Consider the following 58877-nt stretch of genomic DNA (forward strand, 5'->3'; position numbering starts at 1 on the left):
TTTTATTACTGTAAAACCCCTCCCTAGCCGGGTATTTCCTAAGTATCCCTTGGCCATTGAGAACCTAGAAAACGCACGCCTAGGAAAGAAGTTTATTTTTAAAATCATATTTAAAGAATAAACTTGTAGTTTAAAACATATATATAGATATATGTGTTTAATTTTTTTCCTTAACTATAATAAGATCATTGTATAAACAAAAAAATATAGTTTCCTTTCTTGGAGTAAATTATGAAATCCATAGTAATACTTACTAAAACATACACACTTTTATAAAATTTACTAGCAATTTGATTTCCTTTATTAATACAACATGTTTACTCCATTATAGAACATGGATATAATTACTACATTATGAAATATGAACATAATTACTACACTAAATATTAGCAAAACCATTTAATAGTCATCATTAAAGCATCCTCTCATGCTCATAGCGTCCCTTGGAATCCTCTCCCAGCTTCATGCCTTAGTCCGTACCTGCAAAACATTTTAAAACATTTCGTGGGGTGAGCGCTAATCGCTTAGTAAGGAATATGGCCATTTATAAACTATTAAGGTTCATTATACAAGTAAATTACTTAGGACTTTACCTACCTACAAAACATGACCTTCATTCTTTGACATAACAAGTTCATAAAACATATCATACATTTTGGACTTTTCTCATAAACATAAGTCATAACATAACCATACATAATATAACATAGAACATAAATGACTTATGAAATATTCATGTACATGGCATGCTTATTTGTTTTGTCTATATACTTGACGATTTCATTAGTCTTTGTTATCCGATCGGATTCATTTGAACCATTACCTTGTTCTTGGTCGTCACCTCAAAGGACTCATGGTTTCCATAAGAATTCCATTCCTCTGATCTTGGTTTATACCTCAAGAGACTCATGGAATTCATTCATTAACATTTCATAATTTTTTTCATAAGACAACTAAATAAGCTATATGCATTACCATTATGAATGCAAACATATGGACTAACATCTCCCATGCTCAATCATACTATATTCTCCTACTAAACTTCTTAACTTAATTCATTCAATTTCTCATACAATACAAAGAATTTCAGTAGTAAGATTATTCAGGGGTTTACTAGAATTAGAAACAAATGGGAATTTCCATTAAGAAGGTGGATGCCATACAGTTCGTTACTTTCAAGCAATTTTTCCATTATCTTCTAATTCGAATTTATTTTTGGCTAAAACATAAAAGTTTTAGGTCTGTTTCTCAAATTTTTAACACTTCAAGAATCAACTCAATCGGACTTCTATAACTTCAGTTATGACTGATTCAGTGAAGCATGTACAGTATAAGTCTTAAAAAGCCAAATCCGAATTATATTCATTTTAACCATGTCACCTTCATTTGCACATTCATATCATTTGCCATATCATTCTTAGTATAAAAGGCCATAAAAACCTCCCTTTTTACAGAACCAAAAAGTGCCAAAACATCGTCCAACTACAAATCTCTTAATTGGCATAATCATCCTCCACATGCACACATACACCAATCAACACACCCATTTAAACAATCCATAACCAAAACATAGCATCACACTCATATTAACATAAATAAATGTAAGTTTCATAAACCCTAGGTGTTATCAATTGTAGTCATAAGGGAGATTTTTTCCTTACCTTAGTATTCAAAGCACAAAGGTACTCCTCCTTGGCTCCAAAGTTTCACCTTTCTACCTTACACACACAACCACTTATGAATTTCTCTTTTAACTAAAAAATTCAGAAAAACTAGGGTTTTGAAACTCACCTTTAACCCTGAAATTGAAGTTCTTTAAGGGTGGATGGTGATCTCCTTTGAAAATCAACTTGAAATCCTAAGAAAATTTGAGAATAAAAGCTTGGATTAGTGGCTTTTATGGTGGATTTGAGAGATGAAGAAGAAGATGATATATTTGGGGTCTCCAAGGCCGACTACTCTCTCTTTAAACCTTGTAAATATTCATTCCATTGTTACTCTAATGTGATTGGTCAATAAAAGTTAGATATAAAGGTCATTTGGCATAAATTTTTCATATAAGGGCGTTTTGGTCATTTCTACCACAACATAAAGATAAGTACTCATTTAATGCCATTTGACTTCTTTAAAACACTTAACCATTAAGTAATTCTACTAGGTAAATGACTAATTTACCCTTGGTGCACTTTTATGGACACTTAAATCATATGGTTTTGTATGAAAAGACCATTATACCCTTGGTTACCGTTTATGCCATTTAACCTTATCAATCAACTTTATAACCATTCTACCCTCATTTCTATTCAATGACATCATCCTTTACACTTTATAATGGCCACATCTCGAAATACATGTAAATTGACCATTTTACCCTTCCATTCAAAAAAGAAAATTACTTGAAAAGGTAAATTTCATACCTTAGGGCATCGGAATAATAACGTGGGGTTTACAATTACTTTTGAATCAGGTTTCATATGCTTAGGTAGATTTACAAATACCTTGGTTACACTTTGTTTTGTTCATGGCTATAACGTTGTTCCTTGTTGATGCTTGAGAAGTTTCAAGCTTTTGGAATTGAAGTGCATCTTCAAAGTTAAACCTTGAGAGGAGCTCAAGGCTGACTAGGTGGTCTTGGGTGGAAGCTTGTTGTTGTGGCTAGAGGTTCAATCAAAGAGTGAAGATTGAAGTTTTGTCATAAATAAGGAGTGTTTTGAAACTTGTGCTTATCATTAGCTTTGTATTTGAACACAAAAAGATTATCATAGTGGGTTAGCTTCTTCTGGACTTGGTCCTATGGATGTAGACAAGTTGCCAAACCATATAAAAATGTGTTGTGTTCTTTATATTTTGCTATGGATGATTTGTTTATGTTGATAATCATTAAACCAACACATAAAGCAAAAATGAACAAGTTAACCCATTCTGCTTAAGTTTTAATAACTTGTTAACATCTTAAAATTTTTGGTTATGACATCAAAAAATAGCATTAAAGCTTAGAACATATGTAAAATAACAAAAACTAGAGGTGAACATCATAAATAGACAAAAAGGAACTCACAGATAATCTGTTTTGTTTTCATCAATGGTGGAACAAAATCTATGAATTTCATCTAAAACCATATCTTCAAGATACAGTATACAAATGCATAACAAGAAACAAGTCGTAGCAGCAAAAGCTGATGCACACCTCTATTGCATTTTGCGTAGCAACTTCATCTTCAAATTCAACAAAGCCAAAACAAAATCCCTATTCCAAAGAGAATAAATATCAGTTTCAAAGACAATAAATTGTAAATCAAAGAGGAAAATGAGATCAAATATACCTTTTGGGATTTAATTTGAATACCACCCAAATAGTTAAAATAGTAGCATAATCTTCAACCAAAAAAAAAAAAAATAGTTGATCAAAATATCAGTTTGGACGGCACGACTAGTGGTGGTCGGCTGGAATTTTGACAGAGAGAGATTTGATAAGGGGAATTAGAAATTTTGATGGCTTGGGTTGGGAGAGAATATGATTTAGGGTTATCCAATTTTTCGAGAACTTCTGGTTTTGAAATTTTTTATTTCTAGTTTTGGGGATTAGTACTATGGCCCACATGGTACATGTCATAGACTTTGTATCTTTGACTTTATTGTATAATAATATATCAGACGGATAAGATTAGTATAAGTTTCAACTGCAATTCAAGCTAGCACCATGAAAATTTACATGATAGAGAATAAAAGATATAATAGATTTATATATGAATATATTATATTTGCAGTATGAACATATTGACATGAGGGTAAGAAAAACAGCTAAAAGATAAAACAATCTTAGTGTTCTTCACGCGACTGCACATACTATGCTCACAAATGATTGAGATTGTTCAAAGAATAGGACATATTGTAGACAGCTCATCAGGAATATTGTGTCTCTGAAGACGCTCATTCTCCATATTCGCTCTCTTAAAATTCTCTTTAAGCCTATGAATTTCCTCGTTTCATTTCATTTGAGCATCTTTTGCTTTCAATTCTGACTTTAATCGGGCAACTTGCTCCTCCAACAATTGCTTTTCAAGCTTACTAATTGCCTCTATAAACTTCAACTCAAGCTATTAAAAACATCAACATGGACCATTAAGCTCTTAAATAACAATATAATACAAATACTGCTCGATATAATTGATGAATGAAAAAGATAATACATTAGCTAAAACATTGGCAAATTTATCAACTGGAGACCATTCCCAAGTAAAATGGCATCCCTAAATTAGATTCAGTTGGAGGACCCCTGAAATCCTACAACCATTGTTAATCATATAAAAATATATGTTTACATAGGATCTCATTGATTACGAAGATCATTTCAAGGTGTGCTATAAATTTAGACTAGAGGAAAAGGGAAATAATAGAAATAAAACAGGAAATAAAGTACAAAAATGCTTGACAATAAAGGTGCAATTCGATTTGAACAAACTACCTCAAGTACTGGTAACGTGCCGAATGCACCAAATTAATTAACCTTACTAACCTAACTATTGAATTGTATAAAGGGCAAGCAAGGGTCGATCCCACAGGGAATGACTCGATTAATTTCCATATTCTAAAACAATAAAAACAACAGAAATGCAAATTAAACTCTAAACAGTAAACCTGACAACAGTAATGAAAGGTGGTTTGTAATCAAGGCAAACTAGAGCAAAACAGAGAAATAAAATATCAGGTTAACAATCAGTTCTCGGTTCAATATCCACCTAAACATGTATTGGACATAAAGTAACCGTAACACTGTTCTATCTCGTCATTATGGAACTACTAACCCTAGGAAACAACAAGCTCTGTTACCCGAATTCTCCCTTAGTTTGTCACTACTGAAACAAGCTCTTCGAGTAGATACTAACCCTTGAACAACCTAGAACAAGCTCTCTAAATTTAATTCAATGGTAGCCTTAAGAATTAGGAGAATAGATCAATCTAAGCAACAATCACGCAAGCTCTGATTATTTAACTTAGGTTATGTTATTCAAGACAATAGACCGAAAACTTGTCCATAATCAGCTATCATCATGCGTCACTCGTTGAATAGAAAAAGGACGATTATGTATCACAATTCCTAATTCTAACAGGTAAATTCTGATTAAACAATTTAGCAGGCCAAAACTAAATCACTCAAACAAGAATCACAGACAATTAAATCAGAATAACATAAACAATTCTAATAAAAATGAGATTGAGAACAACGTTATTGAAGTTAAGTTACACCAATGACATGAAATTAGGCTTCAAAATCCCCTTGAACTGAAGAAGGAAATTAGCCACACATCTTGATCTAGAAAGTAAAAACTCTGAAAAATTAAAACTCTACTGTCCTTCCCCCTTTCACCTAAAAACTTCTAATTAAATAACATGTGTTTTCCTTAATTCTTCCCCAAGAATCATGGAATTTCTTTCCTAGACGTTTCCTAGCAGATAGACTTCCAGATTTGACAAAATCTTATCAGATATGGATTCCAGAATTCGTCTCTAGCTTGCACCAGGATTCTCGCAATGTAAAAGATCTTTTATGGGCTCTGTCACTTCATACAAATTGTAGTCCAGGATGTCTAGATTAATCTGGGCTTTTGAATCATCCGCTTTCGATATCTGACTCTCCAGTTAGGCCCGTTCAAAGATCCAATACTCATCTAAGGAATCCTTCTACGACTAGGATCCTAGGTCCGGTTTTGCAACAACTACTGAGAACCCAAACGAACTCGTATTCTCGCCATAATACCTTTCTGAAAAGCTTGATTCGTCTACTTTAATTTCTCTGAAGAACACTTTTGCAATCAAGGAATCTAGCTCCCTGAAAAACCTGAAAAATGCAGCACTGGTCAGAATAACAACAATTCTGGAATTTCCTAATCTTTTATCACTTATTTCCTAAAGTCTATCCCACTATGCCAAACTCACAAAATAAACTCTAATCAACTCAAATAGGCATAAAACATAACAAAAAAAACATAATATGGAAGGAATAAAAATATCTAAATTGCACTCTTATCAGGTACTCTTATTGCCACTTAATTCATTGAAAGTCAAAATGCAAAAAGTATCTAGAAAACCTTTATGAAAAATTCAACTAGTTATAGTCATTAAATCAGAATATGTGAAAATATGGCTTTATAAAAGGGTTTTCTTCAATGAAATGGTAAGTTAAAGCCTCTTAAGAGGTGCACAAGAAATTTAATCTTTCAAAGGGAGGTGTTCTCCATAAGTACAGGGAAATGCCACAATTGAACCTTAACCATCTTGTAATTATACAACTTAGATAACCGCAAATGCACATGATAAATCAAGAAATGAACACAAGATTACCATCTCACTAATTCGTTTGAGTTGATCTTCATATGATCTTTTTATTTCAGCCTTCAGCTCTGTAATTTCTCGTTTTGAATATCCCTTTAGGGAATCAACCTCCACTTGTTGTTCATGATGTTTCATAGCCTCCTTCTATATATCAAATAAAGACATTTCACGACATATTTAATGTGAACTGCATGAGTCAAAAAAAGAAAAAAAAAATATTATGAACAAACTCACCTTGACTTCAACAAATATTTCATCTGTGTATGGTTGTCTGCCATTCTGCGCTATGACCCTGTCAACAAGGGAGAGGAGCTCTCCAACTTGTCTAGCTCTTATGGTTTCATCCTTAGTCTTATTATCAAAAAGCACTCACCGATTTTCACATAAATCAAGAATATCCTAAGACAATGTTAATATAAATTTGAAAAATAGCTTATATTAACCTTTTTATAGGATGAATGAACATTTTAAGAATCGTAAAGCTTGAAGATGTTCAGCCTAGCATATATATGCTAACCAAATAAAATAGTTTGAAAACAATATTTTTCTTTAACAATGATAAGTGCTTAAAAATACACTTATACTTAGTGGTTTATAGGTATCATTTGTTGGAAATTAAGATTAATTTGCATGAATTAACTTAATTTTTTCCTAAATGCACTTTTCGGGATCATGGGTATTTTTGTTGTGTTTTCAGGGTATAAGGCTCAAAAATATTATTCGGATAAGAGATGATGTTGGCAAGAGAATTTGTGATGATTGGAAATAAACGGATCGAGAATCGGATTTGAATTGAGGAAGTTATGGAAGTTGAATTAAGATCCTGGATTATGTTCCAGCTTGCGCATGCCTTGGTATTTTGATAATATCTTGAGGTGTGGAACTCTGATTAAGACGATTCTTAAACCGTTAGAAAGCTGATTCAAAGGGCTATATTTCATATGTTTACACTTTTCCAAATTTCATCATTAGCATGTTCAAAAATCACCATCTTTGAAGAATAGTGGAATGATGCGGGAAGAAGACCAGTAGCTACTGTGCCGCGTCACAGTGCGGCGGCAAAGTGCAGCGGCATAATTTTTCCAGTAGCTACTGTGCCACAGCATAGTGCTGAGGCACAGTCATGATGGCTGGAAACTTTTCTTCTGTTTTTTTACTAGGAAAATAGGGTTTAAGAGTCCTCAACTAACTAGAATTAAGGAAAACAAAACCCTAACCCTTGTGGGATATAAATAGAAGTCTTTTAGCATTATTTTAGGGAATTTCTTTTGGGATCTTGGTAGAGAACAAAAATACTCAATAATGTAGAGATTAAGAGAGATTGAAAGAGGCTTGGACTGAAGAATTGGGGAAGATCATCATCAACTCCATTGTTCTACCCAAGATTTCCTAAGTTTTTCTTATCTCTTGTTATTATTTTGTTATTCATTAATATGATTATGTTTTTATTCTTCTCCATGAGTAACTAATTCTTTTGTGATTGAGGGTGATTTCAAAACCCTAGACATGTCTTGTGATTAATAAAATCTGCTTCTATTCATCTTTTGATCCCTCTTGGTTATGTGGTTATTTCTCTATGAATAGGGTTTAGATAGATTGTCTTAATTGTTTAAGTGCGCAATTAAATAGTTAGGATTAATTTATTAATGCCAATTTAGGTTTTTTTAGTACGGAATCACTTTATTAACCTAAATAAGTAGTGGTAAAGTGTATGCCTGCATACATGGGGGATAATCACTCAAGATAACTAAACCAACCATATGAGTTTAGACTTGATTCAGTAGGTCTCTCGCAACTTAATGCTTTTATTACTTTGAATCTAGAGATCGTATCCTAGGTTATCTAATAAATAGGGAATTGGGTTATGACCTTGTCTAATCCAACGACTTAGTAAGGAGAGATAGAACTTATCAATGTTTGGTATTTTCTGAGCTAATGTGATTAAGAGGGTAGAAAGTTAAAGAGTGCTTTTATTATATGTAATTCATGTCTAGTGGGGGCGAATAAACCTTCAATCTAGTTTCTCTTATTTATCTCTTTCGTGATTGTTTCCTTGTTTTATTTTGTTTAATTTTAGTTTGATAGTTTTTGTTGAGTTTTTATAATTCGTGACAAATCTTTTTTGAAGTATATAATTAATTGAGTTCATAAATCCTTTGTGGGAAAGACCCTTACTTGCTCTTTGCTACTACACGACTTTGCATTAGAATTTAGTGAGGTAAAATTAGGTGTTGCATTTGCACGCATCAAACAACACGGCTAATAAATCAAGCTTAGGTTAAAAAAGAAACCTTTAAAGGATTTAGACATTCGCGACCCAAATAATCTTCTAATGTTTCCTCTTTCTTCAAGTTCGTCCCCACCGGTAAAGACTACAATCATGTAGTTTATAATTTTTCTTCCAAACAAAGAATGCAAGGTAAGTACAGCAGCTTGTTCTTGTTGTGTAAAACGGTTTCTCACTGACAAAACTAAAATGATTGCATGGATGTGAGATTTGGAACAAAATTGAAAGAAAATTGAGAGCTGAAATTCGTAGATCTGTATTTACTTTTTCAATAATGTACAAACTGCGATTGACCTCTCTTTTATATGAAATGAGAGAGATGACAATGATAACAAAAATGACACCACATGAGTTTAATAGACAAACTACAGTCTTGACCTTTTTACCCTTTTTCTTTCGTTGGTCAACATCTCCCTTCAAACTCAATAGGGGTTATTCTATTCAACACTTCAGTTCAGAATTAATCCGGGATTATTCCTGGTCTTTTAACTTGAGCAAGTCCAAGTTGTTCCAACTTCAGCAATTGCCAAGTACCCCAAGCAATATGACAGCTAGGAAACAAGAGAACTCCAGCAATCAGAAACTCAGTCACTTTCATTTCTTTAATGAGAATGTTGCAATGTTTCTTCAGTGTCAAGACAGGAACATTTCAAAACAGAAACAAAAATGCCAATACACTGTAGAGGCTCAAAACACTCAATAATCTGCAATACTCTGTACTCCATTTGTACCAATTTGCAAAAACATCTTCTCAAATCAGAAAAGACACACTCCATACTCAATATACTTAAGAATCTGCCACACTCCTCAAATCAGAAATGACACACTCCATATTCAACATACTTTAAGAATTTATCACACTCCTCAAATCAGAAATGACACATTCCATATTCAACATACTCAAGAATCTGTCATACTCCTCAAATTAGAAAAGACACACTCCATACTCAACATACTCAAGAATTTGCCACACTTCTCAAATCAGAAATGACACACTCCATATTCAACATACTCAAGAATTTGTCACACTTCTCAAATCAGAAATGACACACTCCATATTCAACATACTCAAGAATCTATCATAGTCCCTACTCCATTTGTATCAATTTGCAGAAGCACCTTCTCAAATCAAAAAAAAAAAAAAAAAAAACTACATGTGCATCTTCAGCAGTTATAAGACACTACAGGTGCATCTTCAACAGTTATAAGACACTGTAGTTACAAGTCATTCCTTTAGCCATACACTTCTCATACCAGAAACACTCCTTTAGTAGTACATTTCAGCAGTTATAAGACACTACAGGTGAATCTTCAGCAGTTATAAGACACTGTAGTTACAAGTCATTCCTTCAGCAGTACACTTCTCATTCTAGAAACACTCCTTCAGTAGTACCTTTCAGTAGTTATAAGAGACTGCAGGTGCATCTTTATTAGTTATTATTAGACTCCGTAGTTACAAGTCATTCCTTGTAATAACTGCTTCATACTAGGGTACTCATAGAAATACATAAAGTAAAATGCATTTATATTAGCAAAAGTAAATGGGCCCGAAATTTTCTTTTAACACATATAATCATTCTTTATACAAAGTAAGGTATCATTTGTAAAAGTTATCAAAAATAGTGGACAGTGTAGCTATTACTCCTCGCTTGCCGATGCCCATTCGACCGCATCCTCACCTAGATCCTGCAAACACAAAGAGAAACAATGGGGTGAGCACAAAATAATGCTCAGTAAGTAAGTCCTCTACTCGCCTGTCCCCGTAACTCTTACTCTTAATTCTTTCCTTACACTTTTCTCATCTCATTTATTTTCTCTTTCTGTTTCTCCTTCACATAGCTCTTTTCTATTAACTTTCTGTTGTATGTCACGGCCTCATCTTACCGAAGGCACGGCTGAGTGGAGATCACAAAGCATCCACCCACTCTTTGTGACTTCTACTCATTCTCTTCCTCTATTCTTTCTCATATTTTCCCATTCTTTCTCACTTGAATGTCACGACCTCATCTTACCGAAGGCACGGCCGGGTGGAGTTCACAAAGCACCAACCCACTCTTCGTGACTTCCAGGTGGAGTTCACAAAGCACTAACCCATTCTTCATAACTTCCGGGTGGAGTTCACAAAGCACCAACCCATTCTTCATAACTTCCGGGTGGAGTTCACAAAGCACCAACCCGTTCTTAGATTTTTCTCATTCTCTTTACTTTTAGAGTAGCCCATTCACAAAGTTCTCTACTCTTTCTCAAACTACTTCTCAATGCACAATTAATGCATAAGGATGGTTCATGCTTAAAGTTTCTTACTTAATGCACTTATGAAATGCACAAATGTAATATTGCATCAAAAACAGTCATTCTGCGCAAGTCACACTCAAGAAGGCATAACTTGAGTTATACACATCGGATTGCTGCAATTTTTGTCTCGTTTTAAAGCTTAGAGACAGGGCTATAACTTTTATGTGGTCTAAACCCAGTTCAATTCGTAAGATACCCAAAAATCACTTAGAAGTTCATGGCTGTGACAAGGCAGTTTGGTAACATGTTTTCACTTAGGCATTTCATCAAGCAACTAATGTGCATACAAGAACTCTACTTTACTATAACTTTTCTTCTCTTCTTACCATCCAAAATGGGAGGAAAATCCCTCATATAGTCATAATTCCTGCCAAGGAAACACTCCCAAAAATATTCATGCAAACTCCTCTAATTTCAACTCAATTTCAATCTCTCTTCACCCATCAAACACTTCTCATAATTAAAGTGTATTCAACAACCACAAAGCAAATATTCATCTCAACTCAATTCTCAATAACATAACTTGCATATTTAAAAGAAATCTCTACTCACTTGGATTCTTAAATTTTAGCTTGATTGGATTTTGAGCAGAATTTACTTACCTTGTACTGATTAGTCTCTCCTAAACTCTTTACTCTTGTTGGATTCAATCTTCTCTTAACCCAAGCATAAATTCAGAACTCAACCTTTACCAAATAAATCATAGATAAAGAGCACGAATCCTTACCTTTTAATGCTAGAATCAAAACCTTATGAAAACCACTTAAAAGCCCTCAAATTCCTTGAGAAGTGAGTGAAATTTTGAGAGAAAAAGGAGGAGATGTTAGGGGTGGATATGAACGAAATAAGGGTTTCAAACCCTTAGCACTTTAATTTATAACCACACTTTCCCATTTTGCCCTTGCTCTTTCTTAAAAATTCCATCTATGTCCCTTAATCAATTACATAATGCCCTCATTACTAATGCATTCTCTATGAAATCTATCTCTTTTCACCCACACATTTCAACTAATTTTGAGTGAAAATACCATTTTACCCCTATGAAAGTTTAAGGGATTTTTTTCACATTTCTCTCAAAATAACTTTAACAAATTCAACTAGGGCCAACCAACCAATATTAACAAAATATCAACCCAAATAAAAGCAAACAAAAACATTCAAGCAATACACCATAACTTAGTTACGTACCTCAAGTGGGGCGTACAATTCTCCCCCTCTTAAAAGAATTTCGTCCCCGAAATTCACACAACAACTCCAGGTAACGATTTTGCATGTCTTGCTCTACCTCCCATGTGGCCTCTTCTAGCTTGTGATTTCCAAAGGACTTTTGCTAATGAATGCTCTTATTCCGGAGCTCTTTATCTGTCGGTCCAAAATCTGTACTGGCGCCTCTTCATACACAAGGTTCTCCTCTAGGTCAACGCTCTATTCTCAGATATGGGAGGGATCACTTACGTACTTCCGTAGTATCGTACATGGAAAACATCATGTACCTTGTCCATGCTAGGTGGCAGTGCCAATCTGTAGGCCACCTTTCCCACTCGTTGCAATACCTCAAATGGACCTACTATCTCGTGCTAACTTCCCTTTGCTTCCAAAGCGCATACTCACTTGTAGGGGGAAACTTTCAGAAAACTTTATCACCCACTGGAATTCAACTTCTTTTCTTTTCAAGTCGGCATAACTCTTCTAACGATCTTAGCTTGCTTCATTCTGTTTCTGATAACCTTATATCTTCTATCATTTGAGTTATCTCTGGCCCAAGAGTGGACTCAACTCATCCTTTTCACCTATCTCATCCCAATGTAGTGGAAACCTACATCGTCTACCATACAAAGCCTCGTAAGGCGCCATCTTAACTGTAGACTGATAACTATTATTGTAGGCAAACTCCACTAAGGTAACATCTCATGCCAACTACTTTATAATCCAAACAACAGGCCCTCAACATATCCTCAAGCACCTGATTCATTCTCTCTATTTGACCATCGTCTAAGGATGATAGCGTGCTGATGTCAACGGGTACCCAATTCCTTGTAAACTCATCCAAAAAGATGAAACAAACCTGGAATCTATCTGACATTATTGTTTTAGGCACAACATGTAACCTGACTATCTCCTTAATATAAATCTGAGCCAACTGATCCGTAGTGGTGCTCCCTTTACTGGAAGGAAATAGGCTGACTTGGTTAACCTATCCACAATCACCCATATAGCATTATACCCTCGCTTGTACTTTGGGGAGACCTGTAATAAATCCATCAAAATGCTCTCCCATTTCCACTCTGGAATACTAAGTGGCTGAAGTAACCTGACGCTGTTGGTGTTCTGCTTTCACCTGCTGACAAACCAGGCACTAGCTACAAATTCTACATATCCTTCTTCATACATGGCCACCAGTAGCATTTCTTTACGTCTTGATACATCTTGGTTGCTCTAGGATGAGCAGTGTATAGTGTGTCATGAGCCTTTGTAGTATTCTCTTCCTCAACTTATCATTCTGAGGATACACAACCAGATTCTTGAAATAGAGGACACCATCTATTAATAGAACTCTGCTACCTTGCCCCATGTACTTGCTGAACATTCTCTGACACCACTCTCCCACCTGCTTTCTCTGACTTCCTCTAGTAAAGTAGACGAACCTCTAACCTGGTAATCCTTCCGCATCACTTCAATCTGTTCTTTACGCAATTCTTCTATTAACTCTTTCTGTTTAGTGAGCCAAAACTGATAGCTTTTCTACTCAAGGCATCGGCTACTACATGGCTTTGCCCGTTGATACTTGATCTCACATTCATAATCCTTAACCAGCTCTAACCACCTTCTATGTCCAATTCATCAGCTCCTTCTAGTGAAGAATACTTTAAACTCTTATGATCGGTGTAGATATTACTCTTGGCACCATAAAGGTAATGCCTCCAAATCTTTAATGCGAAGACCACGGCTGCCAACTCTAAATCATGCGCCGGTTATCTGTCTCATACTTTTCAATTGTCGAGAGGCATATGCTCCACCCTACCTAACTGCTAACATAGCCACAGTCCTTGCAGTGAGGCATCTGTATAAATGTCATAATCTACACCCTCCTGTGGTACACTAACACAGGACTGTCGTTACCTCTTCTTTAACTCTTGAAGCTCTCCTCACATGCTTCGACCATACAAAAGGATTTCTCTGTTTGGTAAGAGCTGTCAACAGTTTAGCCAACTGGCGAACCCTGCTACAAATCGCCGATAGTAACCTACAGGCCCTAGAAACTTCTAATTCTTTTACATTTTTCGGCCTCTGCCCTTCAAGGATTGCCTTCACTTTACTCGATCTACTGAAATCCCTTCCTTAGACACAGTATGACCTAGAATATCACTTGATCAAGACAAAACTCACACTTAGAAAATTTAGCATACAACTTCTTTTCTCTCAATTTTTGCAATACTATTCTCAAGTGTCCTCATGTTCTTCCCCTGACTAGAATAAATCATGATATCGTCAATGAAAACCACTATAAATTGATCCAAATAATCATGGAATATTCGTCATCAAGTCCATAAAAACGTTGGGGCATTAGTCAAGCCAAATGCATCACTACAAACTCATAATGCCCATACCTTGTACGGAAGGCAGTCTTAGCTACATCTGCCCAGCCACTCTTACCTGATGGTACCCTGCCTCAAATCAATTTTAAAGAACACTGCGGCTCCTTTCAACTAATCAAACAAATCATCAATACGAGGTAGCGGGTACTTATTCTTTACTGTCACTTTATTCAATTCTCTATAACAATACACATCTGTGTGGACCCATCTTTCTTTTTCACAAACAAATTGGGCTCCCCAGGGAGAATGACTTGGTCGGATAAAGCCTTTGTCCAGAAGCTCTTGGAGCTGCTTCTTTAATTCTTGAGCTCTGTTAGGCCATTCGATTAGGGGCTTTAGATATTGGGTGTTGTCCTAGTGCCAGTTCAATACTAAACTCAACCTCCCTTCTGGAGGCAACCTGGTAACTCTTCCGGAAACACATCTAGAAAATCTTGAACTACTGGCACCCTTTGAATCTCGGGCTGTGAAACATCACCACTCTGCACTACATGGGCAATATACCTGAACACCCATTTCTCAACATCTTTCTAGCCTTCACACTGCTAATCAACATACTCAACTGATGGCCCTCTCCAAAACTAAACTTGTCTCCACTTTGAGATGAATCTCGCTTTCTTTTTCCGACAATCATTTCTACTCCATCCTCCCTAGGAAATCCATGCCTAATATCACATCAAAGTCAGGCTTCAAAACTTATAAGAACTAACTCTTAACTCTCTACCTGGATCACCACAGACTCTCCTGACATATCTCTTGCATTAAAACACTAACCCCATCGGGTAACTCTATCTAATGGGTTGATCACTTTAGTAGGTTTCAGCCTAACCTCTTTTATCCCATAAGATACAAAAGAATGATGGCTCCTAAATCATTAAGGCATATAAAGGACAACATGAAATATAACTTACCAGTAACGGCTGATGACTAGCCTCTGCTTCACACCTATGCCACTGTAAACACTCTGGCATTGGTAATATCTCTAGAACTCTGTGCTGGTGGTGGAAAAGAGCTTTACAATCTCTCATCAAGTGCCCTGGCTGTCGGCACCTTACACACCCTCGTCCCTCAGACACTCTCCGGGTAATTCCTCCCACATTGGTAAGAGAAAACCCTCCAGTCCTAGGCCGCTTACTCCCCCACTCTCTTCTGTTCTGTCTAGACTGAAACTTCTTCTTATTATTCTTCTTCTTTGCTTTCACACCCTCAAATTCTCTCTCTATGGGCGGAAGATGGCTCACTTGGTCCTCCTGTCGAGGAAACTATTGGGGAATTTTATTCTTAAATATTTCTGCCTCATTGCTCGCCTCAATGCCCTCAACTATAAGTTCGAGGGGGATGTGAACTCGTCATTATATCCCGAGCTATCTCTGGCTTCAACCCATGTACAAACTTGTCTCTTCTCAATGTCGGAGTACTAACTATTCCGGGTGCAAACCTTGCAAGGGAATTGAATTTCACTGAGTACTCCTTCACGGTACTAGACCCCTGCTGCAAGCTGATAAATTCTTGGACATTCTCATGAATTCGGTCCTCTGTCCTGTACTCAGCCTCAAACTCTTGTCTGAATTCTTCCCAAGTCATCACTGCCATATCATGGGTATCTTCTATTAATTCCCACCAAATTCGGGCATCACCCCGAAATAAGAAACTCGCATACCAGATCTTCTCCCGGTCTGTCATAGGAAACAAAGTTGTGGTATGTTCTACAGATCGAAACCATTCTTCTGCTACTACCGGGTCCATAGTACCCTTAAACTCTGAGGCTTGATGTTGACTAGGAAGATCATAAATCGGTTAAACTCTATTCTGTACTGGGGGAGGTACCGGTTGTTCTCTTTCTACATTAGGGGTTGGTGGTACCTGTACGGGGGTCCCAACTCTCCCTTGGCTTTCTGCCATAACTTGTTGTACAATTCCCCGAATTCTAGCTTCATCCAAGGGAGGGGGCATAGCTTCTGGTAGGTTAGAAGGTTCTCCCTCATTCATCACACCTTTAACACGCTTTCGGGTACTACGCCTCGTCTACAAAACAACCACATTTAATCAATTCGAGAAACACTCATAGTAAGGAAAGAATTAACTCACACAGTCAGTTATCGGACGTCGCGGCGATGAGAATAGTACACTGTCAAATCCCAAAATCTCTGGTCTGATACCAAAATGTAATAACTGCTTCATACTAGGGTACTCATAGAAATACATAAAGTAAAATGCATTTATATTAGCAAAAGTAAATGGGCCCGAAATTTTCTTTTAACACATATAATCATTCTTTATACAAAGTAAGGTATCATTTGTAAAAGTTATCAAAAATAGTGGACAGTGTAGCTATTGCTCCTCGCTTGTCGACGCCCATTCGACTGCATCCTCACCTAGATCCTGCAAACACAAAGAGAAACAATGGGGTGAGCACAAAATAATGCTCAATAAGTAAATCCTCTACTCGTCTGTCCCCGTAACTCTTACTCTTAATTCTTTCCTTACACTCTTCTCGTCTCATTTATTTTCTCTTACTATTTCTCTTTCACATAGCTCTTTTCTATTAACTTTCTGTTGTATGTCACTGTAACAACTACTTTCTTTCTACCAGATTCATAAAATAGATTGATAAAAAGACAGCATATTTATCAAAACAGTTGGGTCCAAAAATTTTTCTTTACTTAATAATTACATTCTTCACAAAGTACACCATCATTTGTACAAAAGACTCTCAAAAACGAAAACAGTGGACAGTGCAGCCAAGTCTCCCCGCTTGCCGACATCCATCCGACCAGGTCCTCACCTATTTCCTATATAACAAAGAAAACAACGGAGTGAGCAAAAAGATGCCCAGTAAGTAAAAATCTCTTACTCTATCATCCCCGTGTATTACTCATTAATTCTCTTTGTATTCTTATCGCTTTTCTAATTCAAATTCTCATTTTTCTTTCTTTTCTTTTCTTTTCTTTCTATTCATTCTCATTCTGCTTTCTCATAGCGGAGACCGCTCTCTCTCATAGTGGTTTACATGTATTCCGCTCTCTCATGGCGGAGACCGCTCTTTCTCATAACGGTTTACATGTATTCCACTCTCTCATGGCAGAGACCGCTCTTTCTCATAACGGTTTACATGTATTCCGCTCTCTCATGGTGGAGACTGCTATTTCTCATAACGGTTTACATGTATTCCGCTCTCTAATGGCGGAGACCGCTCTTTCTCATAACGGTTTACATGAGGGTAACTCCATACTCATGAGTTCCCCATCACTCAATCTATTTTCTTTTCTTTTCTGTAGCACTTAATAATCATTTTATCCTCTAGTGCTAGTTCTTTCTTTCTCTTTACTCTAAGAGATTTGGTTCTTTTCTTTATCTCTATTCATAGAGTATTTCTTTCTCATGTGATTATTCCATTAAACATATGGATATGGATGGCTCATGCCAAAAATTCTTTCTTATATGCATTCATGACATGCAAATATGCTATGTTGCATAAAGTAATGTTCTCTACTTCTACTCATGCTTCTTTTAGACATTTCATCAAACATAATGTGTGCATACATAAACTCTATGCTAACTTTAATTATACTTCTTTCTTAATCATCCAAAATAGGAGTTCAACTGCTTTAAAACATCATACAACCTGCAAGGAAAAATACACTTCGATTAATCCTCTCAATTCCTTCTAATTCTGTCCACACTTCTTCCCAACTTTAACAACACAATCCACCCTTCTCATGGTGGAAATTCTTTCTTATATCAACCTTGAATTCATCAACTTATTTTAAACATAGAAATTCAAGCATCAAGCACACATCTAAAAATCTCTACACATCATTCAATCAAGTAAATCACAACTTAGGTGAATTTACTTACCTTAGACACAAGTAGAATCCACTAAACCTCTCTACTTTTGATGGCTTGATACTTTCTCTTTACCTTTAATACACAACTTAATAAGGGTCCTACTCTTTCAAAAATAAAAAATTAATTCTAGAGTAAGGATTCTCACCTTTTTGTGCTTAGGCTTACCTTGTAACATTTCTAGTCAAAAGCTCTTCAAAGATCCTTGGAAACTTGAATGAAAATTTGAGAGAAATAAGGGATGAAAGAAACGGTGGTGAAGAAGCAAAATGAAAGGGTTTCTAAAGCTAACCCTTAATATCACCTATTTTCTCCACTCTTTCCCAAAATATCCTTACTCTTTCTTTGAAATTCCATCTAAGACCTTTCATTCTTTGCAAACACAACCCCAAACAAACTATTCTCCATGCAATTTCCTCACAATTCAATCCCCACTTTTCCTGCTAAAAAGGGGTAGAAAGGTCATTGAGCCTCAAAAGAAAGAAATCTCAAAAACTCAAGGGGAACATTTAGCCGCGTCTTCGCCGCGGCGAAGCCATTTTCTTCGCCCCGGCGAAATCTTACAGAAGCTACACGAGTTGTAGCACCTCCTCATCGCCGCGGCGACGATTCTTCATCGCCCCAGCAAAGACTGTAGCCCTAAAATTTCGCCAAGTCTAACAAATTTTCAGGAAAATCACCCAACCAAACCAAGACACCTTTTCATCCAAGGCTAACCAAACAATAACAACAACATACAGACTCAAATGAGGGTAAATCAATAAACATTCAAGCCATTCATCAAATCTTAACTACGTACCTCAAGTGGGGTGTTACAGTCACAGCCTCATCTTACCGGAGGCATGACTGAGTGGAGATCACAAAGCATCCACCCACTCTTCGTGATTTCCACTCATTCTCTTCCTCTATTCTTTCTCATATTTTCTCATTCTTTCTCACTTGAATGTGATGGCCTCATCTTACCGAAGGCACGGCTGGGTGGAGTTCACAAAACACCAATCCACTCTTCGTGACTTCCGGGTGGAGTTCACAAAGCACCAACCCATTCTTAGATTTTTCTCATTCTCTTTACTTTTAGAGTAGCTCATTCACAAAGTTCTCTAATCTTTCTCAAACTACTTCTCAATGCACAATTAATGCATAAGGATGGTTCATGCTTAAAGTTTCTTACTTAATGCACTTATGAAATGCACAAATGCAATATTGCATCAAAAACAGTCATTCTGCGCAGGTCACACTCAAGAAGGCATAACTTGAGTTATACACATCGGATTGCTACGATTTTTGTCTTGTTTTAAAGCTTAGAGACGGGGATATAACTTTTATGTTTGGGTCTAAACCCAGTTCAATTCGTAAGATATCCAAAAATCACTCAGAAATTCACAGCTGTGACAGGGCAGTTTGGTAACATGTTTTCACTTAGGCATTTCATCAAGCAACTAATATGCATACAAGAACTCTACTTTACTATAACTTTTCTGCTCTTCTTAACCATCCAAAATGGGAGGAAAACTCCCTCATATAGTCATAATTCCTGCCAAGGAAAACACTCCCAAAAATATTCATGCAAACTCCTCCAACTTCAACTCAATTTCAATCTCTCTTCACACATCAAACACTTCTCATAATTAAAGTGTATTCAACAACCACAAAGCAAATATTCATCTCAACTCAATTCTCAATAACATAACATATGCATATTTAAAAGAAATCTCTACTCACTTGGATTCTTAAATTTTAGCTTGAGTTGGATTTTGAGCGGAATTTACTTACCTTGTGCTTGAGTAGTCTCTCCTAAACTCTCTACTCTTGTTGGATTCCAATCTTCTCTTAACCCTAAGCATAAACTTAATAAGAACTCAACCTTTACACAAATAAATCATAGATAAAGAGCACGAATCCTTACCTTTTAATGCCTAGAATCAAAACCCTATGAAAAACCACTTAAAAGCCCTCAAATTCCTTGGAGAAGTGAGTGAAAATTTGAGTGAAAAAAGGAGGAGGATTGTGGGGGGTGGAATGAATGAAAATAAGGGTTTCAAACCCTTAGCACTTTAATTTATAACCACACTTTTCCATTTCGCCCTTGCTCTTTCTCATAAATTCCATCTATGTCCCTTAGTCAATTACAGTAATGCCCTCATTACTAATGCATTCTCTATGAAATTCTATCTCTTTTCACTCCCCACAATTTCAACTAATTTTGAGTGAAAATACCATTTTACCCCTAATGAAAGTTTAAGGGATTTTTTTCACATTTCTGTCAAAATAACTTTAACAAAAATTCAACTAAGGGCCAACCAACCAATATTAACAAAATATCAACCCAAATAAAAGCAAAACAATAAACATTCAAGCAATACACCATAACTTAGCTACGTACCTCAAGTGGGGCGTCACATTCCTTCAGTAGTACACTTCTCATACCAGAAACACTCCTTCAGTAATACATTTCTCGTACCAGAAACACTACATTTATAGAAACACTTCAGAAACACCATCTCCCAGTCAACAAAAAACTTCAGTTTCTTGAAATTGGCACACCAACTTCTTGTTCAGTAGAAATATTAACTGCAACTACATTGAGTTTTTGTTTCAGCTCTTGAAATTGAGCTACTGATAAGGACTTAGTCAGAACATCAGCAATTTGCAACTTGGAAGGAACATATTGGACTATCACCTTCTTAGCTAGAACTTGATCTCTTATATAATGTGTGTCAATCTCAATGTGTTTGGTTCTTGCATAAATAGGATTAGATAATGCAACAACCTTTTGCTTACGAGAGCTCCATTGAAAAAGATTAGGCCCTAAGTAAATACAATGACCGCTTGTAGACCTTCGGTCATCAAGATTACTTACCCAATCTGCATCTGTATAATACTTAACACAAAAAGTAGTTGCTGGCCTAAATTGTAGCCCATGAAACTGAGTGCCTTTGATATACCTTAAGACTCTTTTGCAGGCTTGCCATTGAAGTTCAGTTGGGGCTTGAAGAAATTGGCTGAGCTTATTGACAGTAAAGCTTATATCATGCCTGGTCAAAGTTAGGTATTGCAAGGCTCCTATGGTGCTTCTGTATAAACTAGGATCTTTGAACAACTCACTGTTAGAACCAAAAAGTTTTGTTCCAGCAGCCATAGGAGTAGGACAAGCATAAGCATCTTGCATCTTTGTTTTAGCCAATAGATCAACAATGTACTTAGTTTGTCGTAAGTAAAGACCTTTAGCATTTCGATGAGCTTCTAGACCAAGAAAGTAGGTGACAGAGCCAAGATTTTTCAAAGCAAATTCACTGTTTAATTCTGTCAGAAGCTATAAAATAGTAAATTTGTCTGATCTAGTAACCAGAATGTCATCAATGTAGATGAGAATGTATAAAACCTGAGTTGCATTCTGAAAAATAAACAGACTTGAATCTGATACAGAATTTTTGAATCCTCTATTCACTAAGGCTTGCTTAAACTTTTCAAACCAAGCCCTCAGAGGTTTAAGACCATATAATGCCTTAGTGAGTTTGCACACATGGGATGAAAGCTGAGGATGTTCAAAACCTTAAGGTTGACGCATGTAAACAGTTTCACTTAGGGTGCCATTGAGAAAGGCATTATTAACATCAACTTGTTGGATGTCCCAGCCTTTTGAGACAGCAAGGGTAAATATAATTCTGATAGTAGCAGGTTTGATAACTGGACTAAATGTTTCAAAATAGTCTAAACCAAGGGTTTGTTGAAAACCCTTTGCAACCAACCTGACTTTATACTTTTGTAATAACCCATCGGCATGAAACTTGACTCTAAATACCTATTTATGTCCAACAATATTCATATCAGGGGTTTTTGGGACAAGGGTCCATGTCTCATTCTTTAGCAAGGCTGTAAACTCATCTTGCATAGTTGTTCTCCACTCAGCACTAGCAAGGGCTTCACTTACTGAAGCAGGTTCAAGTTGGACAGTTAATGGCTTTGACACTACAAAAACTGTTCTAGACTGATCAGCAAGTTTGGATCGAGTAAGCATAGGATGTGTGTTGATAGATTATTCAGGTTTGGATGATTGTGAGGAAGGATGAGAAGATGTAGCAGAAAGCTTATATAAGGACAGATCAACTACAAGTGGACAAGGTAGTCTTTAGTGATGCTAAAGAGAAAGTGGTGGCTGTTTCTATGGATAATGTAGGCTGTGGAGTGGACAAGAATTATCTGGTAAAACTGGTGAGAAAGTAGAGGATGTTGGTGTTTGAATGGCTAAATTTGACTTGGTAGTAAAAGGTGCAGTAGACACTAATTTAGAATCTGTTACTATAATTGGTGAGGAGGATTAGGGAGATAAAGGACTTGGTGATTGAGCAATAACATAGGCTGACATGAAGAAGAAGGGTTAGGACAATTAGAATTAATGGAGATTGGAATTTGCTTACCAGCTGCTGCTGAGGGACAAGTTGAAGACCAGGGCACTACTGGAGAACCATTGCTAGTTGAATCAGTTGCAATAGGTACCGAGACAAAACGAAAATTGAATGTAGTTGGAATAGATGATGAAGAAACAGGTTTAGATTTTGAGGACTGAAAACCAGTAGCAAAAGGAAATTGTGTTTCATTAAATTGAACACTAGGTGTGACAAAGAGTTTTCCTTCAGCAGTGATACATTTATATCCCTTATGAATGAGACTATAACCAACAAAGACACATTTAGAAGAGTGAAAGCTGAGTTTATGTTTACTAAAATATCTCAAGTAAGGAATACAAGCACAACCAAAAACCTTTAAGGATGAGTAAAGAGGTGGTCCACCAAATAAAACTTGATAAGGTGATATAAAATTCAAAACTGAGCTAGGCATCCTATTTATTAGAAAAACAGTAGTTTCAAATGCCAACCACCAGAAATGCAAAGGCATGGATGTTTGTGCAAGTAAGGTCAAACTAGTTTCAGCAATATGTCTATGTTTTCTCTCACTCCATCCATTTTGTAGATGGACATATGCACAAGAATGTATAAACTGAATTCCAGCATTAGTAAGATAAGAAACTAACCCCTTATATTCACCTCCTTGGTCAAATTGTAAGCATTTGAGTTTGTAATTAAATTGTCTCTCAACCAAGTGATGAAATTTAATGAACACTGAATTAACCTCAGCTTTAGTTCTTAATGGAAATGTCTAGGTGAATCTATTAAAATCATCAATGAAATGAATATAGTACTTAAATCCATCGAAAGATGATATTGGAGTTGGCCCCCAAACATCACTATGTACAAGTTCAAGTGTTGAGAAGCTCTAGAATAAGAAATAGGAAAACTGTTCCTATGGAGCTTTCCTCGTTTGCAGGCATCACAACAAAAAAAAAGGAAACAGACTGTGTATGATTAGGATGAAGATGAGACAAAATTTTAGTAAGGACATCAGAATGGGGGTGTCCTAACCTATTGTGCCAGAGGAATGTATTAGCATCAGTGTGACTAACATGAAATGCTGATGATGTAGTAGCTAATATGGAGTGTTTATGATCAGCATTTGCAGTGTTTAAAACAGTTTCAGAATTGGGAATAATGTCTGTACTTAAATTAGCACTAACCAGAGAAGTTGCAGGAGTACAATCAAAACTTAAATTCTCAGATTTCTTAAACTGTCCAATATCAGTATTTTCAGAATGCAATGAATGCAACAAAGTGGCAGAATTCACAATTTTATTATTATTAGTATTTGCAGAATTCAACAAAATGATAGAATTCTGTCCACTATTTGTACTTAAATGATCAATCATCAAAGAGGACACAGAAGTATAACCAGAATTTGAAGTTTCATTCACTAAGCAAGAATTTGTATTATCAAAACAAGTATTACAATTATGATAAATATGCATAGTACATTTATTAAGATTCAGAGCAATATTGCTAGAAATACATTTGTGAGCAGAGGTATTTAGCTCATTCTGAAATGTTTTATTACTACCTAACAAATTATGACCAACTGAAGAAACAAAAGCTTTTGAGTTCAAACTGATGGGAATAGTCTTCACAGGAAAACTAGATGAAGTATTAACAGTCAGAGAAGGTGATGGCAGACTAGAGGGAATGTGCAACTAATACAAACCAGCTTTAATTCCTCCCTGCAATAACACTGTTTTGGTATCCTTGTCCTTAATAAGGCAACAATCAGAATTAAATTCCACAACTACATTATTATCTTGTGTAAATTTTGAAATACTAAGAAGATTCTTAGTTATTTTTGGCACACACAAAGCATTTTTCAAATATAAACACTTAGACTGCAGAGAACTAGGTAACAAGGTAAAGCCAATATGTGAAATGTTGAGAGACTGACAATTGCCTACTTGTAGTTGATCGATCCCCTCATAATTCCTGCTGGTTGCTAGTTTGTTGGGATCAAAACTAACATGGTTAGTAGCACCTGAATCCATGTACCAGGCTAGATCAGGTGTGTTGGCAGTAGGGACAGTTATAGGTATTATGGTAATAGGAGGGTGAGATGGATTTTGATGAGTTGCAAAATAATTCTGGTTTGGTGATTGAGATGAAGGAACAATCATAGGTGCTATGGAGTGTGGATGGTGTAAAGAAGTTTGATGAGACACAAAGTAAGCTTGCCTGGGTGACTACATTTGTTGACTAGGAACTGGAAAACTATGTTGCTGTGAGCCTTGTTGTTGAGTAGAGAAAGAAGCATTGATGCCTTCTTGTTCCAAATTGGTTCCTAAATAAGAAATGCCAGGATAAGATGCTTGTGAAGGGCTGCCAACAGAACTAGAATTTGGCTAAGTACTATAAACAAACTGTGGTGATGAAACCCCAAACTGAGCAGAATTCACACCATATTGAGACAGAGAACCAGCATTGAACTGTGGAGGAGCTCCATTATAGTTTGAACTGTACCTATGGTAGCACTAAATTGCAATATGACCAATTTTACTGCAGACTTGGCAAATTGGTTTACCTCGACCATTACCTCAGCCTCTTCCTCTTCTAAAAGGGTCGTAACCAGGTGCTCTAAAGGATGGAAAAGGAGCACTAGAAGATCCACCAAACTGATTTTGATATCCAATAGAGAAATATGGATCACCATGAATAAATGGTGCATAAGCCTGATAAATTAGTGCAAGAGGCAGATTATGACCCAAGGTCATCATATTGTTGAATGCATTTGGAGTTCCAGTTACATCACCACTTGCATTGGTAGATCTTTTCGCAGTAGCAGAGTGTACAGATTTGCCACCAGAATTATTGAGAGAAGCTAAATTGATTGAGCTATTAGAAAAATCACCAGTATTAAACTTTTCAAGTCTCATCTCATACTTTTGAAGTAGGAATTGAGCTTCCTATAATGTCACTGAATCAAACTTAGATTCGATTCGAGACGTCAAGTTAACCATAGTAGCATCAAACTCTGGCCCTAGTCTATCTAATACATACTGAAGAAGATCTTCATCAGTTATCACTTGACCACTGGCGGACAAACTCTCTGCGATCCCTTTCATTTTCTTAATGAATTCATTTACACTCATACTTCATTTTTAAGTGTTTTGAAGTAAATTCTTTAAGTGAAGCGCTCTTGCTTTGGAATCGGTAAGAAATTCATTTTCAAGGCTATACCAAATTACAGAGGCAAACTGACATTTGGATATATGACTGAACATACATTCCAAAATAGAAGCCAAGAGCCAAGTTACAAGAAGCTTATCAGTCTTTTTCCAAGCTATATAAGCTGGATTAATCTTTCCTTAATTTAGGATATTCTCAATTGATTCAATAGAACAATCAATTTCTGAAGCAATCAAGGGTTCAGGACAAGGAACAAAACCTGTCAAATGTTCTTCCAATTCATGCGCTCCTACAGCTGATAAGACTTGCAACCTCCAGAAGCGGTAATTGTCTTTGTAATTATCCCTTGTAAGCTTCGATTCACTACTTGTAAGCTAGATGAGAAGATTGAAGATTGAGAAGAGCTAAACAGTGAAGACTAAGCTGAACCTAGAACTGGTATTGTCAGACTGAAAACCAGAAAACTTAGCCATGGACGCTAGTCACAGGGCTCTGATAACATGTGAGATTTGGAACAAAATTGAAAGAAAATTGAGAGCTGAAATTCGTACATCTGTATTTACTTTTTCAATAATGTACAAACTGCAGCTGACCTCTCTTTTATATGAAATGAGAGAGATGACAATGATAACAAAAATGACACCGCATGAGTTTAATAGACAAACTACAGTCTTGACCTTTTTACCCTTTTTCTTTCTTTGGTCAACAATGGATACCATCCTTGGCCAATTTAATACATTTGATAATTTCTTTCACAATAAATTCAGATTCAGCAGAAAATCAAAGAGTCCTGAAATGACTCACCACATTAGTTTATTTGATGAACAAATTTCAAATACAAGATAAAAGTTGTAAACTGTACAATCAAATCCAAGTTACCATACCAGGAGTATCAATAACATTAATGATTTGGCCATCTTTGAGTTCAGTTCTCTGCAATTCAGTAGTTTTAGTAATACCAGACGAACTAGCCTTGGACTTAAAAGCCCTTTTTCCAAGAATGCTATTCCGGTGGAACTTTTTCCATTGCCAGTATGTCCAACTAGAACCACAGTCCGTTGTCCACTTGCCACGGACCATTCTCCACTGGATAGGGAAGGAAGCTTCATATCATCATTTATCACAGCATGCATCGCACTTCCATCCATTATGTACAGATTAAATTACTTAACCTGTAATCCAAGAAACATTAAAAATACTTTCGATCAATCATTGCAACCCATGATTTTTTAATAAAATAAATAAAAAAAAATTGTTCTGTGAGATTACTTAAGTGAGAGTCTGAGACGAGAGAGAGACAGAGAGAAGAAGATATAGAGTTTGCGTGAGAGACCAAGAATTTATGAATTCATAAATAGAAAAGAGAAGGTGGAATTTTTTTACATTAACTTACTTGGAGTGATTGTAGAACATGAAGTTACTTGGATACCCAAACCAAAACTAAACTTAAAATAGCAACAATACCAAAAGCAAAGTTAAGAACTAAATATAAAGCATATGATATGCCTAACTATAAACTCAAGCATACTTACCTATAAGATTCGATTCTTTACTATTTTCCAAGTTCTTAACTTGAATGTCATTATATATTTTTGAGTTGACGTTGATTAATAATAACATTTAAAAGTTATATTCATAACGAATAGATTAGAAAAACAAAAAGAACGATATTTTACACTAACATTTTAACTGATAATTTTAACAATATATCCCTTATTTAAATAAACAAATGATTGCATAAGATGAATGGTATTGGTATTATAAGCGTAAAAGTGAGTTTACTCTTGTTTTATTATTTCATTTCATTAAATTACTATTGACCTTCAAACTTTTTCTTATGTTAATGTTTTTTAATCGATATAAAAGCTTATTTATTAACTATCATTCCGTACTATTATTCTATTTCTTTTCATCTTTACTCCACTGCGATGGGATCAATTGATTACTTGTAGAACCCAATAATGTGAAAAAAAAAAAAAAAAAAAAAAGTATAAAGATAAATTTTGTTATTTCTCTTTGGCCTCCCTTAGTTTTTAACTAAGTAGTTTGGTCCCCATACATGTAATTCCTAACTTCGGCCCTTTCATTCATATAGCATTACATTTTGGTCTCCTAGAATACATTTTCAGGCTCCGCCTTGTGTTAATTAGAAGCCACCCAAATTATTTTCGGTAGTTCATTGGTTTACCTTGAATCTACCCTCTTCTTTTGTTCTTTCTCAACTATATATTGTCCTAATTTAGAGTTCACACGCTCACCTCAGAATTCTTTTTCCTTTGATCTCAAAACACTCTTAGTTCACCCCAAAGCAAAAGATGGCTAAAGTTAAGGTTGCCACCCTTTCCATGATACTTCTCCTCGTAGTTTTCTAAACCCTAACGTATGCTACCCCTCTAGAACTAACCTTTCCTGACGATGCTCCAACAAAAACACAATTGGTTGGTGATTTTTTTAATGTTTATTGAATATTAAGTATTTATCATGTTGATTTATTTATAGTTTTGGGATTTTGATAGATACCAATGTGGAGCATATCGATTGTGAAGGAGTTTCAGAGAAAACGTGCTTGATGAGAAGAACCCGTATTGCTCATACCGACTATATCTATACCCAAGATGAGAATCCATGAGATTATATTGTTTTATTCATTGTAGTGACTATGTATTAATCCAATTTGTTGAGTAGGTTCATTTAATCCAAGTTAATCAAGTAAAAATCAAGTTAATTTGAACTTGTGGCATGTTTCATTATATTCTCATTGTTTTCGCAATTTGGTGTAATAAATGAAATGGTTACACTACTGGAAAACAAGTTAACACACAGACGCATGTACTGCAAAGGATGAAACCAGCTTGTGTCGTTCTACCTTAACTTCGACATAGCTCAGATCGTCGAAAAAGAATCGGATTAATGAAATGCATGAGAAACGCATGCAAGAATGTTAGAGTCCCACACCAACTAGGCACGCTCAAGCCTATTGGGTTATAAGAGGGGGTAATCCTCCCATTCAATATGGCCTTATTGGGTAAGGAGTTAGGCCCGCCTGAAATACTATCATGGTATAGTGAAAATAGAGAAAAAAGTTGAGAGAGTTATGAAAATCTTGAACTCTTAATTTCAGATTTCCTAACTGAACTGTAATAACTCTTTCATACTCATATAATTAGAAAATATTATACATTAAAGATAATATTTACATAAATAACAAAAAGTAGTGGGCCCGAAAAAATTTCTTTACTACATACATTAAGTTCTTTACAAACTAAGTTCTCATGTACATGAACTCAAAATTTGTAGACAGTGGTACCATGTCCCTCCGCCTTTCAACCTCCAGCCGATCGCTTCTCACCTGTTTCCTGCAAAAACATGGAAAGCAACGGGGTGAGCTCTAATTGCTCAGTAAGCAAATCCACTATACTAGCTTTCTCTCTCTCTGTTGCTTTCTTTCCTTACTTTACTCTTTTCTACTCTTTCTCTCTTTCTATACTCTCTTTTCTCATTATTTGCCGATCGAACTTGGTTGATGCATGGATTCGGAACCCTGGCCATGTGAGTGAGTACAATCCTCATCTACATGCACAACTCATGGACTGTACAAATACTATATCTCTCTACTGTGGCCGCTCACTCGTGGCGGCGTGCATGTAGGTATACTCTGCTGGGTACAGTCCTCATCCACATAGACATTCACGGACTGTGCAAATACTGTATTTCTCTCTCATGCCGCTCGCTCAAGGTGGCGTGTATGTGGGCATCTCTATCACTCACGATTCCCCATCGCAACAACCTATTCTCTTATTCTCTTAGAGCAAGCTCTCTATTAACTTTTCTTTCTCTATAAACTCACTCTCATACATATGAACACACATGTATATAAACAACTCATGCTCATTTCTCATTCTCTCTAAATGCAAATGGTAGACTTATAAATGCTATGTAGCATAAAAATACGTTTCTCTCTACCATCTACAATTAATAATAACACATCAATGAATAAGAACATTGCATCCACTTCTATTGGACATTTCATCAAACACATGGCATGCATAAACAAACTCTAATTTAATTACAATTCTCTTTCTTTCTCAAATCAACCATGTTAGGAGTAAAAATCCCCGTAAACAAGCTCTCAACCTGTCAAAGAAAAACACTTCAATTTCTCTACTCAATGCCTTTCTAAAACTCAGCCAACTTTACTTGGCCATCCCAACCTTACCTCTATTTCTCATGGCTCAAAAACCACTCATTAGAGCCATCAACTCGCCCACAAACACAATCTCAGCAATCAATCTCAAAATCATAAGCATATAAATGCATAACAACTCATTTGATTGCTTAAATCTTAGGTTGGGTTGAATTTACTTACCTTTTTGCTTGAGTGCTTCCACAAGGAGTTCTCTAACTTGTTGGACTTGCTTCTTCTCTCAATTCCTAAGCATAAACTTAATAAGAACTCAACACTTATTCAACTTAAACTTATACTAAAGCATGAATCCTTACCTCTTGATGCTTAGGATCAACTCTCTACCAAGATTCAACCAAAAGCCCTCAAAATCTTTAGACAATTGAGTAAAGAGTGGAGAAAAAATGGGAGAATGAAAGTGGCGGTGGAAGTGAGAAATGAGGGATTTTCTAAGACTAATCCCCTAAATATCTCAAATAACACTCATTCTTCCCATTTTGCCCTTACACCTTTTTCAAAATTCCATCCTTATCCTTTAATTCTTTGCACTCACACCCCCATTCTAAAATATTCTCCATGAAATTTTCTTACATTTCACTCCCCACTTTTCCTGCTAATTAGAGGTAGAATAGTCACTTTGCCCCTATGGAAAAATTCTCTAGAAACTTGAAGAAGAATTTTAGTCGGCTCTTCGCCGTGGCAAAGCTTCTTTCTTCGCTTCGCCGCGGCGACGTAGGCTCTGGATTTCTTAGCCCCGGCGAAGAAATCCAGAGCCTACGTCGCCGCGGCGAAGACTTTTCTTTGCCCTGGTGATGACTGTGATTCCAAAATTCGCCAAGTCTTCTCCAATTTCAGGGCATCCACTCAACCAAACCAACATATCACTTCAACTAAAGCTCCATCCAACAATAACAACAACATACAAATTGAATTAAGGACAAACCACCAACAATTTGGGTAATTCAACAAATACTAGCTACGTACCTCAAGTGGGCGTTACATGAACAGTAATCATTTAGTGAATGTTTTATATAGCAAGAAGCAACTATGTAAATAGTTGACATAAACAAATCCAAAATGACATAGTTTGGAGCTGCTGTCGCAATATTAGTAATTACAATGAGGACCTTCATATTTTGTCCTTTTACATTTTTGCTATCATTCCCCCTTAAACTGGACTATCCTTTTCTCTTGCTATCCTTTGCTATACTTTTCGTGAGGTTCCTATTTTGGCTATCATTCCCCTTCAAAACAGACTGTAGAATCTATAAAAGAAACCTTTGCTGAACTTTGTAGTTAAGAGACTATTGAATTGAATTTTCGATATGACAACAAAAATAATTTCCAAAAAAAGTCTGCAAAAGATGAGCTTCAACTCCATGCAAAAAAAGAACTGCCCGAAGATGAACTGCCAATATGCAAAAGATGAACTTCCAACATGCAGTCAGAGTTGTACTCAACTTCTAGGCCAAAACTGAACCTTTTAAAACACAGAGCTGAGCTCCAAAGTTCAGCAACAGAGCTGAGCTCCAAATGTTAGAGTAGATGCCCTAGAGCGAATCAATAATTGTAGAATTGACTCTTCGTAATAATGTTCATTAATCATTAATAAAAGGCATTTTATTCTATATCACGTAAATCGTTATTATTGCAATATGTGTTGATATATGTCCTTAGAATGGTAGAATCGTGACGAGGGTATCAAGTGTTTCAAATGTTGATAGTGAGAACACTATGAGCACATATAGTAGCCATTCTAGAAACGTCTGTAGCCCTAGTATTATTCTAAAGTAAGGGCATAGATAATATGGTAAGGCTATCATAGTGTTGAATGACCCTGTCAAAAGGCAATGACTGACCTCACTTGTCAAGGTTGTTTGGTGACAACCTGGTGCAACACATGGGCGCTTGTTGTAGGCGAATACACTACAGCAAGTTCACTAGACTGATGTAATACCCAAGATTTCAAAGGTATGTTCCTAACTCGAAATAGTCCTTTAGATGTTAATTTTATGTTAAAAAGCATAAAATCTAACTAAGGGCAAAATAGTCTATTCATTTGGAATGGTATGAATCAATTATCCATAGAAAGGCATTAGGGGTGAAATGGTCATTTTGCCTATGGATAAGCATTGAAAAAGTCAAGGATGAGTAGGCTTCATTGCANAATACATACTGAAGAAGATCTTCATCAGTTATCACCTGACCACTGGCGGACAAACTCTCTGCAATCCCTTTCATTTTCTTAATGAATTCATTTACACTCATACTTCCTTTTTGAGTGTTTTGAAGTAAATTCTTCAAGTGAAGTGCTCTTGCTTTGGAATCGGTAAGAAATTCATTTTCAAGACTATACCAAATTTCAGAGGCAAACTGACATTTGGATATATGACTAAACATACATTCCGAAATAGAAGCCAAAAGCCAAGTTACAAGAAGCTTATCAGTCTTTTTCCAAGCTATATAAGCTGGATTAATCTTCCCTTTAGTTAGGTTATTTTCAATTGATTCAGTAGAACAATCAATTTCTGAAGCAATCAAGGGTTCAGGACAAGGAACAAAACCTGTCAAATGTTCCTCCAATTCATGCGCTCCTACGGCTGATAAGACTTGCAACCTCCAAAAGCGATAATTGTCTTTGTAATTATCCCTTGTAAGCTTCGGATTCACTAATTGTAAGCTAGATGAGAAGATTGAAGATTGAGAAGAGTTGAACAGTGAAGACTGAGCTGAACCGAGAGCTGTTTTCTCCATGTTACTATCAGACTGAAAACCAGAAACCTTAGCCATGGACGCTAGTCAGAGGCTCTGATACCATATGAGATTTGGAACAAAATTGAAAGAAAACTGAGAGCTGAAATTTGTAGATCTGTTTTTTATTTTTTAGTAAAATTGCAGTTGACCTCTCTTTAATATGAAATGAGAGAGATGACAATGATAATAAAAATGACACTGCATGAGTTAGTAAACAAAACTACAGTCTTGACCTTTTTACCCTTTTTCTTTCTTTGGTCAATAGTTACTTCGTTAATTATCGTTTAACAAGATCTCTTCTTTTTTAGAGTGCCAAGATTTAAATTCCAATATTGATATAAGAAATAATGTCCAACTTGTAATAATATTAAATTAAACATCAAAAATAGGAAATCGAAACATTAGGCTAGCAAAGACCTTGAGATGATTCCTTTTTCATCCTTATTTCTCTATAAATATATAAATTTTCATGGGACTTGGAATGAGCGTACCTTGAAGAACTGAAAAAATTTAAAAGGTAACTAACACTCAACTAACCTTGAGATAACAACTTGTTGATTAAATTACACACTTAATAAAATAAAATAGGAGTGGTAATATATACAATAATAAAAATATTAAAGTCTTTTCGAAACAAAGTTTTTTGTTCTTTTTAGTTTTTTTTTTTTTTTTTTCAATTTTTGTATAGTTAAACTAAAAATGAATATAATATATAATTAGATTAAGGGTATTATAATTTTTATATGATAAAGGAATCAAATTTTTTTATGTATTTGTTACTTTTTGATACCAAGGAAATTGTTATACCCCAAGCCGTTGGCCATGTGGGTGGTGGGTTGGACTATAAATATTGCCTTGCATGTGTAACGGTTTCGGATGGAAATGGTTGAATGCATTGACATTAACCAATCTTTTAGTTCATTAAATAACGTTTCGATGCTAAAAGAGTTCATTTATAGCTTCAATAACTAAGATCCAATTAGTGGTAAAATAAACAAACTTCTTAAGAAAATTCAAAGTGGGTAAATGTTACAAACTAGCTAGGTTGATAAAACAGTATCTCATAAACTAGATAAGCTCAAGTCATAACTTAGGCTGTTACAAGCTTCCCAGATGTTGTTTTCCCGGCTAGCCAAAATGTTTAAACTGCCTTTGTCGGACTTTGTTTCTGCATTACATTCATCACCAGTCGGCTCAGCTAAACTCGACTTAAGTGAAAGCAACCCTCCCCCTTCAGTTGGCTTAGCCTGAAGATTCTTGAACTAATTTGAGAGAAAGTGAACGAAAATCAGAAGAAAATTGTAAAGAGGGCTAAGCGCGAGCTGTAGCTAAAGAGAGGAATGAAAAGTGTGACTTAATTCTTTTAACAATCGTGTTTTTCGTTACTACTGAAAACGAACAGTAATAGCCTCTTATATAGAGACTGGGATAGTACAAAAACACAACGTTTTACTACTTACAACCTTTACAAAACACACTCCAAGTATACTTACAAACTTTACAGAAAACACCCTACTTGCTTTTTATTCCTAATATTCCCCCTTAAACTAAAGTGTCCCAGACACTTGTCACATAGCTGCTCATTCTTGTGTTTAATATTCCCCCATAAACCACACGGTCATTGGATGCTCCAGCAAAGAAAACTTTCTTCAGTCATACACACACTAGAAATATGTATCGCATACCAGCAACAATAGCATTTCAATATCAATTTTATCAGCATTCTGTCAATGGATGCTCCAACAAAGAAAACTTTCTTCAGTCATACACACACCAATTATACTGCACAATTTCAACCTTGATTATCTAGAAACACCAATCAACACCTCAACAGAGACACAAACCAAGCAAATGGCATAGAAGCCACAGTCAACATTTCAGCAACAAATTTCAACATTCTGCTCATCCAGCAACAAAGAAATTAAGAAGGCCAAATTGAACAGTCTGATCATCCAGCAACAGAGAAATTAAGTAGGCACTAAGAAAATAGTACATAAACAAACTCAACACTTTATCCTTCCAACATACTACATAACCTCAATTCAGATTATCCAGACCACCAATGCATATTAGCCACATAATAAACAATCTGATCATCCACTAGCACCAAAAAAAAAAAAAAAACACACATCATCAACAGAAGAACATTTTGATAATTCAGAGTCCGAATACTCCTCAGCAACACTCTGATCATCTAATACTGATCATCTAGCAATACTAACACACATCAGCAGCAGAATATAAAAAGACAAACATTGAGCAAGTATTACTCAGAAAGACCAATACTCATCAATAACAAAGGGAATTTTGATAATTCAGAGCCCCAATGCTCCTCAGTAACGCTCTGATCATCCAGCACTGATCATCCAGCAATACTAACACACATCAGCAACAGAATATAAGAAGACAAACACTGAGCAAGTATTACTCAGAAACACCAATAATCATCAGTAACAGAGGAAATTAAACAAGTATTACTCAGGTAGCACAGAGGTCACATTGAGTTTTTCTTTCAAATAAGTGAACTGATTGCAGGGAAGAGCTTTAGTTAAAATATCTACCACTTGATATTCAGAAGCCATATATTGAACACTCACTTGCTTCTTTGCCACCAGATCTCTAACATAATGCACATCAATTTCGATGTGCTTGGTCCTAGTATGAAAAACAGGATTCGAAGACAAAGCTCCAACACTCATATTGTCACACCAAATAACTGGACAACCATTTACCAAGATACCTATCTCTTCAAATAAATTTCGAATCCGCACAAGTTATGTAGATGCTGTGCTTAAAGACCTGTATTCTGCTTCTGTAGATGATAAAGAGACTGTTTTCTGCTTCTTTGAACTCCACTGGACCAGATTACCTCCAATGAACACAGCATACCCACTGGTAGACCTTCTATCATCCATATCACTGGCCCAATCTGCATCAGCATATGCTTCCACCAAAAAATGNTTTTCCCGGCTAGCCAAAATGTTTAAACTACCTTCGTCGGACTTTGTTTCTGCATTACTTTCATCACCAGTCGGCTCAGCTAAACTCAACTTAAGTAAAAGCAACCCTCCCCCTTCAGTCGGCTTAGCCCGACTCAGCCTAAGGGCACTCGACCCTTTTCCTACAATCGGCTCAACCTAACTTTGTCTTAGGATACTTAAGTTTAACTTGCAAATTAAAACATTTATCAACAATAAAGAATACAAAAACGCACCAACTGGAAGAGTGGAAACACAAACATCAGCAATCATGAACGCCCCAAGGGCTAACAAGGGTCAAACCCTTCACACATCTACTATGGAATATTCATCACACTCATCCAAAGAAGTAACACAAGTAGAAAAACATCAACATTTATAGAAGAGCCTCAAAGGGCTAAAGTCACAGTACACGACAAAAAAGGCATCATGTGCCTAAAAATACAAATAAAAAATAAACTAAGTACATGACATATCAAGGAGCAACAGGCTCCGAACCATCACCTTGAGTCGACTCTCCCCCAGTCGACTCAAGTTGACTCTCAGCATCCCTTTGCGACTCTCTTATGGTCAGCTCGTCCTAAAAGTCAGCATCTCTCAGGACCATCTCCCTCCCAGTTAGCTCAATAAGTGTATCCTTGAGCTGCTTAGCAAAGTCCATAAACTGATCATCACACTCTTGCTCAACCCGGTCTCCTCCAGCGGCCATCTCCCTCTATAACTCAATGTCCTCATCCGGCTGCCAATGAGAAGTGTTGGCCGCTTTGAACTCAACCACCAGCTCTGCAATGGTCTTTATCATTGCATTCTCGGTGACTAACTCCAGTCGCTCCCTCAAAGTCGCACACTTCGCATCCCGCTTGGCCAGCCTCCTATTCATATCTTCCAACTCAGCCTCGACCCAGTAAGCTTGGCCTTGCATTCCTTTTCGGACTTCAAGGTTGTGGTCGCCTGCTTTCGGAGAGTCATATTGCTGTCGGAGAGTTCTTGATTCCGCTTCTCCTAGGCGAATATGGTCCTCCTCAGGTGCAAGCTCCTAGCCAAAACCTACATAAATCAGTCAATTAGGAAAAAGCTCCACTTAGAATAAAACAAAAAGGAATAAAGTTCTATACTAACCTGTAGAGCCCGCGAGAACTGCCAGTCACCCGTAGACTACACCCCCATCACTTTTAGCCGACGATCGTCCTCAGGCAATAGGAACGACTCGGACAAACCCCAATGGCGAACGAGTCTGGCGAACAAGTCGGGGTACACCAAAGCTAAAACTGGAAGGGTGAAGGTGAGTGTGTCATTCTCCTCATCTAACACGACCCTTAGGGACGACCCTGCTCTCATAGATAATGGTTGAGTAGGTTCGGCTTGAACCACTTCCTCCACCCTGACTGATGGCTAAGGCTGCGATGTGGGTGGATCTCTCTTTCTCTTGGCCCGATGCTTGGCAAGGGCCTCACTCGAACTAGGAAGTTTATATCTACTCTTAATCAAGTTATTTGCAACCAACAACTCTTTTGATGTTAGGGGATTCAAGGAAGACTATGTCGTATAATAAGTGGTTCGAGTGTCAAGTCAATAACAAATGTCACACTTGCTTCAACAAAGGGAACGAGATACCTTGCTGAATCTCCTTCACGTTCACCCACAAGTGACTCCCTCTCAGACTCAACTCGTCCAGTAACACTTTCCAGTTTCGTTCATCTTTAGAGATGGCAAGAATCTTCCTTGTGTTCATGTCGAGACTGTCGCTACTTTATCCGGCTCGCTTGTATGTAAGATCTGCACAAGACAAACAAATGAGATTCAGTCATCTAAATCATAAGAAAGAGAATCAAGACACTCACTTGTGGCCCTCTAGGAAAATGGTATGTCCTCAGGTCCATTCGGCCCAAAGACATCATCACCCTTCAGGAAAAAGTAGGAATCCTTCCACTCTTTGTCACTTGACCTAAGGCAGGTCTCTAGGTGCATTCAGTCATGCCTTAAGGTAATCAGATACCTCCCTTTCTCTTTTTCATGCTTCTTTAGATAGTAAGAGTAAAGGAAATCATACACCCCATACTCCACCTAGTTCCTCCACACTCAAAATCTCCAAGGTGAGCAACAACCTCCAACCATTCGGCATGAGTTGACTCGGCGCAATCACTAATGATCTTGAACCTCTTAGATCAGTTGGGGGATAGACAGTCTCAACCCATCATAAAATGGAATCTCATACATGCTTATGTAACCTGGCACGTCTCAATCGACTTGCTCAAACCTTTTCGATATTCGAATTCGCACCGAGCCATGGATATGATACATGACCCTTATCCTCCACTCATAATCCTTGTTAAGAATAGATTAATAGTCAACATTCAAGATGCCACCACCTGATCGACTCGATTCATCACCTGAACCTCCACTCGTAGAAGGCTCTTCATCTGATGAATAATTCGTCTCTTCACTCTCACTTGACTCATCTTCACTTGACTCGACTCGACTCGACCTTGCACCTCTTGCCCAGTCAGAAATGCCACATTAACCCCTTGAGGCCCCAAGGATTAACCATCAAGCAATAGCACATACATTCCAGCTCTTTCATATTCATTCCCATCATCCATCTCTATGCGGCTCAGCTTTGTCAAAACAATGCTTGACACTTGGACAAACACACCAACACTCCAACGTAATCACTTACCAAGGCTCACCTCACTCGACCCGATCTAACTAGTTGAATGGTGCCAATCTCACTTCTATACTCAATTGAAATTGCTCCACTCGGTTAAAAAGCTTCCACTCGATCTTGGCCTCCTCTCAGCCTTAGTTTGCACTTGATCAAATCTCCAATCGCCTCTACCCAAGAAAGGCCACTAGGGAACTACCTTCCACTCATTTAATGTTTCCACTCGGCTCTCCCCAAGTGGACGACTTGCTCGTTTAACCTAGGCCCAACACCTCCTGCTCAGGTTAAACACTATGTGATAATCCAATAGAGACTCCACTCAGCTCGGTCAAGCTAGCCAAATTAGTACCACTGGATTCCACTTCGTTTGTCACTCGGCCTCCATAGGAGGGATAATCAGCCAATACCTTTTAAACTTCAGTCAACTCGACCAGGAAGATCGGATTAATTCGAGCCGAATGGAGAAACCCATTTACCCAAGTCTTCTTCTCCATGGAACTAAAACCATAGAACACATGTAACACATCAAACTAGCCAAACAAACCTTATAGTCAACCCAAATTTCATAAGCATCAGCAAGAAGACATCCCAAACAACCCATTATTTGTTCTACAGTCAACTTTTCCTCCACAAATCCAGAAAACTACAAGGATTCAAAGCAAAAAAACATCGTGGGAACCTCCTCAACCCCTCAAATCATCTTAGAAATCACCCAAAATCATCCTCAAACACAAAACACACCTTATTGGAAAAAAATGCATAAAAAAACTCAAAACCGCTCAAGAACCCATCAAGAACACATGCCGAAATTCCCCAAAATCATTCAAAATACTTCAAAAGTTTTCAGAACTCAGATTAGATTCAAAGAAAATAGAACAAAAGGATGGAAACTTTACCAAGAATCTCTGAGAATTGCGTCAAACGAAATCCGCTAAAGTAGAAATTTTCTATCAACAGTTTTCCCTCTCTCAAACGAAGAAAAAACTTACAGATAATGAAAAAATGTTTTTTCAAAAAAATAAATAAATAATTGCTCCTAACAAATGCTTGTCCAGTCACAAAGGACACATATTGAATGCTTACATGCCCTCGAAAGATCAGACTTTATCATTTCTCGCTCAGTGGTGAAACAGATCAAAAAACCTACATGTGGCATTTGGACGAGGCTTCAAGCCAATTCATCTTCGCTAGGCACCTTCTTATCGAATTGAAACCGAACCTCACAAGTGTAGCTGATTGCCTCTCCTATTCCATTCGGTTCGAACACTGATTGTGAAAATGTTCATTCGGCCTCCGCACGTGTTTGCTTTGCAAAAAATAAAGATAGTCTACCTCATCAAATGAACAAACTCATACTCCTCCCTCAACACGGCTTGACAGGCCGAGAGTGGACATCTATAGTCACTTATCACCTTGTTCGGTTCAGCACTCTTATTCAGACTCACAAGTTTCACGCATCTTATCGAATGGATGCATGTGAGGATATTCATGCATCACCTAGTCCAAAACATCCCCATGCGGATTAAACTCCTTCATTCGGCCTTATACATTAATATAGCATAAAATTTTAAACAACTTTTGTCTTATATATTTAATAGACAATATGAAACTATGATAATAGTGAAAATTAAAGATAAATCAATTGTTCTAGTCCTGGACACCGTATTGGATGCCATGCACGATGAGATCTTGTTTCTCCTATTCCAGCTTTTGCACCCTCTTCTTCCTTACCCTTATCCTCTCAATGAGGGTTCATCGACAAGGTTAATATACCTCAAGAAATCTTTCCAAAGATGAGCATGGTTATTTTGATGGTTTAACTGCCTAATTTCATCAGCAGTGGCGACTAGGGGTGTTCAAAAGAATCGGTTAGAACCGGAACCGATGGGTACCCTGGGTTTGGTTCCGGTTCCTACCCAGAACCAGTCGTCAATGGGTAGGTCCGGTTCCAAATTTTTGGAACCGTTACTGTGCGGTTCCGGTTCCGGTTCCTATAGTTAGAAACCAGAATCGAAACCAGGAACCAGGAACCGAGACTAATATAAAATAAAATTAAAGATTAGGGGAGTTAATATAAACTTTTGTAGAAAAAGTAATGTGAATACATTTATATTTATATTTATATTTCATAACATTTAAAGTAAGTTGGTTTGACTTTTGAGAATCTACCTTTACAAAGTAATGGAGTTTGTAATTTTGAATTTATAATTTGTAATTTTATTTTTGTTAACAAGTGCCAGGTGGGAGGGTATTTGTAAGTTTTTAAAGTTTTTTTTCCATTTTAAAAACTTTTGGGGGGTCATGTAATTTTACAGGGTACCCAGAACCGGAACTAGAACCGTTGTTACAGGTTCTGGTTCTGGGTGCCTAGGAACCGGAACCGTCGGTTCCGGTTCTGGTTCCAAATTTCAAGGAACCGTCGGTTCCGGTTCCGATTCCGGTTCCTTCAAAAAGTGTAGGGTACCCGGAACCGAACACCCCTAGTGGCGACAAGTCGGCTTGCAACAACATCCATTTTTATACTTATCTCTAGTCTCTAAAAAACTTTGATTAAACACATCTCTAATCTCCATTTTTATGGTAGGGGATCAGGCTTTTTTAGATGGTAGGCCTAGGCAAAATTTTTATGTTCTACTAACTTCATGCTTTTTTTTTTACACGAAGGGGTTCTGTAAGCTTCTGTTTTTCACTTGATGACACAATATCATTTTTTTAAAAGGCAAATTGAAATAAATGGTGTTTAGATTTAATTTAAGTAATTGGGTATAATGGTGTTTGGAGTTACTTGAAGTAATTGGGCTTAAGGGTGTTTGGGTTCAAGTCAATGTGCTTAAAAAGGGTTTGGTATAGATTTAAAGCCCATGGGTTAATGGTGTTGTTAGCCTAGTTAGTAAATACGGGTACGACAAAAAAAGGGTACGAGAATTTTATGGGTATAATACGGCAAACGGTAAAAAATACGTTTATAAAAATTCGGCCATAAAATTCGGATACGGAAAAAATACGATACGGGTATATACGGGTTTAATACGGTGCATTGTCAATAATACATTTTGAAAAATACGGCAATATCAATCTTAATGTTAATAATTGTATGGATTACCTGGCTAAAATCAATATACTATTTCAAATGCTAAGTGTTCAATTAACCAATAACACAAATATACAATATATAACTAGTATTCAAATTATAATCTCTACACTCAAACACAATATTTAGCCATGATTCTTTACTAATTTAAAACTTGATAAGTTTGATATTAAATGCAATAAATTTTAACTTCCCATTAATCCATCAAGAAATAAAATTTTGTCTCACAAATCTATATAAAAGATTAGTATTACAATAGTCTAACTATTATTTTATACCTATAATATATAACAGTTTTTTTTTTTTCACAATAAATTATTATTTTAATATCATCAATCCAATCTAATTTATTAGATAGCACAAAAATAATTGAAGAATATGAAATGATTTTGTATGTGTTTTGAGTTTAAAATGTAAAGTTGTGGGCGGGAAAATGGATGTCAGTAAGTCATTTTGAGTTTTGAATTTTTGAGAGGATTATTTTATATTTTTATTCTCCTTTTCCAATAAAACAAATGGATGTCAGTGATTAAATCAGTGTGAAATGGACGGGAAAAAGATGTCAATCAGTTTTGTTTTTTTCTTTTTTTTCAATTATTCACGAATAATTCGGATACTCTAAAAATTCGTAAATAATTCGGTAACTCTTTGGGAAATACGTGGATACGCGTATAAAACGCGTATTTACTAAGGTTGTTAGTGTGATAAAAATTGAAGGATGGAGGGCTTATAAAAAAGTGATGGGCTCGGCCCAAACACAGGGAATTGTGAGTAATGGATAAAATTGGTTGGCTATTATTTTGTGAAATGATATATTATATTGGTTGGGTTTTAATCGTTGGGTTGGGTCCCCTATTTGGCTTAATAAGACTCAATAAATTGTTTGGGCTCTCAGGTTTTCTTTTTGAGTTGGTGTGCTAAATTGAATTGGTGGATTTAATTATATTGATGAACTAATTGAATTAGATGGGGTTTTAATTTTTAAATGGGCTGGCTTTTTATTGTGAAGGCCCAAAATTATATTGATCAGGTTTTTGGATCTTATTCTCTAGTGGACTGGTCTATAAGTAATATGGCTCAGATTGGAGGATTGAGTTTTTGAGTTGATTAGTGGGCTAACCTACTATTAATTGAGTCCACATTGTATTTTTGGGTTTGAATTGGATTGTATCTGGTGAAAGGATTCTCACAGACAGTTTGGAAGTTCTGCAAATATTGAAGCATTGGTACTAACTGGTGGGAGTAAATTGTAATGATTATAAAGTTCAGGGACTAAATTAAAATGAAAGACAAATATATGGTTAGCAAAATTTAACTCATTCAGTTCAAATCCATCCCCATCCGCAGTGGCGGATCCAGGATTTTTGTCTGGGGGGGTCTCTGCGGCTCTGTCATTGTTTGCTAAACAACTAGTAAAAACTAAAAAAAACATAAAACCTTAAGCAAAGAAAATAATACAATATCAAGAACCTGAGAAAAAAGAATGCAATAACGCAATACTTTCCTATTTAAATAAATTCATGAGAAGCAAAAATTTGAGTAAATGTGTTAAGTAAACCTTGAGCAAAACATTCTTTTAATTTTATTTTTTTTTATTTAATTTTTTTTTGGTTTCCAAAGATTATAATATAAATTTTCATAACTTTGACCAGACCTAACCTAAGCTAAAGTCAACCAAAATTCAAATTAAGCCAACATTGCGTTGACTTTTAATATGAATTAATAAAAAAAAAAAAAATTCTTGATATAAACATAGATAGTAACTCAAATTTCTTTATTTATTTTGAGTAGCAAGATGGTGACGTTTCAAATGTAGAAAAGTGGTATGTGAAGGGTGAAGAATAACGACTCTGTTTGTTTCGTTTTGGGGAATACTATTATTAGTATTCCCAAAAATGTTAAAGAGTAAAATTGCAAAAACTCACAATATTATCTAATATTATTCAACTTTTTTTAAACCCCTAAATTTGTTAATTTAATTAAATACCCCTAAATATTTTTTTTAAAATTACAAAAACACCCCTAAACCCACATTATACCAGATTCCGGCCACCACTACCAGATTTGGCCGAAATCTGATATAATGGCGCACTACCAACTGAATCTGGCCGGTAGTGCGCCGATCTAGCCTTTTCCGGCCAGATCGACGGTGGATCTAGTCGGAAAAGGCCAGATCTTTGGCCGTAACCAGACATCAACGACGGCCAACATATGGTCGTCATTGACTATCAACGACGGTCGTATCTTTGGCCGTCGTTGACGAGCAAATGCAGCCAGATCTGGCCGTCAATGGCTAGATCTAAACGTATATTTGGCTTTTGTCGGCCAGATCCACCGTGGATCTGGCCGGCAAAGGCCATATCGACGCACGATTGGCAAGATCCAGCCTGTCATGCACCGATATGGCAACTCCGGCCACCTTTCGACGGTGGTGGCCGGCTGTGATTATTCAATTGGTGGGTTAGGGGTATTTTTGTTAACTTTCAAAGTTTTATTATTGGGGTGTTTAGTAAATAAACAAACATAAGAGGTATTTTTATTAATTTTCAAATCCTACATCGTAATACTCGTCCAATTCAACTTTTTTTAACTTTTTTCAAAAAACTTTTCTAAAAAATGCAAAAAGGTGAACCAAACGGAGCCAACGTCTTTTAAAATATATTTAAGGTTTTAATTTGGGGAAACAAGTTTATTCTTAGACAAAAAATACAGAATAAACTCACAAGATCCATGTCTTTCCCCTCAAATTAGAATAAAAAACCTCAAAAAAAAAAAAAAAAAAACCCTTATTCAACCCTAAAATAAAATAAATAAAAGGGAATACACATACATAAAACTGATAAATAGAAAACAGAGCTAATTGTGACATCTTGGTAGTGAAAGCTTCAACAATTTCAATCTTAAAAGTTTTAAGATTGAATAGCATGAGGAAGAGAATGAGAGAGTATAATTTGGGGATAAAATCATAAAAAGTAGGTGAGCCAGAAGAAGAGTGGAGAGAGTTTTAAACTTTTAATATGATGGGACTTGGAAATTATATATTATAATATATATATATATATTATATATATTATATATATATATATTAATAACAATTTTTTTGCGGGTCTAGATATATGTATAATAATTCTCGTTTTTAAAAAATTAGAGGATAGCTTGGGTATATATATTAATATCAATTTTTGTGGGTATACATATTAATAACTTTTCTTTAAAACTTTAAGCCTACCCTCAAAGGGGCTGAATCCGCCCCTGCCCATCCCTCCCCGAATTGGCCTTGTCTCGACCCGAATTGGCCCTGTCCCTCCCTACCAATATATATGAGAAAAACATTTAGAAAGGAAAAACTTTAATAGACAATAATAGAATATTCTTTTTTTAGTGTTTTGGAGTAAAAGTATAAATATTTGAATTTTAAATATTTTTTATAAATATCTTATTTGAAGGAAAATTATTATTTTCTTGTTTTAATTATTAAAAAAAAAAATTGCATTACTACGGATATTAAGGAGATTTTTATGACGAGCTTTTAACTTAAAATTTAAATTTTATATAGAAAAATTTAAGTCCTAATCTTAAAAAAAAACTCCAATCATACATATTTAAGAACTTTTTTTTATATATTATGTACTGGTTTGGTTATTGTAATACAAAATGTGGACACAATTTTATGAATAAAATATTTATTACGTATTAATTCCAAATCAATGCCAAGTCAAAAAGTTTATCATTCTTATATATGCTAATCACTCAAGTTTATTGCAAGAAAAAATGTTTTAAAAGAAGTTATCAAAAGTACTTGGTGAAAAATTGTTGCTTGCATCTAGGGGAGTTCAAAAAAATGCAAAAACCGAACCAAACCGAATCGATAGGCGAACTGAAAAAACGGTTTGGTTATGGTTCCAAAAATTAAAAAAATCAAATTTCCGGTTCCCAAAAAAAGAAAAAAGGGTTAACCGAAATTGGTTTTTTGAATATATATATATATATATTAAATAAAAATAATATTATATATTATATATTAAATAAAAAAATAATTTCATTTCAGACTTTTATTTGTATCAATTTTTAATGTATTATTAGTAGAGGTAGAACATTTGGGCCGGGTTAGGCAGGTCAACCCTAACCCAGCCCGTAAAGAAGCGGGTTGAACCCGGACCGCCATCAGCTACCCCCGGGCGGGCCAGGTTGCACAATGGCAACCGGCAACTCGGCGGGTTACTGTTTTGTCTCTTTTACAAGAGACCCGTCGGGTTTGCCGAAAAAAAAAAAAATATATATATATATATATATATATTTTTTTTTTTTTTAAATTACCTCTTTACCCTTGAAATATAGCCGTTTTATAGCCATTAGAAGGGTCCTTTTTGTCATTTTTCTTTCCCATTTTTTTTCTATAAATTGGTCATAAACTCTCACATTTTTTTCACAACTCAAATTCTCTCTTTCTCTCATATTCTCTAATCTCTAATCTCTCAATTATTCATTTATTCTCCTAATCTTTTTGTTATCAACTTGCTCATATTTTAATTTTTATTAGTTTTTGTAATTTTTAATTCATATTTCCAATTTTCCAAATTCCAATTCTCCAAATTCCAATTTCCATATTCCAATTCTCTTTCTTTAATTTTTATTTCTTCTACATCAATTTTTTTTTTTCAACTACAATAGATAGATATTTCTCTCCCATCAATTACAATAATGAAGGAAACTACTATCCTAGTCCTAGTCCCGCTGATTTTACTAACATAAATGCAGGAAGAGATTCAAATAGTCTCGCTTTCCCATTTTCAGAATCCGATACACCTCAAAATATGCCCCCGATTCCAACAGCTCCCGACGGTTCTAGAAGTCGTCCTCGTAATCGTCGTGCTCGTCCAACTTCATCTCAAGATGAGGCGGGATCATCAACTGCCGTCGAAAGCGAAGACAAACATACATAAGATGTTTGGGCGTATTTCGACAAGTTTTACGAGACAGAAAATGACGTTCAAGTCAAGAAAGCGAGATGCAAATACTGTGGAAATATTTATAAAGCAGATTCAGGTAATGGTACTAGTACTTTAAAAAAGGCATGCTAATAAACATATTAATCAACATGGAAATAGAGAAAGCAATTAAACTCAAATAACTAATATGTACTAATTGGCGTTATAATTCTGATGTATATAGGGAACAATTAGCTTTATATATTGCTGCAATTGATTAACCTATTAATATGGCTGAAGATAAATATTTTGAAAGATTTGTTCAAAATTCATTTTTTCCAAGATTTAAAAGTTATTCTAAAACTGCAACTAGAAATGATTTAATAAAATTGTTTATTAAATTTAAATTAGAATTAAAAAATAAAATACATACTTGTCATGTTAGTGTGGCTCTAACTGCCGATATTTGGAGTGNTTAGGAGAAAACTCCCTCAAACAACCATAAACCCTGTCAAGGAAAACACTTCCAAATAGGTTTACACAACATCTCCCAAACTTCAACTCAATTTCCACTTCTCAATTCACATTCAAACACTTCTCATACATAAAGTATATCCAACCACCTCAAAATAGAATCTCATCTCAACTCAATTTTTCAACAAGCACAATACATACTCATACATGCATATATATCTACTCAATTTCTACTTAAAAACTTATTCAAATCTCAACTTGGTTGAATTTACTTACCTTGTGAAAAAGTGATTTCTCTAGCACTTTTCTTTTCCCTTGTTGTCTTGTCTTCTCTCTACAACTCAAAACAACAACAATAGCAATAACAACCAAATAAGACTTCAATATACGTATAAGCAAACTCACATCTAAAGCAAGAATCCTTACCTTAGGATGCTTTAGATGAAATCTCTACTCAAAATTACCTAAAAACTCTCTTAAATCCCTTAGAAATCTTGGAACAATTGAAAGCAAAATGGAGAGAATTGAGAGAATGGATATGGCGGTGGAGAAGAATGAAATGGAGGGTTTATTACACTTAGCCCTTTTTAGCTCATGAGAAAATCAACACTTCCCAACTTTGCCCTTGATGTTCTTTTAAAATTCTATCTATATCCTTTGATTCATTACACTAACACCCCCATACTAACCCATTCTCCATGAAATTTCCTTATATTTTACTCCCCACTTTTCCTGCTAATTAGGGGTGGAATGGTAATTTAACCCTTATGGAAAAATATCTAGAAATCTCAATACACATTCTAGTCGGCTCGTCGCCGCGGTGAAGAAACTTCCGTCGCCCCAGCGAAGAAAGACAGAGCCTACACCGCCTTACTCAAAGCCAACGTCGCCCCGGCGAAGACTGAAATTCTAAAATTCCTCAAATCTCACCCAATGTCAAGGCAAACACTCAACCAACTCAACATACAAACTCAATTAAAGCTGAATCAGTAAATATTTAAGCAAAACAGCAAATCTTAAGTACGTACCTCAAGTAGGGCGTTACAATCCTTGTTAAGAATAGATTGATAGTCAACGTTCAAGATGCCACCACTTGATCGACTCGGTTCATCACCTGAACCTCCACTCGTAGAAGGCTTTTCATCTGATGAATCATTTGTCTCTTCATTCTCACTTGACTCGACTCGGCCTTGCACCTCTTGCCTAGTCAAAAATGCCACATTAACCCCTTGAGGCCCCAAGGATTGACCATCAAGCAATAGCACATACATTCCAGCTCTTTCATATTCATTCCCATCATCCATCTCTATGCGGCTCGGCTTTGTCAAAACAATGCTTGACACTTGGACAAACACACCAACACTCCAACGCGATCACTTACCAAGGCTCACCCCACTCAACCCGATCTAACTAGTTGAATGGTGCCAATCTCACTTCTATACTCAATTGAAATTGCTCCACTCGGTTAAAAAGCTTCCACTCGATCTTGACCTCCTCTCAGCCTTAGTTTGCACTTGATCAAATCTCCAATCGCCTCTACCTAGGAAAGACCACTAGGTAACTACCTTTCACTCATTTAATGCTTCCACTTGGCTCTCCCCAAGTGGACGACTTGCTCATTTAACCTAGGCCCAACACCTCCTACTCAAGTTAAACACTATGTGATAATCCAATAGAGACTCCACTCAGCTCGATCAAGCTAGCCAAATCAGTACCACTGGATTCCACTTCGTTTGTCACTCAGCCTCCACAAGAAGGACAATCAGCCAATACCCTTTAAACTTCAGTCAACTCGACCAAGAAGACCGGATTAATTTGAGCTGAATGAAGAAACCTTTATACCCAGGTCTTCTCCTCCATGGAACTAAAACCGTATAACGCCTCTAACACATCAAACTAGCCAAACAATCCTCATAGTCAACTCAAATTTCATAAGAATCAGAAAGAAGACATCCCAAACAACCCATTATTTGTTCTAGAATCAACTTTTCCTCCACAAATCAAGAAAACTACAAGGATTCAAAGCAAAGAAACACCGTGGGAACCTCCTTAGCCCCTCAAATCATCTTAGAAATCACCCAAAATCATCCTCAAACACAAAACACACCCTTATTGGAAAAAATGCATAAAAAACCTCAAAACCACTCAAGAACCCATCAAGAACACATGCTGAAACTCCCCAAAATCATTCAAAATACTTCAAAATTTTTGAGAACTCAGATTAGATTCAAAGAAAACAAAACAAAAGGACGGAAACTTTACCAAGAATCTCTGAGAAATGCGTCAAACGAAATCCTCTAAAGCAAAAATTTTCTGTCAATAGTTTTCCCTCTCTCAAACGAACAAAAAACTTACAGATAATGAAAAAATGTTTTTTCAAAAAAAATAAATAAATAATTGCCCCTAACAAATGCTTGTCCAGTCACAAAGGATACATGTTGAATGCTTAAATGCCCTCGAAAGATGAGACTTTATCATTTCTCGCTCGTTGGTGAAATAGATCAAAAACCCTACACGTGGCATTTGGATGAGGCTTCAAGTAAATTCATCTTTGCTAGGTACCTTCTTATTGAATTGAAACCGAACCTCACACGTGTAGCTGATTGCCTCTTCTATTCCATTCGGTTCAAACACTGATTGTGAAAAGGTTCATTCGGCCTCCGCATGTGTTTGCTTCGCAACATGATTCATTTCTCAATCTCATCATATTCATCAAATAAATTCCATTAAAAACAGAATAACCACACAATCTATGTAATAGAATATGGAAATAGCAATAATCAATTCATTAACCCATAGAAATCCGAACTTTATCAAAACCCTAATCCAAAATGGGTTAGTTCATAACTAAATCAAAATACATAGCAAGAAAAACAGTAAACGTAGCATTCAACATATTGAATTAAAGAGAAAAAAAAAAGATATCTCCCCTAGTTGAAGAATCCACGAGGTTTAATCTCCAATCTTCTCACTTTCTTAACAAAAATGTCAAATCTATTCTAAGGAAAAATGAAAACAAGGCGAGCTCCGACCACCCTTCTCAAAATGATAAATTTTTTCTTTTATAGTTTGCCCAAAAACCTATAACTTTCCTAAAATAAAACTGTGCTTTTTGAAGAAAACAAAAATCTACAGACTTCGCCGCGGCGAAGAACGACTTTCGCCGCGGTGACGAGGTAAGTTAGAATCTCGTATTTCACTTCCTTCGCCGCGGCGAACCTTCATGAAGAATTCTAAAATTACAGAATTGCCCTCTTCTTGCTTCTTTGCTTGAATCTTCGATCTCCGATGCTTTCTTATTGGAACAAGCTTTATAGTGCTTCAATCTGCTTCAGAACTCCTCCAAATTTTGAAATCCGCTCACTTCTGGGTCCAGAAACTTCAATTCGCTCATTATTTGCTCAAAATGTCCATTTTGGCCTGAAACACAAAATGTAAAGAATTAAGTAGCAATTTAGGAAAAAATGAACTAAGAAGTATCTAAAATTCGACCAAAAAGCCTAATAAAAATAGTATAATTCTCGGATTATCAAATACCCCCAAATTAAAGACATGCTCGTGCTCGAGCATTAGGTACAAAACACAAAGAAAGAAAAACAACAAACGCCCAAAACAACGCAAAACAGCAAAACTGAAAATAAAAATAAAATAAAATAAAAACATTAGACTCAACTCAACACAATGAACTGCCTAGAATTTAAACAAGTCTCATAGATCGTTGAAAAATTATTACTAGAAAAATGTTCAACACTCCATGAAGTTATAAGTTGCATCGACTATCTTCTCTATTGGTCCCCCGAGTAGCTGATCCCCACTTCAATCCACATTCTGACTTCCCAGATTATTTCATGTAGAAATGCAAAGTGTATCAAATGACGGCAAACTCCATAAGCCTAAGTATCGAACTACTCTCCACTAATGAGGATTAGACATCACTAAAGATCAGAAGGTCTTTACAGGCTTGTAACGTTAGGTTCGGTTAGTGGGCTTCAAAGAAACGGACAGGATTAACAAAGCAAGAGAACTCAGTTTTCTTTAAGCAAACGTCAAGACTCAAATCAACTTCCACTTTCATCTTCAACCACCACTACAAAGTCAACCAATTTGTAACCCTCAAGCATGTGCACTTCTCATTTTTTTTCAACTGCATTGCAATTCTCAAATTCTGGTTTTTTTTTTTTTTTTTTTTAAATAATAATCATTTTATTGAGGTTAATTACCCCTTTTATTCTTCTTGCCCTTCTCACAACCCCCAAACTAATCTTTTAGTTCATTCACACAACTCTCCAAGCTCTTTGTGTTTGCATTAGGTTTAGAATTCTCTTAAAGGTTGTGGACATGTTTAGGGTGAAAGGTTCGGGCATTATTGGTTGCACAAGAACACAAAAAGGGATAACGATGATTTCATAAGGTTCAAATGGGTAACTAGGGATAGAATTCATGGTCGGCTGGAAAAGCTCAAACGTTCCAAAAAATCGCCTAAATCACTTCCTCAATAATGTCTATTCTTAGAATTTTGCCTCAAGCATTTCTAAACTAGGTTCTAGAGTCTACCAACATTATCAAGACTTTACCTAACGACATAAAATGAATCTAAGCATGCCGAAATAATGAAAATAGTGGTTGAACCACTCAACAAACCTCAAGCAAAATTCAGTCAATCAACATAAACTTGAAGCAATGCTTAACATTTTTCAGCAATAAAAAACCCAACAATCCTATTCTCATCATAGGCTTATGTGATTCATCACTGGCAAACACAACAAAACATGACAGCAACTAAACAAAAATAAAAAAATTGCTCAAATTTTTCCCTGCCCCCAAACTAAAGATGACATTGTCCCCAATGTCACATTATGCACGAATTAGGAATAGAAAAACAAAATCTACAAAGGTACGAGATAGTTCCCTGATTAATCCGTGACATTGAAGTTTTGCTCAACAGCATGCACACCCGGTCCTTGGCTTTCTCATCACCATAATCTGTAAAAACAATTGAAATACTGTGGTGTCCACTATGTTAGAAAAGTTCACTGACTAATATGAAAATATTACAATCCTAATCTCGTCTTTTCAACTACTAGGAACCAAAACAAAATTTAAACAATCCAAAACAAAAGTAATTTATTTCAATGTTCGAAATGAAATACAAAAACAATTAAAACAAAGAAAAATAAAATACAAAAACAGCTATACAGGTTCATTCTTCGACCTCCTCCTCTCCCTCAGTATTGTCCTCTTCTGAGTCGGAGCCCATCCATTCTTCTGAATCCCAGTCAGCCCATTGGAATTCCGAAGTATCAACGTTGAGCTTGGTGAAGCAACTGTGCTGCATGTCATACATCATCTGGGTCTGCTCTGCCAGCCAATCCTGACCTTTTGCCATCCATTTCCTCTGACCCAGCATCTGCTGCATCATCTCCTTCATAGTGGCTGTGGAACTGGATGATGTGGTAGTACCTTGTGTGGTTCTTTGTCGTTTTGTCCCGACACTGGGTTGCTTACTAGCTGGACGTTCAAGATGCTTGTGATAATAGTCTGAGTCGAGAACTGGGGCAGCATGGATAAATGGCTCATCATCAGTTGCCTCGACTCCTGCTCGAGTGCACAACTCTATAATGAGATATGGGAAAGGAAAACTTCCTCGCCCTGGTTTGGCTACATGTTGAATGTTAGTTAGGATAATGTTCCCCACACCCATTCTCTTTCCTGTGGCAATAGAATAGAGCAATAATGCCTTCCCATAAGTCATTGTACTATAGTGCGTCTTCGGTATCATCCTCGCACAAATAAAGTACTGTCACAACCAAGCCACCGGTGTCAAATTAGTTTCCTTGATGCTCTTCTTGCCCTTCTTTGAAATCTCCCAAGTGGTATCCAGTTTTGTAATGACCGGAAGAATAATATCATCCTCAAATTGTGTCTTCCTAAAATCCTCATAATCATTACGATCAATGTGAGGCAAGTTATAAAACTCATTGATGACCTTCGCATTGAATGCCACATCTGTACCCCTCACAAACACATAACCAGATTCACACTCTGGGAGGTTGGCATAAAACTCTCTCACTATTGGCTCTACGGCCGCATGTGCATGTTCACCCATAAACAATTCCCAACGTCTCCCTCGACTCCACTTCTTATCCTGGCTCGCGGTCAATCTACGCTCAACAATAAATCCTTTATCTTTCCTTTGGATTGCCCCTTCATATCGTTTACGAGCCTTGTCATTCACAAATCGGCTGTCCACTTTTTTTCCTTTTCCTTTCCCCGTGGACAACACTTTGAGCGGCATTTTTCCAACTTACAAATCAACTCAATAATTCAACTCTAAGCACCCTACGAACAACCACAATCAATCCTGCAAAACCATAGCACTTCCAAAAATCGCACCTAGACCCCCAAAATTACTCTTCTTCCAAAATCAACCAAGCACTCCAAAATTCAAAACCCAAACTCCTCAACACCACAACAATCAAGATCTACACTTCTTAAATCACAATCAAAGCACAACCACCACAAAAAGTTCCACAACTCACGCAACAATCAAAATCTCATATTAAACTCAGAAAAAAATCGAAATAGATCAAGAAAAAGTTTAGAGAACTTGAAATCTTACCAATCCCAAGAAGTATTTACCACCAATTTCATCGATTGCGGCTCAGATGGCGAGATGCCCAAATTTTGAAAACCAAGGGTTTCCAAAATTTTCTTCAATTTTTGCGAAAATTGTTGTTAAAATGAGTTGTTTTGGTGTTTGGGAGGTTAAGAAATGAGGAAAAGTGATAGGAATTTGCTGAAGAAAACTCTACATTGAAGTAGGAAAAATTTTGCTCTCAAATGTGTTTTGAACTTTGGCGTTAAAAATGAAAAGTCTCGTGGGTATTTATAAAAAGCAGACTTCGCCGCGGCGAAGAACAAGTTTTGCTGCGGCGAAGTTCTTAATTCTAAAAGTAAAAAGTTTTCAACCCAGTCGATGCCGCGGCGAAAAAATACAGAGGCTACATCGCCTCGGCAAAGAACAATCTTCGCTGTAGCGGAAAAATACAGAGGCTACATCGCCTCGGCGAAGTTTAAGACTTTTCGACTTCCAATTCTTGCAAAATGCAATTCACCGTGGCGAAAACTGGAAAAATTCCATTTTTCGCCTTGCTTCGATAATTCACCTGAAACACCCAAAAACACACAAATTAAACTTCATCTAAAAATCATAAGAAAACTCAACAACTTCAAAACAATAAATAAACACAACAAATGGAAACACATGGGTTGCCTCCCAAGGAGCACTTGTTTATAGTCGAAAGCTCGACTTTCTCAAGTCTTCATGTCAGAATGTCAAGCCAGAGGGGAATTGACTTGCAACTCATCACTCCGTCGATACATGGCTTCAACCTCTGTCCATTGACCTTAAATGCACCTTTTTCTTCATGTGACACCTTCACCGCTCTGAATGGGTAACTATGAAGGGTCCGGACCATCTAGATTTAAGTTTTCTAGGGAAAAGCCTAAGTCTAGAATTAAACAACAACACTTTCTGGCCCATTTCAAAGTTCTTCTTCTCGATATGCTTGTCATGCCACTTCTTGGTCTTTTCCTTGTACATCCTAGCATTCTCATAAGCTTCATGACGGAACTCATCAAGTTCATTCAAAATCAGCATCCTTTCTTCCCCAGCGGCTCGTAAATCCATGTTGAGATGCTTGACTGCCCAGTAGGCCTTATGCTCGAGTTCTACTGGCAAATGACATGCCTTCCCATAGACCATCCTAAATGGGGACATACCAATCAGAGTCTTAAATGCAGTGCGGTAGGCCCATAATGCATCATCCAATTTCCGTGACCAATCCTTCCTCGATGCATTGACTGTCTTCTCTAAGATTCCCTTTAGTTCTCTGTTTGACAGTTCCACTTGTCCACTAGTCTGTGGATGGTAGGGTGTCGCAACTTTATGTTTCACCCTATATTTGCCCAACAGTGCATCCAATTGTCTATTGCAAAAATGCAATCCTCCATCACTAATGATTGCCCGTGGTACTCCGAATCTTGAGAAAATGTTCTTTCTCACAAAATTAACCACCACCCTAGCATCATTGGACGGCAATGCGACTGCTTCCACCCATTTCGATATGTAATCCACCACTACTAAAATGTATGTGTTCCCAAAAGAATTAGGGAAAGGACCCATAAAGTCAATTTCCCACACATCGAACATCTCCACAACTATAATATTGTTCAGCGGCATCTCATCTTTCTTCGAAATATTTTTACTCCGTTGGCATTGGTCACATTCTTGAACCATTCGGAAAGAATCCTTGAAAAAGGTTGCCAATAAAACCCAGATTGAAGAACCTTGGCTGCTGTCGTAGCTCCTCCAAAATGGCCACTTACTTCCCTCTCATGACAGTGCCTTAGAATACTCTCCATTTGCTCTTCCGGGACACATCTACGTATCATCTGATTAGCACAGTGTCTATACAGAAATGGCTCTTCCTAGAAGTAATACTTCAAATATGAGAAAAACTTCTTCTTTTGTTGGAAAGTCATGCCAGTTAGGAGCACTCTCGCTAACAAGTAGTTTGCAAAATCTGCATACCACGATGCTTCCTCCATTCTCATCAATTTCTCATCCGAGAAAGTTTCTTTGATTTGGGTTTCTTCTTCATTTCCCTGAATTGGTCATTCAATCCTTGACAAATGGTCCGCCACCACATTTTCTGACCCCTTCTTATCTCGTATCTCTAACTCAAACTCTTGTAGCAATAGGATCCATCTTATCAGCCGAGGTTTCGCTTCTTGCTTTGCCAATAAGTGCTTGAGTGTTGAATGGTCCATGTATACTATCACCTTGGCACCTAGCAAACATGAACGAAATTTATCAAAAGCAAAAACCACAGCCAACAATTCTTTTTCAGTGGTGGTGTAATTCAATTGTGCATCAGCGAGTGTTTTGCTAGCATATTGAATTACATGCAACACTTTATTTTTCCTCTGACCTAACACTACTCCTAGTGCGAAATCACTAACATCACACATCACTTCAAATGGTAGCCCCCAATTGGGAACTGCAATAATAGGTGCAGATACTTATAATTTTTTTAAAGTTTGAAAGGCATGTATGCATTCATCATTAAAATCAAAAGCAACATCTTTAATCAATAAATTGCAAAGGGGTTTAAAGATCTTAGAAAAATCCTTGATGAACCATCTATAAAACCCCGCATGCCCCAAGAAACTTTGAACTGCTTTAACATTAAAGGGTGGTGGCAGCTTCTCAATCACGTCCGTCTTTGCTCGACCCACTTCTGTTTCGTCCTTTGAAATTCTATGACCAAACACTATTCCTTCCTCGACCATGAAATGGCACTTCTCCCAGTTGAGCACCAAGTTCGTCTCTTGACATCGCTACAAAACAAAAGAGAGATTAGATAAGCAATTATCAAAGGATGAACCAAAAACAGAAAAGTCATTCGTGAAGACTTCTATAAACCGCTCCACCATATCTCCAAAGATCGATATCATGCATCTCTGAAATGTGACTGGTGCATTACACAATCCAAAGGGCATCCTTCAATAAGCAAAGGTGCCATATGGACAAGTAAAGGTCGTCTTCTCTTGATCCTCAGGAGCGATGGCAATTTGATCATATCTTGAATAACCATCCAGAAAACAGTAGTAAGCATGCCCTGCCAATCTCTCCAACATCTGATTAATGAAAGGAAGTGGAAAATGATCCTTCCTTGTCGCTTCATTTAGTTTCCGGTAGTCAATGCACACTCTCCAGCCCATGATCGTCCTAGTTGGTATCAATTCATTGCTCTCATTCTATATCACTGTGATACCTCCCTTCTTCAAAACCACTTGCACCAGGCTCACCCATGGACTATCAGAAATGGGTAAATTATTCCCTCATCTAGAAGTCTCACCACCTCTTTTCTCACCACTTCCTTCATCGAAGGATTCAATCTTCGTTGTGGTTAAACTCTAGGCTTGATATTATCTTCCATAAGTATCTTATGCATACAAAACGATGGAGAGATGACTCTAATATCTGAAATAGTCCATCCAATTGCCGATCTGTGTTCCCTCAACACCCGAATTAACCACTCTTCTTCCAATTTGCTCAACCTTGAACTGATGATTACTGGGAAGGTTTTAGCATCACCAAGATACACATATTTGAGGTGGGAAGGCAAAGGTTTCAGTTCAAGCTTAGGAGGTTCTTCCTTTCTTTCATTTTCCTTCTCCTTCTAAAAATCAAATTCCTCAAATTCTAAATCTTGGCTCTCATCAATCGGCTGAAGTGCTTCCAACAATCTAGCACATTCGTTCTTTGCCGACTCAACTACCTTTATTGTTCTTGATTGTGCAATACACCTTCTAGATGTAGTTGTGGAGTGTTCTCTTCAATTATCTCCGCTACTAGTTTATCCACCACATCAACACTAAAGCACGAATCCAACTCGGATGGGAACTTCATAGCCTCAAACACATTGAACGTTATTGTTTCAACTTGAACCTTCAACAGTAACTTTCCTTCTTACACATCAATGAGTGCTCTTCCTGTGGCCAGAAATGGTCGGCCCAAAATAAGAGGCATTTCCTTATCCTCTTCCATGTCCAAAACAACAAAATCCGCCGGAAAAATCACTTTGTCCACTTTCACCAACACATCCTCCACTATACCCCTCGGATGTTTTATAGACCTATCTGCAAGTTGTAACGACATGGTCGTTGGCTTCACTTCACCAATTCCCAATCTTCTAAGAATAGAAAAATGCATTAAATTGATGCTAGCACCTAAATCATATAAAACTTGATCAAAGGTAATGTCTCCTATAATGCAAGGAATAGTAAAACTCCCTGGATCTTTGAGTTTCAGGGGTAGCTTCTTCTGAAGAATGGTGTTGCACTCCTCTGTGAGCATCACTGTTTTCTCATCCTCTAACTTCCTTTTGTTTGATAAAATCTCCTTGAGAAATTTTGCGTAGCTCGGCATCTGTTGCAATGCATCTACAAAAAGAACGTTAATATGCAATTTTCTAAATATTTCAATGAATTTGGAAAACTGCTTATCCTGATTCTTTTTCTTTAGTCTCTGAGGAAATGGCACAGAAGGATTGTGATGTGCTAATTCTGGTGGTATCTCGGGAAATAGCAGTTTCTCCTTCCTTTTTCTTTGTCTCACTTCCTGTTTTTGTTCTTCTTCCCTGGAACTAGATGGTTTCTCTTCAGCAACTATCTCTTCATCAACTTCCTCATCAGAGTCTCTCTTTTCCTTGGCCTTTGGCGGACTTTATTCTTCCCTTGAATTTTCCACCTCTTCCAACACTGTCCCACTTTTCAGAGTTATCGCATTTGCTTGCTCACATGGGTTAGTCACTGTGTTGCTCGGTAGGAGCCCTGTGGTCTCTCATTTAACTTATCAACCAATTGACCCACTTGTACCTCCAAGTTCCGAATGGACGCCCCTTGATTTCTAAAATTCATTCTCGTCTCATTCATAAAACATGTGGTCTCTTGCATAAACTTTCCAAACATGTCCTCCAATTTTGTCACTCTTTGCTCTCCTGATTGATTGTTCACCCCTGTTTGGTTGGTTGGCAATGCTCTTTAGTTCCATTGACTGTTCTGCTAATTTTGATTGCCCCAAGACAGGTTCAGATGATTCCTCTAACCAGGGTTATATGTGTTGGAGTACGGATTGTTCGGTTGCCTTTGATTTCCTGCCAAGTATTTAACCTACTCCGATGATGATGATGCTGAATCAAACGTGTTTCCCACTTGACATTCGCTGCTCACATGATTACCTGCAAAAAATTCACAAGTTAGTTGAGGTGCTTGAATGGAATTTACCTGCATAATTCCCAACTATTTCTGAAGTGTTGTCAGTTGGG

The 58877-nt window shown here is 36.6% G+C and overlaps 1 long non-coding RNA gene and 1 pseudogene across 1 annotated transcript; both read right to left on the reverse strand.

Annotated features, from left to right (window-relative positions):
* Window positions 1-422: 422 nt before the first annotated feature.
* LOC116143415 lies at window positions 423-3530 on the reverse strand. The gene is made up of 3 exons (XR_004130128.1): window positions 3324-3530; window positions 3188-3247; window positions 423-480 (listed from the first exon to the last, which is right to left on the reverse strand). It is a non-coding gene; the product is annotated as an uncharacterized LOC116143415 (long non-coding RNA).
* A 342-nt stretch (window positions 3531-3872) lies between these two features.
* On the reverse strand, window positions 3873-27105 carry LOC116143498 (annotated as a pseudogene).
* Between the last annotated feature and the right edge of the window lie 31772 nt (window positions 27106-58877).

The sequence above is a fragment of the Pistacia vera genome, unplaced genomic scaffold, assembly GCF_008641045.1.
Source record: "Pistacia vera cultivar Batoury unplaced genomic scaffold, PisVer_v2 Contig430, whole genome shotgun sequence".
NCBI classification, from domain to species: Eukaryota; Viridiplantae; Streptophyta; class Magnoliopsida; order Sapindales; family Anacardiaceae; genus Pistacia; species Pistacia vera.